General features: G+C 31.8%; 2 protein-coding genes across 2 annotated transcripts in view; both read left to right on the top strand.

Annotated features, from left to right (window-relative positions):
• The first annotated feature begins 17067 nt into the window (after nucleotides 1–17067).
• LOC134718633 (uncharacterized) lies at nucleotides 17068–35230 on the top strand. Its single transcript, XM_063581281.1, has 10 exons — nucleotides 17068–17107; nucleotides 22242–22499; nucleotides 23871–24200; nucleotides 25171–25533; nucleotides 25938–25988; nucleotides 26881–27162; nucleotides 28533–28604; nucleotides 31251–31335; nucleotides 31858–31904; nucleotides 32951–35230. Exons 1-10 carry the CDS (start codon nucleotides 17095–17097, stop codon nucleotides 33667–33669), a joined length of 2220 nt encoding a protein of 739 aa, XP_063437351.1. The 5' UTR covers nucleotides 17068–17094; the 3' UTR covers nucleotides 33670–35230.
• A 13063-nt stretch (nucleotides 35231–48293) lies between these two features.
• The window catches only part of LOC134719493 (collagen alpha-6(VI) chain-like), a 15286-nt gene continuing 4014 nt past the window's right edge, over nucleotides 48294–59565 (top strand). The window contains exons 1-3 of the mRNA XM_063582484.1: nucleotides 48294–48365; nucleotides 57432–57727; nucleotides 58747–59038. Coding sequence (XP_063438554.1) covers nucleotides 48308–48365; nucleotides 57432–57727; nucleotides 58747–59038 — 646 coding nt within the window. The 5' untranslated portion in view covers nucleotides 48294–48307. The remainder of the gene's footprint in view (nucleotides 48366–57431; nucleotides 57728–58746; nucleotides 59039–59565) is intronic.

The following is a 59565-nucleotide window of genomic DNA, read 5'->3' as shown; positions in this document are numbered from 1 at the left end:
AATAATTGGGGTTCTTTGATATGCCAAATCTAACTGTGTATGTAGATTCTTAATTTTTGGTCCAGTTTTAAAATTGGTCTAAATTAAAGTGCAAAGGGTCCAAAATTAAACTAAGTTTGTTTTTAACAAAAATTAAATTCTTGGGCCTCTTTGATATGCTGAATATAAACATGTACTTAGATTTTTGATTATGGGCCCAGTTTTCAAGTTGGTCCAAATCAGGATCTAAAATTATTATATTAAGTATTATGCAATAGCAAGTCTTTTCAATTGCACAGTATTGTGCAATGGCAAGAAATATCTAATTTCACAATATTGTGAAATAGCAATTTTTTTTTTAATTAAGAGTTATCTTTCTTTGTCCAGTATAGTAAGCAAGAAATATCTGCAAGAATTTTTTTTAATTGGAGTTATCTTTCTTTGTCCAGAATTAACTTAAATCTTTGTTATATACAATATACAATGTATATTCACTTTTTACTACCAACTGATAAATTTAAATAATCTTTACCATTCAGTGATAACAAGCAGTTTTTTTACATCTTAATATTTTATGATGTATTTAAATGAGTAGTAATTGTTGCAAACTCCATTAGAATATTTTAATTGAAATTAGTTTTGGAATAAGGGAAAGGGGGATGTGATTAAAAAATTGGGTTCAATTTTTCTCATTTCAAATTTCATAAATAAAAAGAAAATTTCTTCAAACATTTTTTTGAGAGGATTAATATTCAACAGCATAGTGAATTGCTCTAAGAGAAAACAAAAATTTTAAGTTCATTTGAATACATTCATTCTGTGTCAGAAACCTATGCTGTGTCAACTATTTAATCACAATCCAAATTTAGAGCGGAATCCAGCTTGAATGTTGTGTCCATACTTGCCCCAACCGTTCAGGGTTCAACCTCTGCAGTCGTATAAAGCTACGCCCTGCGGAGCATCTGGTTTTTTTATGGAAAAGTAACTTTAAGTATGATGTGCATTAAATTTCAGTTATTTATTGTGGGAAATGGGAGATAACCAAGTTTTGAACTAGATTTCATTCAAAATCACATTGACATTGTATATCTGTTTGCTAATGTTAAGTTTAAAGTATTTTTTAAGTCAATTGACTCCTACAGTCATTTTAGTGCTAGCATGATTCATATTTATTTATTTTGATGAAGTGAATGTATAGAGATTTTACTTCATCCTTATATGTATATTTTTTTCTACAAATTATGGCATTATAAGTTTTGATTGATAGTCAATGAAACAAAAGACTATACAATTTCAAAATATTAAAGATAAAAAAGAAGAAGAAATATTTGATAGAGGTTTTTTTCTTGTAAAGAAAATGTGTTGCCAAGTTTTCTACAAAATTTCTTTTGTACAAATATATATCTTCAATAATAAAATACAAATTTTTGTGTAAAAGATGTTGAACTCAAGCTTAGCTTTGTATGGTTCAGCTTACTGTGTATACAACATATCTATTTAAGAGTGTACCAAAGAAAAGTTAGGAAGTTGAGTTTGTCTGTTTAGTGTCAAAAGTACACCTAAAATGAACGTTGCCCATTTCATTAAAAAAAATTTATTAATCATATTATTTATTTAAAAGAGTAAGATGCAACCAATACCCAACACTCTCAAAACCTGGTTTTATTTTACATACTGTAATGAAAATACCTCCAGGGAATTGCATAATCTTCAAATACAAAGTTTTATTGAGAACCATGCAAATCCACACTTCGTAGAATTGTCACTATAGATAATAGGGTACACTCAAGTTTATAGTTTTAAAAAAACTTCTATTTAAATAGGCATATTTGTGAACTGTAAGTGGAATGAACCTTTAGTTTGTGGAGACATTTAAGCCAGATAGAGTTTATAAATGAACCTTGTTATGCATATGAAATTAAATGTGCCTTAAACCCAAGTTACTGTGTACAAGTTTTCAGTTCGTTAGGAAATCATTAGTTTCATATTTTAATTTGATGTGCAGGGTTTCTTAGTCATAGTATAAAATCATGTATGTTTTATGTATACAATTTTTCTTAACAGTCAGAATTGATGTTTTATCCCCCTTTGGGGAATAAACTCAGTTCTCAAACAAATTTCCAGTTGATCAAAATATTATGCTAGCAATTAGGGAGTTTTCATCTCAAGTTTTAAACAAAATCTGCTGAAGTCCTCAAATTTGAAACTCAACTATGTATTTAGAAAGTTAACATCTTTCAATCTGCATTTGTTTTTGAATATCAACCCATAGCATTATAAACACTTTACCTTTCTTATTTTTGATTCAAAAAGGATATTTACTGTTTTGACATGGTGTACCAAAGGAATTCCTGAGAAAAGTTTTACAGGGATCACACAGGCAGGTCACTTTGCAGGACTGCATTCAGTCAATGTCAGAAAGAACATATCAGAAGTTTCTGGAATTTTTTTAAATCAATGTTCTTGAAATTTATTTGACCACCGAAGATTTTGTGGAGATAATTTTATATTCTTATTGATATCTTTGCCTCTTTTTGCATGATATATATATATAATATATTCAAAGATTATTCCTTACATGGATTTAATATATATAAAATATAAAATGACTGAATATATATAGTTATAACTAAAGAAGGTTGAAATATTTTTATGCAGTCAATTTAATAGTAAAGACAAAAGCTTGATATCTTTGGATTGAAGGTAGTTCTATTTATACATTCCTATAGTGAAAAAAGTTGGGAAGAGTGATGTTGTACAACACATATCAATTATTCTATCAGACCTCTGTAATCTTTTTGTTTTATCATCTACACAAGAAATTTGAACTGGTTGTAAAATTCTGCTATATTGGGCTTTATTATATTGATTATTGCTTGGTAGAAATACATTCCTATAGAGAAAAAAGTTTGGAAGAGTGATGTTGTACAATACATATCATCTTTTCTATTAGACTGTAATCTTTTTGATTTATCATCTACACACAAAATTCTAACTGGTTGTAAAATTCTGCTATATTGCGTTTTATTATAACTAACTGATTATTTACATATTTTATATTATGTTGTACTTGTTAATTGCTATTGTTTACATTATTTATTATACATATCACTCAAAGGTATGTTATGTTTTGTATCAAAATTGAAGGATTAAAGTATATTTACAGATTGTCCAAGTTGCTTGTTTTCTTTGCTGTGTGAAAAAAAGTGGTTCTATTACCAAAGACTTACATGAAAAAGGACAAACTGCCTTCTTTCCAGCTGCAGTACACCAAAAAACATTTTCAGGGTGGTTGTCCTATAAAAATATACCTGTATTTCAGGTTTAACCGACTTTAATTCCCAGCGTCCCAATTTTCAAAGAATAAAAAAAAAACACCAAAAAGGAAAGAAATATAACCTTTCAGTTCTCAAGTTATTCCACCTATTTATGCAGAAATGCTTGGACACTACAAACAAAAGACAAAGGATTGTAAACTGTTGTATCTTGTTTTAAAAATTCAAAATGAAGAGTTCTATAATAGTTATCAAAAGTATATAAACTTCTATTGGAAAATGGTGCATTTTTCATCCACTTTACCTTCGTTGTCTACTTGAAAAGTGTGCTGAAGCGTGGAAAGTATGGAACAATATAGAAATTGACAATGTAAATGCAAAATGAGTCAAAGAGATAACAACCTGACCGAAGAACAGACAACAGCAGAAGGTCACCAACAGGTCTTCAATGCAACGAGAAATTCCCGTACCCGGAAGCGTCCTTCAGCTTGCCCCTAAACAAATAAAATAGTTCAGTAATAATGAACGCCATACTGAACTTCAAATAGTACACAAGAAAACTAAAATTAAAAATATGACAAGACTAACAAAGGCCAGAGGCTCCTGACTTGGGACAGGCGAAAAATGAGGCGGGCCAAAACATGTTTTTGAGATCTCAACCCTCTCCTTATAACTCTAGCCAATGCAGAAAAGTAAACACATAACAACACGCACGTTAAAATTCAGTTCAAGAGACATCCCAGCTATAGACTTCAATTAAGCTGATTGAAAGACTATGTCTCCATCGTATGAATATCAGGCACAATCCTTCCCGTTAGGGGTTTAGTATATTATTACCGTTTCATCATGACACAATTTTACAGCTTTTCGGTACTGACATGGTTTATTTATTCTTATTTATATTCACAAATATCCTTGACCTGTCTGTCATTAACTTAGAAATTATCGCTTACATGCATTTAGATTCTCTTTTCAACTACATAAGTGTCCTTACAAACAACGGTATATTGCTGGGTCTTCCAAGTGCTCCACGAAACCTCTTTCTAAATTATTAACATCCATCTTATCAGCAATCAAAGACGGGCTTCAAAGTTATTGTGAAACTGCCTATTCTAGAGGTGGCGTGAATCAGATGTGGATACTTAAAAATTCCAAAGATCTTTTAGAGTACATACAATCTAACTCTCTTTCATCTTGCAACAGTATTAAAACATTTGACTTTTCTACCCTTTACACAAGTATTCCACATTCCAAACTAAAAGACAAATTGAAAGAGTTGGTATTACTTTGCTTCATTAAACAGAATAGCAAACGTAGATACAAGTATCTTGTCTTAGGGAGGGATAAATCCTAATTTGTAAAGAATCACTCTGATTCAAACAAAAAATTCTCTGGAACAGATATTATCAAGATGCTTGATTTCTTGATTGACAACATATTTGTTACGTTCGGAGGACGTGTTTTTCAACAGACTGTCGGCATCCCATGGGAACAAACTGTGCCCCTCTACTTTCCGACTGGTTTCTTTATTATTATGAGGCTGACTTCATACAGGAACTTCTTAGGAAGAAAGATAAGAAGTTAGCAATATTCTTTAACTCTACTTTCCGCTATATAGATGACGTTCTTTCACTAAACAATTCAAAATTTGGTGACTATGTGGAACGCATCTATCCCATCGAATTGGAGATAAAGGATACTACAGATACAGTTAAGTCGGCTTCATATCTTGACTTACATCTAGAAATTGACAATGAGGGTCGGTTGAAAATAAAACTTTACGACAAAAGAGATGATTTCAGCTTTCCAATTGTGAACTTTCCATTTCTAAGTAGCAACATTCCAGCAGCACCTGCATACGGGGTATATATCTCCCAATTGATACGATATTCCCATGCTTGCATTTCCTATCATGATTTTCTTGATAGAGGGTTACTGCTCACAAGGAAACTATTAAACCAATAATTCCAAATGGTGAAGTTGAAATCATCCCTTCTTAAATTTTTACGGACGCCATCACGAGTTGGTTGACCGTCATGGAATAACCGTTTCACAAATGATATCGGATATGTTCCTTACTTCGTAACTACAATCCTCTTCCCTTTCATGAATGTGACCTACCGAATTATACTTTTTACCGGATTTGTAATCACATAAGCAACACGACGGGTGCCACATGTGGAGCAGGATCTGATTACTCTTCCGGAGCAACTGAGATCACCCCTAGTTTTTGGTGGGGTTCGTGTTGTTTATTCTTTAGTTTCTACGTTGTGTCATGTGTACTATTGTTTTTCTGTTTGTCTTTTTTATTTTTAGCCATGGCGTTGTCAGTTTGTTTTGGATTTATGAGTTTGACTGTCCCTTTGGCATCTTTCGTCCCTCTTTCATGTCCCTTTCGGTCTAATAGCTTTTCATAACTATCAAATGCTTTGAATGTCCTGAAAAAGTTGAATGTATTTAGTTTTATGTTACATTACGTTGATTACCACCTAATTACGATTAGTTTTGAATGAAAAAAAAATAAGAAAGGGAATCATATACGTTTTTGAAGAGGACCAAAAAAAAACACTTCATAAGTTACCTACATCCTTCACCAAGGATTTAATTTGAGGTAATCAGATCTGTTAGTTTCCTTTTAAGTGAAATCATCCTTCTTCATTTGAACTCTTAGTTATAAAATACATCTGGTAATCTGGTATCATGTATGATCATATACTAAGAGAATAGAACATTTATACACTTAACTTTCACCACGATATTTACATTATGATAAAAAAAAAAGGAACCTCTAAATATTGTGGAAAGGTGACTTTTATGTATGCCGTCAATCAACACAGTCTGTTGGTGTTAAACACAAACACATATTTCCAACTAGATTTTTAGTTAGCTGCAAATATGTTTTGATGTTTGTTCATGGTCTCTCCTCATTGATTGTGACCTACTGAATTAGATATCCTCCACCTCATTGTTGTCGGCAGATTAAACTATTTGTGTAATGCTTAATTTTTCAGAAAGGAGAAGACCTGAATGCTTCATACCTTGTATGTAATATCTTATCTTACAAAGTTTTCGTCTGTTGTATGTCCATTGTCCTTAATCTCATTTCATTGTTCATAGTTTGTCTTGTCATATACATTTCTCAATGACTTGTTATGAGTTGAAGGATAATCGTATTTGGTATATGGTTTCATTGCAACGCCTACTTATCCGTCACACATAACAGGGATTTTCTAACTTCACCACATTTCATTGATAAGAGATCAAGGCAAACATTACATGATTTGGTCTATTTCGCAGATAATATTAGCAGTAGGTCATCGTATGTGGTGTATGGCATTTTGAAGGGGTATTCTAGTATGTCCGTCTGACAGGTTTTATCTGACCTTGACCTCATGTTCATGGTTCATTGGTCAAAGCTGAGTTATTTTGTGTTTTGGTCCTATAGGTACTATAGGCAAAAGGTAAACTATATTTGGTTTATGGCATTTATGTAAAAAATTGAAAACAACACGTTTATTTATTTCTTGCGTTGGAATCGCTTTTCTGGATGTACCTTCATCAAAACGCTCAAACCCAAACAGTTGAAATCCGAAAATGTATAAGTACCGTAACTATTGAAGAGCTATATGTCAAAAACACCTGAAATAAATAGCCAAATTCATCTAAAGCCAACTTTACCTGAGGGATTCGAAACCTTAGTTTTTTTCATAATCTAAAAATTTATAAACTGACAATTTTAGAAAATTTTGTTGAATCATGTCAGTACCGAAGTACTGACTACTGAGCTAATGATACCCTCGGGGACTGATAGTCCACCCTCAGAGGTATCGACCCAGTGATTTCAAAAAATGAATACAACACGTTTCATTTTCATGGTTCATTGGTCAAAGCTGAGATTTTTTTGTGTTTTGGTCTGTTTTCTAGGTACTATAGGCAAAAGGTAAACTATATTTGGTTCATGGCTTTTATGTAAAAATTTGAAAACAACACGTTTATTAATTTCTTGCGTTCGAAGCGCTTTTCTGGATTTACCTTCATGAGGAACGCTCAAACCCTAACATTTGAACTCCGAAGATGTATAAGAACATATCATATGATAGTGCGATGGCGCATTTGTGTACTATAGACACATTATATGGAATATACATTTCCCAATTCATTCTGTATTCAAAGTTTGCATCTGTTACCGAGACTTTATGAAGCATCACAATTGTCTGAGCAGGAATATGATGAACCAGTGTTATTTCAAAGAACGTATCATCATTTTTTCTAAAGAATTTCATCGGAAGTTACATATACCTTGCCGATTAATATTCCGTTTAACCGGCTCACAACATAACCTTTTGATCTGGATTGCACTCATTGTTTGAGTGCGTACGGTGACCTATATATGTCAGTTTCATATATTGGTCTCTTGAGTACATAGGATTTTTATATCTCATTGGTCATCATTCCATATCTTCTTATATTTTTATAGAAGTATAGCTTCCAGATGTGTAATTTTAGAGTGTTCTTCTTATTTATGTTATGAGTCTTTTTACATTTTTAACCTTTGTTGTGAAGTCCATTTTTGGTGATATCTTTTTGGCGTGGTGAGGTATTGAAAGATCACGCCACTTGTGTTATTGAGGTATGCTAAGTCATTTTTTGAATTCTCGTTTTTCATTTTTGCGTTTGAGCTTTGGGAACATATAGTGTATATTTGGTATTTTGTGTTCTTTGTTTTCTTAGATATTGGCTGTACCCTAATTTGTGACATTATACATATGATGTATGTTGGTTGTGCTTAGAAAAAGTTGTCAATAAAATAGAAGTCTATGCGACAGGCATACAAATGAGAGGTTTATATATATATAAAAAAAAACAGGTGTTATCACCCATTCTCCTCCAACAAAAAAAAAATGCCTGCACAAAATTATAGAATACGACATTTATTTTTCATTCGTTTGATGTGTTTCAGCTATTCATATTGCCATTTGATAAGGGACTTTCTATTTTAAATTTTCATCTTGAAGTTTGATAGTTTTGTTATTTTACTTTTTACTTTCTCTATGCAACCACAAGGTTCCATACATCAAAAGGAAGGGTATGATTGATTTGTGAAAGGGGTATGCTCTAAACAGTTAGGAATAAGGGACCAAACAGTTGACAGAAAAACAAAGACCTCGAACAATAACTGTCAGAATCCCACAGTTCTCATTTTCCAAAAGGAATACAATGATGAAATAAAGAATGATATTATGTTGTGTTGCATATAGCCAAATCTTGCTATTAAACTCAAGTTTAATTCCATATTATTATGAAATAATGGAATAATGCATATGCGAAGCGGCAGAAATTATATGGATTTAAGGTCACTTATTGATCGCTTTTTGTAATATAAGTACGAATGATAATATCCTCTTTAAATTCATCAGATATATACAAAAGGCAAATTTGATAATGTACCACATTCAGTAAAATGATATCGATGCAATTCAATCGTTTCCTTGTTAAGTTACGTAAATTTTTAAAGAGAAACAAAATATCCTAATGTATTTAGCAGCTGTGAATATCATATTTTGAATATCAATTACAGTTCAGTATTGACTTGCATCTCGCAAAATTAAAAAAAAACCAACTACATGTGACATATTGTTTACCTTATCAAGTTCACAAAAGTATACCGCAAGGTATAAGACCCTACTGTTTGATACGTAGAGGACATTGCAAGGCATGTGAGTTTTGCTAAGGGGAAAAATACTGCAATTCTTGAAGATCAATTGATAATACTAGTTTAGCTTAAGAAAATTTGCTTTCAACAAATTTTTGTCATCGTTTGTTTGTGTATTCGTGTTTCAATGACTTTCAGTTTCACATTCTTACATTAACTCTTAGAATACTTATTTTGCTACGTCATCGTTCAATAATGTCGACTTTTACAACAAATTTATCTCGGATAATTGCATAAAAAATCATACGACTTGGTAGTATAATAGGAATAATATAACATAATGTGGCGGGGTTAAACATGTCATCGGGATCCCAACCCTCCCCTTACCTGGGACAGTTGTATAACAGTTAAACATAAGAGCAAACTATAAAAATCAGTTGAAAAAGGCTTAACTCATCAGATTGACAAACATACAAGTGGACGTGGCCGGGTACTTGTACATCCCATAAACATATATACATATGTTAGATGAACAACACCTTTTATTTGATAAAAAAAATATTGTCTGTATGAACACTATGTAAATAATGACCGGTACACTTTTCCATAATCTAGATATATAAGTAAATCTATTTTTGTCCCAACATTGATACATTACACTGAAGCTATCTTATGTGTGATCTTTTAATTTGCTTGTATTGATGTAAAGAAATGTACAACATGTCTGTGTCCTGGTCCAGATGTATGATAATTTCAGTAACAAAAACATTTAGAAATTCAAAATATTATAGAAACTACAAATACAGAAGATAACCATTAGTAATGTGTTTGTTGAAGACATATATTCTACTTGTAAGACGTTACCATTTTTATATTAAAATTATGGTTACCTTCAATAACATAATTCTCGTTGTGTTGAAGGCCTTGACTGTGTTCTGCTGTCGGTTGGGTTGTTTTCTCTTTGACACTTTCCCCATTCCATTCCAAACTATATGGAATGAAAATGAAAGGTGATACCTACACTGAAAAAAATCATTTCTTGATTGTAGTCTTTTAACGCAGGTATAAGAGATATATACCCTTAGAATGTATTATCCAAATTTGCCAATGGCCCTGCTTGTGTATTACTTGGGACTTAATATTAGTGTATGAAAAACATGAATTGTTAACAAAAAAGCCTTCACTACACAGCCCATCAAATTGATTGATACGCTAAGTTTATTCTAAAATATTCATTAAAATTTTCTCTACAGTAAATTTTAAATATGTCCTTTTGAAGGAGAAGCATATCATCAATCAGTGGCTTATATTGGATGAATTCGTAATTAATAATTCTAAAGAGCTGCACCATGGAATAGCCAGATTAACATGATTAATTGTGTTACCTATACAATAATTTTGGCAAAACCTAAGGAAACTTTTGTTATTAGTACAAGGAAACCAATGGGACGAATATTTATTTTAAAAGTATTTGTAGACCATGAATAGGAAAGATTTGCAATTAAAATATTTTATTGTTAAAATAAATGATAATTCTCATGCAATTATTTTGTAACAATTGTTCTGATTGGATGACAGCAAGCGTAAAATTCTCTATCTCCTCGTCTGTAACTAGGGAAGCCGACATTTTGAATTTCGGAATGTATTGACATGCTATTTCTACAATAATAAACAAAAAAACTCACTTGTTGCGCCTAAAAATCTTCTTTTTATCAAATTTTATTACATTTTAAAGCGGCACAGAAGCCATAAAACGCCCGGTGTTTATGTTTGACGCCAGAAGCATAACTATTACGTCACCTAGTGTAGGGACCAAAGAAGATAACATTTTTTCGCGGAATTTTCTTTAATGAAGATTTTACACTGAAATAATGATTGAAATTTAATAATGAACCACATCTTCGTATATCTATTGTTTTGCATTAGAATAGAGATAACTGTATTGTATTTGAAGCTTTGCGGACGTCCATCGGTAGTTTTACTGTCGCAAATACCCGTTTACCTGTCTCCGCTCCGCGTCGCCAGGTCAACTAAATTTGCGACAGTAAAACTACCGATGGACGTCCTTAAAGCTTCAAATACAATACAGTTATCTCTTAATTGAATAAATAGGACAAATGTTGCAAATGCCTACTTTAAAATCTATAAGCGGATATTGTAGACCGAACATCTGGTTTACGACTACCATTGTTTAGATACAAATTAATCAACATAATATGTATTTCGTTCTTCAATTTCTTGTGTGTGTCTATTTTAAACGTTGTGCACACAACTTTGTTAGTAGATGAAACCGCGATAGAAATATATAACAAAGGCTCTCTATATGTCACAAAAATCATTCATAAAGTCAATAAAGTAGGAAGTTATATTTTATTTGAATATTGGAATTTCTTTGTTCAATTGCTAAAGTTACAGCATTTAAAAAATATACCAGCATGATTGTGTCCTCCGTGTATGTCGGGTAAGTTAATTCATGTCCGGTAAATATGTAAATAATTTAATGTATTGCATGAGAAAAAAAATTCTTGTGGGCTCTGGTGATTATTTTTGCATTGAAACTCATACCGCGTCAAGTTATTCTAAAATATTTATATTTGAATGATACAGGATAAAGAGATATATTTGGGAGATTAAAATGAATTTTTATTAAAAAAGTAATATGAATATGAATGGCAGAAAATGTCTCTAGACAGTTATTTGAATATGAATGGCAAAAAATACCTCTAGACCGTTATTTGAATAAAACTATGAATACGGTCGTATATCTCATTTTGAAAAGAATTCTGAAGTTAATAAATTATATTGGGTCGATGATACATCCATTTCTAGAATTAAACATTCATTCCAAGTACTCGAAAAACTATTTGTGTTCGTACCTACAGACAAGCAGTCAACAATGTAGTGGAGGTGAGTCAAATTGTAAGCAAGCATATCACTGCCACTACCCGGCTTGAAGGCTCTTCCGAATATTTGAAAGTCCCTTCGTACTGGTACTGTACTGGTTACCTAAATTGCACATCTCCGCATCTAGTAATGTTCTACTACTAACCTATCAGTGCTTCTAACTGCCTCCTTTACTACTATCAAATATCTTGTTATATTAACATTTTTATAAAGCTTATGAAAATAAATATTTTTGAAGTGTTAAATATTCTTTAGAGGTCTAAGATAAAATACATGCTTTTGATGGTCCTTTTAATTCTGTTGATAGTAATGATTTATATTCTTGACACTACACAATCTTATTAAAACAATGGAATGCAATCATTAATGCCATTATTATCAAGTTATGAGATTAAAGTGAAACAAGAATGTGTCCACAGTACACGGATGCCCCACTTACTCTATCATTTTCTATGTTTAATGGACCGTGAAATTGGAATAAATTCTCTAATTTGGCATTAAAATTAGAATGATCTTATCAAAGGGAACATGTATACTTAGTTTCAAGTTGATTGGACTTCAACTTCACCAAAAACTATCTTGACCAAAAACTTTAACCTGAAGTATAACAGACGGACGGACGGACGGACGAACGAACAGACGAACGGACGCACAGACCAGAAAACATAATGTCCCTCTACTATCGTAGGTGGGGCATAAAAATGCAGGACGAATTGAAAACACCGGGGTATAAGTTTCTAATATTGAAAATCAAATCTATAATTTAATGTTTTATTTATCCAAATCTTAGTAAGGGGCGCTATCAATCGATTGATCGATTAGGTGGAAGTACTTAGTGTTATATTCAGTATTCAATTAGCTCTTTCATTACGACCTCAGATTATTTGCCCTTAGTCAGCCCACACACTTTGGAGACTGTCATCAAAGTGAGAGGTTAAGCGCTTTAAAACCAGGTTTAATCCACCATTTTCTACATTTGGAAATGTCTGTACCAAGTCAGGAATATGACATTTGTTGGCCATTCGTTTGATGTGGGGTTCATTTATTTAAGTTTGCCATGTGATTAGGGAGTTTCCTATCGAATTTTCTTCTAAGTTCGTTTTTTTAATGAAATTACTTTTTTCATAAATATATACATGAATACATCAGGTTTATCAAATCTTATCCGCCATGTTTTGATTTGCCTGTCCAGAAATCATTCAGTTCAATAGTTGTCTTTTGTCGATGTCTTCCTTAACTGTTATTTCTTGAACGTTTACCACTCAGGCCATTGTTGTTCTAGTTTGAATTGAAAACTATACCACGTAAAATAACTTTCATAACTTTAGTTCCTTTTGTTTATTGTGATTTTGGCTTCACTGATGCGCCTTTTGTAAACAAAACTAGGGTCTGGCGAACAAAGAGACGACAATCTGACCAAACTGTAGAACACAGTCCAAGGTAACCAATGGGTCACCAACAGCACGAGAAAATCTCGTTTTCGGAGCCGGGTTTCAGTTGACCCATAAAGAGTTATGTATAGTAGTTATGAGAAATGGACAACGATATTATTCAAATCATATAAATGAACCGAATAGACAACACAAACCACAAGACAAACACAGGCTAACGGATCTTGACTTGGGACCGTCCAATTTGAAAGAAGTATGAATCCAATTTTAAAACAATTAATAAACTTATCAAATTGACCGATGAACAATAACCAGCAAAAACCACTAGCAGTTACCAACACACCTGCTCCCGGTCAATATCTCAATTTTAAAAACTGATCAAAATATTATGTCTTTATCCTATTCAAATCAAACACAATCCCTCACGTTTTGTGTTCATAAATATGCAGTCCTAATCTATAAGAGAAGAATATAACCAATATCAAGCCAAGATCTGATTTTAGAATATACGTAGGGTTTTCCCGATGTAAAGACCATAAAAGTTGATCAAAAATAGTTTAAAAACTGCCGTTTTTAAATACATAATAATAGTAGCGTTACTACATTCCTCGTTAATTAGTCTGTTTAAAGGATGTATATAGACTTTTGTTACCAAAACAAAAGCCTATATCAATCCTTTAGACTGACTTACGCAGTGACCTTTTTAAAAACTAGATGTCAACTTGTTCATCTTAAAGGCTGTACGTGTAGTAAATTTATAACCAGAATCATAACATATGTAAACAAAGTCATATTATGACGTGCCTAGTGACTCTGTTTTTTAATCAGTACAGTGTTCCTTATAAGAAAAAGTATTTAAATATTGTTATCTATAACTATAAATGTAGTAAATTAAGAATAATAAAAAACTTATAATCTAAAGTTAAAACGAACTTGTGTGTAGTTCTCAATATAGTCTATATGCATGTACTGAGTAATTTCATTGTGCAATTCTTTTAAGTCGATCACATTTGCAAATATGCTTGATGATTCAGATTTATTTTTAATTCGTGGTTATCAAATGTACACATTTACGTCCTCATAAAAAGTTCAACAGTTTTTATTTATGTTGTAAATGACACTTGATAAGTTTTGAATAACAATGATTAGGCAGATTTTGTTTAATTTTGATTTAAATGTTGTCTTATTTATTCAAAAGGTAGTAACCCGACACTTTTTATACCTACCCGCATATAAATTATAAGACGAAAAATAATGTTTAAATTGAAGTCTTTTGTGTATATGACGGGTAAGTAAAATGTATCAAAATTGTTTTGAAATAAACGCTGTAAATTTGTTAAGTAAAATAGATGAGGAAAAGATTAAATAAATTAATTCCATCGAACAAATTTTTTAATATTGTTTTGACAATTTTAACTGTGGTTATATTTGTTCTAAACATATTTGTATTTTATCTGCTGTGTGCCATATCTATGTAGGGAAGTGGTCCTCCACCTTCAACATTATATATTCGTTATTGTTTTTTCTTCGTCTGTTAGTATCTGTTTGCTCTAACGGATCATCAATCAAAATTACACGATGTAAACTCATGACAAAATCTACCTCATAAGGTCAGCATATAATAAATACTCACTTACTAATTTGTTTTCCCCTTGTATACACCTTCGTTATTTAATCTTATATCTTTTAATGCCTTAATAATCAAATTCTAATATTTTGATAACAAGAATCACTAACGAATGCAATATATCACACGATCAACTTCGACATTCGATTGTTTGGAGAAAATAGACGTTCATCGATAAACAAACAATAATACATGGCACATGGTCAACCTTTGTTCTATAGTATATAATATTGTGGGAATATATAAATTTGACAGAGAAAACGTCTGCGCTATGCAGCTACTTTGAGGATAAGCAATGCATACATCTTTTTGTCTTGAACCTTTTAAAGGTTGCAGTTCAAGAAACAAAAAGACTATATCAAATCCACTGGATATATTCTTTGAAAGTATTTTAATCTAGAAAGAATTGGAAGTTTTTGAAGCCCTTAATGTGTTCTCGTATTTTTCACATTTTGAAAGAGTATGGGTTTGATTGGATCTGATACGTTTACATAAAGCAAAAAAAGCATGGTCGTGCGAAAACTTTCATTTCATAACTATAATAAACAATGAGTAAACGAAGCAAAGTAGTTTATCATTTTGATTCGTTCTTAATAGTTTTCAAAGGTACCAGGTTGATAATTTAGTACGCCAGACGCGCGTTTCGTCTACATAAGACTCATCAGTGACGCTCATATCAAAATATTTATAAAGCCAAACAAGTACGAAGTTGAAGAGCATTGAGGATCCAAAATTTCAAAAAGTTGTGCCAAATACGGCTTAGGTAATCTATTCCTGGGATAGGAAAATCCTTAGTGTTTCCAAAATTCAAAGTTTTATATTCAGGAAATTTATAAAAATGACCACATAATTGATATTCATGTCAACACCGAAGTGCTGACTACTGGGCTGGTGATACCCTCGGGGACGAAACGTCCACCAGCAGTGGCATCGACCCAGTGGTGTAAATAGTAATCAAAGGTACCAGGATTACAATTTAGTACACCAGACGCGCGTTTCGTCTACATAAGACTCATCAGTGACGCTCATATCAAAATATTTATAAAGCCTAACAAGTACGAAGTTGAAGAGCATTGAGGATCCAAAATTCCAAAAGTTGTGTTAAATACGGCTAAGGAAATTTATTCCTGGGATAAGAAAATCCTTATTTTATTTTTCGAAAATGCAAAGTTTTATATTCAGGAAATTTATAAAAATGACCATTGATTTGATATTCATGTCAACACCGAAGTGCTGACTTCTAAGCTGGTGATACCCTTGTGGACGAAACGTCCACCAGTTAAACATGTTAAAAAGTCAGAAAAATACACGGACATTATGAAATACATCCTTTGTTTCGATTATAAAAAAAAGCAATATACATGAACCTGTAACATCTGTTGTCATGATCATTTTTCAAAAATATTAAAATCAAATTTCCTGGTATTCTAACAAATACATTTGACATCTTTTTCATCGATCTCAAAGTTTTCTGGTAGCATACTTTTCTCTGGGCGATACCCTTTTGAGCCAAAGTCAACTCATTTGCGGCTCAACTTATTTGCAGCAACACTACTTCTGCGCCACTTCATTTTCAAAACTATCGGTCACATTTGCGCAAAAAAACCAAACCATATAAGTGCGACAAATTTATCAAATTATTTGTTTTTAATTATTATATATCAACTACCGTATAGCGGGTTATTTTCGCGGGGTGTAAATTTTCGCTTATTTTCGCGGATAGAACAACATCGCCAAAATAAATTCCGCCAATTTAAAAGTGTACATGCAAAGATAATGTTAAAAATGTTGAATCCGTCAAAATAATAACCGCCAAAATTTTTCGTATACCTTATTCAATGAAAATCGCGAAATTTTACACCCGCGAAAATAACCCGCTATACGGTAAATGATTGACACCTCTTTTTCCGGGTTTGGTACTGGTAGTTTACTGACTGGCGGTGTAGTGAAAATAAAAATGACCACATAATTGATATTCATGTCAACACCGAAGTGCTGACTACTAAACGTTAATCTAAATTGCTGTTATATAAACATCAACTCGCGTGAAACATGTGATACAGTAGAATACAAAATGAAAGAAACACAATCGTGAGAGGGGATAGGTTTTGTCAGTATGCAAAAACAAACACAAAGGTGTCGTTCTATTTTATGATGCATTATTGTTTTATTTCAAATCATATGTATAGAAACTTTACGGTTATTTTTTAATTTGAAATTATAATGTTTGATGAAATCATATTTCAGTAGCTGAAATGGTGGATAATGCAATCACAATGTAAGAGTTTTAATAAGTAAGAAAAATTGAAGCAGTCGTAGTAACAGCATTGCGATATTGAAATTACATAAAAGTACTCGCGGAATTATTTATACGCCTATTAGAGGTTTCTCAATATCTTACGAACGGACGAAACTCTACGAACGTATCGTTAAGGAGCAGTAATTTTGTTATAATAAAATCCATAATAAATGTCTTCCGATACTGCAGTGTTTTTAAAAGACAACAGTAAACAATTTAATATCCTTTTTTGCAACCTTGCATTTTATTGCTGTCATTAAACATCCGTGTTTCAATTTATTTTCTGTTGTTGACTGTTTCGTTTTCTTACGTTGAGTTCCGTTTGTTGAAATGTCGTATATATGCGTTCGATTTATCTCCCTTATCTATTATAAAAGATTTTTTTTTATATTGTCCTCTATTAAACAAATCAACACGTCTAGTTTGCAATTTGGTGATTGATTGTTTGGTTTTTAACGTTCATTGGCAAATATTCCATTCATTTCATTGCGAAATTAGAGTTTGGTAAAGGATTGATAAGTGATTGAGATAACACAACTTTAATATATTTCATATATCCACACGTCCCTTCTATGGGTCCAATTGGTTTGAGTTACTATGAGTTTCATTTTTTCGTGTTGGAGAGTATCTTGGACAGATACGTCGTTACATAGCTTTTTTATTTCTAATATTTATCGGGAATCAGTTTAAGAAATTGAAAGGTGCACTCTATCTATCGTTAGAAATAGAGTTTTGTGTGTTTTTGTTGAAAGTATGAGTGCTACAGCCCTAACAAAACTGGTAGTCACATAGTTATCAAAATATATATATTTTAATATATAACACCCTAACTAAAAAGAAAAATGAGACATACGAAAAACAGAGGAAATATGCACAGTATTCCATAGAAGCTTAACGGAAACATCAAACAAGAAAAAAAATATGTATATACTTATGATTATACTATAAAGGAAACATACACACATATAATAAGAAAGGCCATGATAACAAAACAAAACCAACCACAATTTATAAGTTTAAATATGTATTTCAATAGTCTACCAATTTATAACTATATCAATAAGAAAGGATCATTTGGATTTTAGTGGTTTGGGCAAAGAAGTTATCCCGGAACTTATTGGTTTTTTTTCTTTTCAAATTTAAATCGAAAGGCGTTCACTCCTAGATTTATTTTACCTCCAGTCCACGAAAGAATTGTTACCGTAAATCAACGTCTAGCGAAGATTCAAAAAGATTCCTATCCCTTTCCATCCATATATCTATATTTATCTTTTTCACATATACTAAATAGTGATGTTGTCATCATGTTTATTAAAATTTCTTGTACAATTACTGTCCTTTGATTGATTATTATATATTCTTCGCTTAAATTTATAGATCAGTAAGACTTTCAACTGTGCTGATTGAACAGTAAATTGTATATTATATATTATATAATATCAAATAAATATAATATGTATTTGATTCAAAATGTTTTTAAAAAATCAAGCATGCATATTTTACATATAAAAGACATTTCTAAGGAAAGAACAGCACAGCCGATAATCCAATAGTATAAGATAACTTACTGCTCCCTGTTTTCTCGTTACGGCAAGTTACGTCAAGTTATGGCGATTTTCGTTCGTTCGTAAGATGTTGAGAAACCTCTAATACCACTAAAAGTGACACCGGAATCGGTTAACAGATACTGAATCCATGGTTAGATTTATTGTGTTTTTTTGTATTACTAAAATGTTGTCATTCATAAAAGAGGGAAGAAAGACACCAAAGGGACAGTCAAACTCGTAAATCTAAAACAAACTGACAACGCCATGGCTAAAAATGAAAAAGACAAACAGAAAAACAATAGTACACATGACACAACATAGAAAACTAAAGAATAAACAACACGAACCCCACCAAAAACTAGGGGTGATCTCAGGTGCTCCGGAAGGGTGAGCAGATCCGGCTCCACATGCGGCACCCGTCGTGTTGCTTATGTGATTACAAATCCGGTAAATAGTCTAATTCGGTAGGTCAAATTCATGAAAGGGAAGGGGATTGTAGTTACGACGTAAGGAACATATCCGATATCATTTGTGAAACGGTTATTCCATAACGGTCAACCAACTCGTGATGGCGTCCGTAAAATTTACGGAGGGATGATTTCAACTTCACCATTTGGAACTCTTGGTTTAATAGCTTCCTTGTGAGCAGTAACCCTCTATCAAGAAAATCATGATAGGAAATGCAAGCACGGGAATATCGTATCAATTGGGAGATATATACCCCGTATGCAGGTGCTGCTGGAATGTTGCTACTTAGAAATGGAAAGTTCACAATTGGAAAGCTGAAATCATCTCTTTGTCATAAATGTCTCTGATCCGTATCGACTTTATAAATGACGAACATATCGTATTGAAATTTTGACTTTTAAATCATCACATCATTTGAAAATGAAGTTCCATGATAGATGTCATCTACTTTCGGAACAAAAGATTTATCCAATATCAGTTGTAAACACACGAGTTCTATTGTATGTATTTTAACTAAATCATATATTTCACCTCTCATATTATAGCAATATAATAGGCTTTTGTGAATTTTTATAGGATTTTTTTTATCTTTCAAATATGAAACTTTTTGTTTAGTTATTATCAGCAATATTTCATACTGCGATATTAAGGTTTCATATTGAGGGAGAATTGAAAATTGCTTTATATCAATTCAAATTATTTAACTTTCTATATCATGAGAAACGAATATGTGGCGAGTTTATTATTACTATTTAAATTAGATAACGAGAGTTAATATCGAGCAATATCCAATTCTAAAGAGTTTTGAAACTTATATCCTTATGGCCAATACTCTTATTGTGTTGAATAAAAGGTTCTGCAAATAGTTAATCTGCATTTGCACATAACAGCATTGCGTCATTTTCCGTCGTCAACAACAGACATTTAAAAACATTTTTGTACGCTTAAATTTTTTATTAATTTGATAAAAGAAGATTTCTAGGTGAAAAGTGTGAATGTTTGTATACTATTGCAGAAAACACATGATATCCGTTACCCTGGACGAAATGTACATTGTCTTAACCTTTAAAAACTATCAATGATCTAACGAAACTAATAGTCAACGATATCATCTCGTGATGATAGATACCCATCGTATCATCGCATATTTTCGTATCACTTTTTCGTATCACACTCCGTGCAGTGTGATACTATATATATCTCGTCATGCAAGCAGTAGATAAAAAAGGCCACTACCGTAAGAGACTTATCTCCAAAATGTTTGAATATATTCAAAAAGATATATGTTCATTGGCCCGATTTAGTGCCAACATTTTGTTTTTATCTTATCCAGCATCTTTCAAGAGTGATTTTCTTCTATGACTCGGCGGTTTTACGGAAATTCACGTTTATAATCGTGCCTCGCATACAATAAATACAAAATATTAAAATTTACAAGCTTTAATAAGTTTTTAAACATTTTGTTAATGAAAATGAGAAGTGTTTATAATAAACAATTTGATTTCATTTTTATATATAAGATACACTTAAAAGTATTTTTTAAGGTGGTATGGGAGTCTAAAATAAAAATGATATAATTTGTTCATACTTTGTCAAAATGTAGTATCTATTGATACATGTTCAAAAATATTATAAAAATGATAGGTCACCGCGCATTTTCTCAAGCTACAGGTTGTGACAAAATGACAAATTTTGTATGGATTATACAGGAAAAAACAACATTTTGTGAATAGAAACTAAACAAAATGATAGAATTGTAAAATAAATTAGGAAAAGATTGCTTTCAGACAATGCTTTGAGAATATCAAAAGAAAAGATAGGGTCACCGTAAGTTTTTTTCCGGCTAAAAGACAAAATAGGAAAATTTCATGAAGAGTCCTTCAGAAAATGCACTGTTTTAGAGTTACCTCCCCTTAAATTGCCAATTTGAAAATACTGAAAAACAACCAAAAATAATCTATACTTGTAAAAATATTAATATTTCTAAGTTATATTCTTATAAATTGGTTCAAGAAAAATTCACATTAAATATCTGCATTCCTGCATCAAATTTTGCTAACTTGACAGAAAATATGGACCTTAGATCCTCTGTTTTTTACAATCCAAGATGGCGAAAGACACCCATATCACCTTAAACAGCGGAAAACAATAATTAAAATACTTAGGAGCAGTGTTTGCGATGCTATATTGTCTTGCACTTTCATCAATTTCAGATCTTATCAACAGTTGTACATTGTCACGAAAAGCGTTGTTAATGGAAGACTATGTCTTTGTTGCGTCACATCATGTCTTTGTTATATATGTTCCGGACCATATGAGTATTTGGACCATACGTGTATGGTCATGACCATATGGGTATACTCATATGATCCAAACATAAGCGTATGGTCCGACTGTACGCGTATGGTTGATCCATATGAGTATAATACTCGTTTGGTAATTAAGGGGTCGGACCATACGAGTAATTTGACCATATATGTACTTTTTTTCAAATTACATTATAAACGTTTCAATGATATACAAACTTTTTCTAAAAAAAACAGTGATGGTTACATGACAATTTATCCATTTTACAATCCCAAAACTACGCAAAATTAAATATTGATGCCATAGTTAGTTTTCATCGCTAGTTACATTCTTGCACGTAGGCTTGGTGTGGCAATCACGTGTTTGCTTTTGCAATAAATTTATTCACGATCCTTTCATTTACACCTTTTGTTTTCTAGTGAAAAGCTAGCCTTTTTGCAGGTACGTGATACCGAGGTCTTTGGTCATTCTGATGTATACGATGTCTAAGAAGCTTTAAATCTCAAATATCGTTAAATGACGACAATACACCATATTCACAGGTCAACTTAAATAAACTATGTTACTTTCCAGTGACTTCTTGTGTAACTGTAACAAGGTGTTGATTACCCCGACCATATGCGTAATGATCTGTTGAATATGTTTATTTTTATTAATGAACGTGTTATTCTTTGGCCTCAGTTTCTTTGTTTAAATTCCATTATGACGTCAACTGTTCTTGCTTTCATCTGAATATCCTAAATGAGGCAATCATAGGATATCTCTCTTTTAATATTTATATCTTTTTACAGGTGCAATACAGCAGCATTTCAGCTTTTTTAAACATTGTGATATTTCAGTAGAGGAATTGAATCTGATTGCTTTGGAAACTACCGCTTTCAGTCTGACAGAGTTCGACACTATCAATTCTCTTAATAACAGTATGTTTAAGATGGAAGCGTTTTTAAAGAAGCTCATAAGAAAAGGAAATCATCACTGTTCAATGTTTCTGCAAGGTTTGAGCATGAAAGGACACTCATCACTGGTACAAGTGGTAACTTCGAACCAAGGTATGATATATGTATTGCTTATATATTAGGACTGATAATCGCAAATGCGTTTGATGCGTATAAGAATACGTTAAATAAAACAAATATATAGCAAAAACCATTCAAAATCACTAACCTGTGAAAACATAAACAACAACGACACATGTACAACACACGGTCTACATAGATATCTTAACTTACTAAAATTCATGCGATCCGGTCCTTTTTATGCTATGTTGGGTTTTCTCTTCTTTTTTTAATAACGTTAGAATATATAAACTGTTGTTTTATATGACAAAAGCACCCGATGTGAGTTAAACTAGTTTTACATGGATAAATAAGTCACTTTACAATGATAGTCTTTGAAAACAAGAAGTCAAAGTATGATTGTTAGCACAGATAAATGACTTATGCTATTAGGCTAGTTTGTATCAAGTAAACATTTATTTTGGCAACATAATCATGACATTCACATGATTTGGTATGATACAAAACTATTGAATCATGCAACAGTCGAGATTGTAAAACTGTTAACTTTTCGCAATGATTACGATTTCCCTATTCTAGGCATTGATTAGCTTTGTCGTATTTTGCCCAACTTTTTGGAATTTTGTATTGTCAATGTTTTTCAACTTTGTACTTGTTTTGACTTTTTATAACTACTTTGAGCTCAGCGTCACGGATGTATGTATACGAAACGCGCGTCTGGTGTTTCAAATTAAAAGCCTGGTATTTATTTGTGGCGTAGGTTCTTCTTTCGCATTTGGATTTTCCCTGTTGTTTCACATTTTTGTATCTTTTTGTATTTCATTCGAAAAAACCCTTCGAATAATATTTTGTATAAAACATAGACAGGCTGTAATATGATTGTATGTAAACTGTTGTTGCTTTATTTAATACAAAAACGTAATAATAATGTGAGGTAAACTAATTTTACATGGATAATTAAGTCTATTTACAATGAAGTTTGTTGGAAACAAAAAGTCAAACTATGATTGTTTTCCCAGGAATATAGGCTATTTCGTTAAAATTCTGAAACTATACTTTATGTGAATTTAAGTTATCAATATGTTTCTATTGAAAATACCAACTATAGTTTTAAAGACATTATTTTTTTCTGCAGAACGCTATTTCATCCATTTCCAAAATAAAAAAAAAAACATTAATAGAATATAATGTTCAGAGCATAAACCAAAAGGACATGATTTTACAGTGAAACCATAATAACTAATTATTGAAATGAATTCGAAATAAAACACATGTTCCAGCAGGTCACTATTATTCAATATATTTTAAGTATTCCGTTCTTCCATTCAGTTAATGTAGTTGCACTTTTAAAATACAGAGTTTGTGTATATATTGACATAAACTTGTTATTTTATCTGATTCTAGATACAAATCCTGATACAAGAATGACAAGGGGAGTTTATCAATTTTTGACAAGGGAATTCATCATAAATCATCTTGAATTTGTTTGTCAAAATTTACAAGTCACTTTGACATTAGACATGCTTTTCGAGCACTACATCATTACTATCGATGAACACGACCTTGTACAAGAAAAAGAATCAAAGCCAAGCAAACGGCAAGAACTGATGAGGATATTATTAGACCGACCAGAAACAACTTGGATTTCAGGCTTTTTATCGGTGCTTAGATTGACTGAACATGACAGGATGCTAGAGCAGTTACAGAATTTATCAACAATTGGTCGAGTTATAGGTATTTTATACTGAAATGTTAAGATAACGGGACAGTACCAATTGTTTTTTTTAAATTAAATCACCTACTTTTATTATGATCATCGTTTCCATTCTGGGTTCATTTTATGCATGTATTCTTATTAACTATGTATTTCCACCAATTTAATTTTCAATCCATATTTAATCAAAGAATATTTGTTTGAACTGGTCGTGACCTTCAATTACCCAACATTTTGTAACGATCAGTACCTTAATTGTTTCCATGCTCTTTATCGCATCCTTAAAAATCGAATAACATAAGTTTATTTTATTTATTTTAAATATTTAGTACGAATTGACATTTGTGCATGCTAAGTATTTTTTTACAATTTGAGGTTTGCAGAATATTTTATTTGCTTATCTTTAAACAATGACATTTGTGGACGTCGCCGGCGACATTTCCATAGATTTTATTTTTTCCAGTGAATTCTTCATCTGATAATATTTACTGAGAAAGTGTTGTCCACTACTAATAAATAACTATGTTGAAAGACATTCCTGAAGTCAAATAATTAAATACATATGGTTAAGTGTCTAAACTAAACATGTACGATTTCAGCTGCTCAATTTGCAATTTGGGTACTGTGACGTTACATATTTTACAATAACTGCAACATGAAAAACAAATTCCTCTTTGAAAGTTGAATTACAACATTTCAAAGCATTGTTAAATCAATAGATATATGTGTCTGGCTGTCCATGTGTCAATAAAGATCCAGTTGAACAATTTAAAATAAAACACAATAATAAAAAAAAACATACTAAAAGGAAAAAATTCAAATGGGAAAAATCCCTTATCAAATGACAAACTCAACTGGTTTTGTATGATCAAGATTCCTGAGCTTCTTTGTACCTTCTTTAAAATCGAGTCTTCTTTTAATACCTTTGTGTATAATGATGATTAATTTGTTCACTAGGAACAACAAGACATATTGCATATCTGTTTATAGGTAATCAAAGGTCAATAACCATATCACTAGGCAGCACTATTCCTGATGAACCAACCGATTTTGTCGCCTGTCTTGGCGGTTCGTTACACGACGTTTTAAACGGAACAGATGCAGCTGTAATAGAGGACGCACTGGACGCTGGTTTAATTGACATTTGGGAAGGATCCATTTACCTCCATTTGAGTTCTTTTTCCCAAGATCTCATAATGTCAATCTTAAATGGTGATAGTAACAAACTACGTGTGTTCCTTGCGCGATTGTTGCAGGGAAACAAGAAACTACTGAACTATTTTGTTGGGCAAGGAACTTTACATTTCCGTATACAAGAGCTTCAAAATAATGAATTCCTCGGTTCATCGCATGGTAAGTTGATTTAAAAATTTTCTTTAAAAAATCACCTGAAGTGTTTATTTAAGTCTTTAATACACCTTCAGTACTAGGTTTTAAAAGCTTTAATAAATTACGTGATGAACATAGATCTAAAACCCTTATTTAAACAGAGAAAACGCATAACCCTTTTATTTCTCTCATAATTCAACCTTCTTATGTGGGCGATGATGTTCTTCTTTTTAGTGTTCTAACTACTTGTGACATAATTTGTTAAATTCATATGTTTACTAGACATGTATGTGATTCTTGATGAAAGTAATCCAGAATAGCTCATCGTTCACATGCAACTAATAAAGTATGGTTTTTACATATAATATTGAAATAAGAATAGATAAAAAAGTTCTTTATACAGCATTAACATCTTAAACATTATTTAGGGAAGAAGCCAAGAAATCAAAGAGCAATTACCAATCGAGATATTTGCCTAGGTAAGCACTACCTTTTTAAGTTGAAATAATGCATGTTCGAGACATCGTTCAGATGGAAATATGAATTATCATATTGGCCGTCTATATTTCTTTTTGAACAAAGTCGATAGTATTTTAAATTCCTGAATATAATAAAATGCTGTCATTATGTCACAGTGAATTTATGTTAAATGTCTAAAAGGTAACATTATTGAACAAATACAATGATGTTAACACATTTTTTTCCGTTTTTCTGGATGTTAAACTTATGGTATGTTTTAAATATTCATCCTCTAAAATAAGAATTTTTATTTAGGTTGATGGCATTAAAATACTCATACGTTTTGAAAATATCTATGTCGTGGACATATAAGATAAAGGTTGATTAATAACCACACATCGTGTTTTTACAAGATGTCTGATATATTTTAGAACATCGTATTCCTTCATTTTAATATACTGTCGGATAAAAGTCATTTTCTACATTAGAAAATGCCTATACCAAGTCAGGAATATGACAGTTGTTATCCATTCGTTTGATGTGTTTGGACTTTTGATTTTGCCTTTTGAATTTGGATTTTCCTTTTTTAATTTTCCTCGGAGTTCAGTATTTTTGTGTTTTTACTTTTTGCTTCATACAAAATAAGGCCACATGGATATTTAAATTTAAGGAATTGTAGGACAGTTAAAATGCTACATTTATATGCATTGAATATACAAACGATATTTGTCATAAATCTGTTTTTTTAACATTTTATAAACGTACATAGAGCTAGGATAAGGTGAATAACCGATTTTTACAACGTATATTTTCTGAATGGTGAACAAAACTTTAACATTTACAACATCAGATTCTATTTTTTTTTTATTATATCAGAAAAAAGTATATATGAAAATGTTACTCTGATTACAGATTGTTATCGGTCAACATTGAGAAATGCATTCAACTACAGGGTTGTACTTGATGAAATTGAAGATGACATAATCAACGAAACTTTGCGCAAAGTAGAAAAGATCTCGAAAGGGCATGTGTTCAAGAAAATCATTTTTAGCAATAAAACACGAAGCGAAAACGCTGTCAACTTTATGCAACATGTCTTATATAACGAAGATGTCTTAGAGCAATTCCAGAAAGTATTTGCATACATGTCACAGATTGAGTTGAAGCCTTTCAAATGTCGAAAATGTTCAACTGGTAATTTAAAATCATTTTTACAGAAGCATTATGGTATCTCCAAATTTGAACATGAAATTGCATTATTAGTATAAAGAAGAAGATCTGAATGATTACATAAACCGACTTGTATATTTAACATTAGTAAAAGAAAGATAAAATTGAGAAATGAAATGATTAATTCGTCAAAGAGACAGTTACCCGACTACAAAACAGCAGAAGATCACCAACGGGTCTTTATCAAAGCGAGAAAATACAGCACCCGGAAGCGGGATTCGGATGGCCCTTTAACACGAATTCGTCTGTTTTCTGCTCTTTGCTTGGGCTGTTGTCTCTTTGACACATTCCTCATTTCCTTTCTCAATTATATGTTATGTAGTTCAGTAAAAATAGACCTCAAACTTAACTATCAAAAATATAAATGAACAAAATTCAAATACAAAACCAACAAAGGCCAGACGCCCCCGTATTTGTACAGGCGCAAAAATGTGGTGGGGTTAAACATGTTTAGAGAGATCTCAATCATAAACATCCAGCCAATATTGAAAAACAAACACACACCAATACGCACATTAAAGGAGGCCGAGTCCGATGTCAGAATAGGTAACAATAGAAACTAAGCAAACTGGTATTGGTACAAAAATTAACAATGGACATGCCATCTCCAGACCACCTTTTCAACTGATTTAACTTTTACATCTTCATAACATGGAAATTGAGCACAACCTGACCCGCTATGGGTTAAGTGTCATTCTATCATAAATTATGAATGAAGTTGGCGAGAAAAATCAAAATACCTGTCAAAAATAAACTAATTGCATATACATTAATATATTTTATTCATGTACAGCTCCTTTTACTCGACAGAAGTCATTTTATTGGTGTGTTTTGTTGTATAACTTCAAGACTTGATTCTCCATATCCTTACTTTTTTAATATTATATTCATTCATGTATACTGTGCTGATACGTTTTTCATATTGGATTTTGTTTAAGAAAACACAAAGGAGAAATCCATTAGGAAAGGTATCTTAAAACCGGCATAGATCAATTTGTGAAGTATTGACTTGTGGGTTCATTGAGTATTGACGTTAAAAATATAAACCAACGTTTACAACACTTCTTAACTTAAGCAATTACAATACACATTAACTGGTTAGAAATTGCCATTGAAATTTGAATTTAGTTTTGTTTTCCATACATAGGTCAAAAGGATCATTTAAAAATGCATATTTCATGATGTTCCGTGTAAAATTATGAAAATTTAATCTTTGTGTTTCTGATTAAAACTGTACTTTTTAAAAGTTCTAAGAATATAGGGACAAATTTGCACACACTAAAATAAAAAAGACGAACAGCCACTGAATAGTTAAAATACATTTTCAATTTTAGGTTATTCTTGGCCTGTTTTGAAGATGCCACGAGAAAGAACATTTCTTTTCAATGTTGAACTGGATGATCTGGGTGAGGAATTGAAAAAAATAGCAATTGATCTTGAAACTCAAGTGTAATTCTCCTTTCGCACTTATCTTCGTACAAGTTAAAACGAAATAAAAAATGAATTTGACAAAGATCAAACAGGTTTAGTAACGATACAGTTTTTAACGGTTTGTATGCTCCTTAATAATAACAATAATATACTCTGTAAAATCCACGACAATTTTCTAGAGACTCGTTATAATGTATAAAGGGAAGCAGAAAATTCATTACAATTGTCATTATCAAACATTTGTATTTTACATCAACTTCATTTTAGCGGTTACAACATATATATTTGGTATTCACAAATTATCAAACAGCAAAGAAAATCTAAAAAGAACTCGAAAATACACCTCTTCATATGTTTGTTGTTTTAATTTTAAACAGACTTTACTAATTATCACCTGCAACATCAACCCTAAGTTGCCAAGGGAAGCGACTGGCGCAATATGCACAATTGTTTCTCCATAGGCGGTAATTGTAACGTTTTCTTCTTTTGTTCTGCACATAACGTAAACGTGTAAATGTATGATTGCTCATTTCGAAGCTAAGACATTTTCACACATGGGGTTAAATTTTCTTAGAACGAAGTCTGATTCGTTTTTCCGTAAAAGTACCATACCCTGAACACCCTTTCGTGATGCGGCTGTTCATGGAAGAAAGTCCCATTTGTCACACAATGATTTCTTCGACGATTTTTAAAATACTTAGAATACATATAACAACTCCAAAGATTTTACACATTTATTCTATGGTCATATTCATTCAAGACCAACACAAATGATTAAGCTCAGTCATATGTTCAAAATTGTAACCTGTTCAATATCACTACACATGGATTTGTTGTTTACACGCAACTTTTGTTTGAAGTTGCATAAGGGATATTAACACAACTAAGGGGACCCGGAAGTTTAACAGTCTCATTGTTTTTGGGGAAAAGAAATGCGGTACAAATAAACTCCCATTATAAATGATTAACATATATCTTTAGCATTATCACCTATCTATGTACAGATGTTACGAAAAATGACGCGTATTTATCATCTTTCTATATATTCATACATCACATCATATATAATCATCTGAATAAAATATTTATTAAAACTGTATATTTTTTCTCTCAATAGATCTACCTGTTATTCCTACGCTCTTTCAAAATCATTGCACTTTACTCCGTTTTTTTGTTATGTAAATTTCTATTACATTGCATTTTTTTTTGCATTAATAGGTGTATACAGTTCTTGCCCATTCGTTTTTAATGCGTTTTGTTATTTGATTTTGCCATGTGATTATGGACTTTCCGAATTTATTTTCCTCTGAGTTCAGTATTTTTGTGATTTTACTTTTTGTTAAACTTTCAATCACCTGAGTCTTGCATAAAACTTTAAAAATATACTATCAAATTGATGCCCTCAATTTAAGTTCTGTAAAGGACAAAACACCTGATTTAAATTATGTCCCAATTTACCCCGTTTTTGTAACAATTGATCTCATTTCTTTGGATCTTGATTTGTGGAAAATTATATCAGTGTAAAACAGAAAACAACTTGAAGGTGCATTTGGAGCAGTTCCTACATGGCGTTTTACAACCTGCGCGTTGTGCTTTGAGTCATTAATAGATACAAATATATTTTGTGTGACTAAATTTTGATTTGTCCGTATCAAAAAATGATTGAAATTGAGAAAGTAGTTCGTTGAGGACTATTGCATGATTCACTATCTACAGCAATGAAGAGACTCGAGTAGTATAACTAGGTGATAAGAAAATAATTTAAAAAAAAACAGTTGTTCATGTTGTTGCATACTTAAACTTTTATATTGTCAATATTGATTATTCACCGTACTGAAATGGTATTAAGTTGAAGTTTATTGACTTGTTAAGAAGTAAAAAGATTCAAGACATTCAACAACATTGTACATTTTTTTATTATAAATAAAGGAAAAAGTATTATACCGCTGTTCAAAAGTCATAAATAGATTTGCAGAAAACAAATCAGGGTTACAAACTATACTGAGGTAAACACATAAGAACTATAATTGGAAATACAACAAAACAACAGAAACACTGAAGTGCATCAATAAAACTAAACGACAATGCAACACACACAGAAACGAACTATGAGATAACAACTGGCATTTTCCTGACTTGGTATAGGACATTTTAAGAACAACTGGTGGGTTTAACCTTGTTTTGCGGCTAGCAAAACCTCGCGCTTTCATGGCAATGTTAAATAATACACAAAAGTGACAACATTAAGTGGCAGGACTACAGTACAAGTAATTGCAAAAGCATTCAGGAATAAGTCACACGTCCACTATACATACGTTGTATAAGGATCTGAAATTCTGAAAATATATTCCAGGAGAACAAATTAATTTTTACGTTACAAAAACATTTAAACTTTTCTTTTTGTAGAATTAAAATGCTGATACACATTCACGCAAGCTTGGTATGCCTGTTCACTGTAATCGGACATTTGAACATCAAAATGTAATATGTAATAGTAAAAACAAAATGTCAAATTAGTTTTAATTTGTCAGATATATTGAATATTGGAAGGCCTAAGATTTTTTATGTTTTAATTTTGCAATATTATTATACTGTTATGTTATTTTACTCCAAAACATTAGGCGAAGTTAAAATATCAGACATAACAAGCGGGTTGAAATGCCCTACAGTAGTGCTGAGTCCGATGATTGGTTCTGCAGGAAACAGGTATGATGTTAACAAGAACAAGAAACAAGTATAGTTATATTTCATATATTAGAAATGGCCAAACAATTCTAACATGATTTATATCTCCTATAAATCGAAAATTCCTTTTTGTTAATAACTGATTTGAAACATTTACAAAGAATTTGTCGCCGGACTATTGGTCAAAACCTTTCATAGATGTGACTCCTCAATGCTCATGAACTTATTATTTCAATTTGGCCCTTTTAAAATTTTCTATTCGACCCTGTCTTGTAAACGGAACTTGCGTCTGGTTAACATAGTATTAATCTCGATACCTGAATAAGATTATAAACAAAGCTGCAATGCTATAATATTTAGCACGTTCTCAGCTTAATAAACGAGGCGCATCCGTGGTGGGTTTAAATGATGTCTTGATAATTTGACATCATAAGTGGGCATACGTGTGCACATTTAACATATGAAATAAACTGGTTTTGCACATTGTTTGGTCTATTTTTATTACTCCTATACCATACGACTAAATGTACATTTTTTCTGTAGGAGAATGATTCGAGCAATGTCATTGATTGACATATCTGCATTTGAAGGTGAGTGATGTATAACCCTTGACATAAAGCGTATCCAAACAATTAAAGAGAATAACAAAGTTATTTTGATACTCATCAGTGAAGAAACAAAATACAAAAGCCATGGAAAAATATACGAAAATATTGAAAAGACAAACAAAAGTTCAGAAAATACAATTCTGAAAAATGAAGAATTAGCTACACGATCCAATTATAAATCGTGTTTTCTCATGATATCCTTAAACGTTGGCAGATCTGATTCACATGCAACACCCTTTGTGTGCTTATGTTAGTACACATTTAGTGATAATGTTAATGTAGCAATATTCTTGTAAAGTATGACATTTCGGTAACGACATTTGGAACATGGTCGTCGTTATCATAGAAGCAAATGTTCCACAACTCGTGGTGATTTCACTCTACCATTTGGAACCTTTTTTTAGAAGAAAGTGCGTGTAAGAGAAATCACAATACAAAATGCAATTGAAAGTTTACATAAAAAGTTTGACATAATCTGTCTTGTAGTTAAGAACCTACTCATCATTGTGACCCAGATATAACTTTATTTATGATTTCCTTTCAAAAAGAAGAGTAGGTCCAGTAGGACCCATTTGTTTGGTTCCCTAAAATATAGCATTTTTACAAAGTTGTAAAACTATAAACTCTTAGTTATTTATTGGAAAGTAATATACTTTTGTTACATAAACATGGACATGCATCAGGTACTAGTATCATTATTCAATGCAAAAATACTGATATATAATGAAGTAGACACTTGGGTGTTTAGAAAATGTCACAAATCTTTCATCAGATGTGCCTCGAATTTAAGGCCGAAATTATCCCTTACGGAAACTTCTCCTTTGTTATGATGAGACAATAATTCTTCTATGAAGAAAGGGACAAATCCGCAAGAAGGGGAGCACAGTTTGTTTCTATTTGAATGCTGATAATTTGTTGAAAACAGATTATCTGAACACAATTAGATATTAATGTCATTTGTATTCAGCAGAGTGTTGAATTAATTTATCTGTATATTAAAAAATTAAAAATACTCTTTTTTTCGGTAGATGTAGAAGAATACCGCATTGTTGTAATGGGCGACACAAAATGTAGAACAGACTTTTACAGAACGGCGAAAAGTTTGTACAGGAAGATGTTTAAATTCTACCAACTACCAAGCTTCCGTAAAAAAATAATAGATGAAAAAGAAAAGAAGAAAATAGCTGACTGCATTGCACGCGCATCACCAGGACCACATGCGTTTGTCATGTTTACAGAGTCATATGACCATTTAGAAATACAGTCAACAATGGCTCCATACATCAAATATTTTGGCCCTGATATTGTTCAGTTTTTGATACTGGTGTTCACAACAGAGAGTCATTTCGTCAACTATCCCGTAGAAATGGTTGAAGATTTTATCTCCAGCACGGTGCCGTTACAGACTATACTTAAACAATGCGGCGGTCGATACCTAGTATTCCATACACATTCCGAGGACGAGAGCAAATGTGTTCAGGTAAAACGTTTAACAAAGCTTATTAAACAAGTGCACGTTGAGAAAGCAAGAGAATATTATAGTAGCGAAATATTTGAAAAATCGGAAGAGGCAGTTAAAAGTACAACGGATATGGTTAAAATTGAAACAAAATCCGAAATAAAACGCCTTGAAGATAAGGTGTCATTACTCAAAATTGAAAATCCTAGAGAAAAAGCAGCAAAAAAACTGCAATCTCAGAAATCTTTTATCGATTTAGTGTGTCATGATGATGATGTCGTCGGGTAGATTCAAGTTTTCACCCAGGTAGTTTGAAGGAAAATGTTGCTATAAAAAGACTATTTCAAAAAATCAACAACATTATAAGATGTATAATTCATTTTCTATATGATCTCACAGTTTTATAGAGTAGATAGCTCTGACATCTTTTCCGATTTGAATAAAATAAAAATGAATAATTTTCTCTGACGAGAGCGCAGATTGCATTTTTAAATTGATAGAACCTGTAGTATGTGAGTACAATGAAATGACTTCTGATGCCATCAACGGTATTAACAAACAGTGATAGAAATAGAGAAACTCTTGCGTAAACTGTCGACAAATAAAAATGTTTTTCTCAATTCTGTCTACATGACCTAATTGAAACAATTAATGTTTAATTCTGAACACAAAGAAACCAGCAAGTACACAACTTTTTTTTTAAATGAAAACAAATATTCCAGATACATATAAATATGAACAGCAAGTCATTTAGTTTTAAATATTGCATCAATTGCGTATATACCAAACATATTATATATGCCAGGATGGTAATTTGCCCTAAGATAAAATGATAACTTAAGGTAATATATGTATTCCAGTTGATTAGCTATGTTTTCATCCTGACCGTTTTTGTAAATACTGTTCCAATTGCAAATTTCTGTTGAGATGTAATTTGACCTGTCAAAAAGAAAAAAAATCGAATCATTTTAACATTGCAACTAGCAGTCATGTACTAATATAAGTGAATAATTTTAACATTGCAACTAGCAGTCATGTACTAATATATAGGAATCATTTATAATTAACTTAGAAAATACTCGGAGAGTTGTTTAACTAATTAAATATCATTGTCCTGTTTTTCACAAAGTGCCTCTAATGAACTATTTCCGGGCGTGTTTATTTTTTCATTAATAAACAAATTAGCCTCATAAAATTTGCTCGCATTAGAACATGAGTTGGTTTGTTTTATCACCTTTTATCACTGTATACATATATTATGTTGATTGTTGTTGATGCATGTATCAATATAGACTAATAAATTAATTTATTAGCAATGGAAATAAACTCATCATAGATAGCAAGACTAAATTTGTATATACGCTAGACGCGCGTTTCGTCTACAAAAGACTCATCAGTGACGCTCGAATCCCAAAAAAGGTTAAACATTTAAGTACGAAGTTGAAGAGCTTTGAGGACCAAAATTCCTAACAGTTTTGCCAAATATAGCTTAGGTTATCTGTGCCTGAAGTAGAACATGCTAAGTATTTCAAAAATTCTAAATTTTGTAAAAAACAGTTCATTTATAAATATATATCAATGATAATTCATGTCAGCACAACAGTGCAGTTTAACTAAAACAATGTTTTATGCGCTTTATATATGAATGTCATCTTCCAATGAGCTCAAACCAACTCCGTAAAGGACACCATTGCTTGTATCAAAATATATTCAGGAATATTTACAGTTCTGATAGCATTATAGCATAGCAAAAATATATAATAAGATACAAAACAAGTTATTTATATGTAATAAAGTGTTGAAAATGTTCGTTTTTTTTTGTTGCTGAAATTAAAGAAATATATTTAAAGTTTTATCTTTTTCTTTGTATATGGGGTATTCTATGTTTGTTCTCTTGAATTGTTTTTAAATCACTTCTAGATTGGTGGAATTCAAAGCTCAAAATGTTGTTTTTACTGTAAAACAGGTGAACATAATTTAAAAACATAAATATAACAAATGGCTAATTGAAGTCCTTTTGTACAAACAATTCAATGAATTAATCCAGCCGTTTTGTTATCATCGCCGTTTGCATACGTTTCATCTTGTTAAATCGTGTGTATAAAATCAACAGCAGTTGGCAATAATTTGAGGATAACATATTAGGCCCATACTCTTTCTAAATCTTCTTTATATTTGTACATGCTGCATACACTTTCTTTTTTATTAATATTTTAATTAGGTTCAGTCTTCAATATAACTCTTAAAAGTGTATTCATATCTGTCAACATTTTTACTCATACATTCCGTATATTTTATTTTATTTTCATTTCTGTGATCTTCTTTGTGTCCTCTGTTTCCGGTATCAGTTCTAAGCACATATCGAGCACACCGTTTAGCAAAACCTTACTTAAAACACTATTGCAAACTAATAAAAACCACGAAAAACGAAACTAATGCAAACAATTGTACATTAAAAAAACATAGAAAGATAAAAACAGAGCAAAACTAACCCCACTAAAAGCCGGGCTGATCTCATGTGCTCCTAAGGGTTTCCAATTGTGATACCCCTCTGTTGGAATAAGTGTGTGTTTTATAAGTTTATATTTACAATAGGTCATAAGAACTAGCCAATCTTATTATAAACGTGTGGTTTGTGTTTTTTTCTGTACAACATTAGGTGTCGGTTTTAACATTCAAAAATTGACTAGGACGGTGCTGCATATGTATACTGTAAATTCAGAAATTATTGCGAGGTTTTTATTATTGCGAATAATGCGACTGAGTTGAAAACGCAATAATTAAAACTCGCATTTTGACTAAATTAAGCATGACTTTTCTCAAAATCATAAAAATTAAATCGTATTCAAGTGTAAATTGACAAAATCGCAAAAATAAATGCACGCAATAATTTCTGAATTTACAGTATCCTACTCAAAATATCACAAACATTACAATAGCAATCTGACGAACCATAAGTGAACATTTGTCAAATGTCCAAGTCAACACTTTCAACATTTAGGGGTTGTTGCAATGAAATTAGATTTCATGTATTTTAATAGTCGATATAACTAAGAAAATAATAATTTGACAAAAATTAAATTTTGAATTGAAATATGTTTATATGCTTGAGAATTTTATCTTAAACTGCGAATATGATGATATGTTTTTTGCAATATATATATATATATATATATATATATTAACCATTACATTTTTGAAAAGAACAAATGTGTACATGTACACACATTATTATGACTACAATTCAGAATTGACATTTTATACTTTTGTACTGATTTAGAATATGAGAGATAAATGCTTATATGTAAAATTGAGAATGTAAATGGGGAATGTGTCAAAGAGACAACAATCCGACCATAGACAAAAAACAACAGCAGAAGATCAATAACAGGTCTTCAATGTAGCGAGAAATTCCCGCACCCGAGGTCATCTGGCCCCATAACAAATATATACTAGTTCAGCGGGTATGAGCGCCAAAACTCCAAATTTTACACAAGGCACTAAAATTTCAAATAATACAAGACTAACAAAGGCCAGAAGCTCCTGACTTGGGACAGGCACATAAACGTGGCGGGGGTAAACAGGTTTATGAGATCGTAACCTTCCCGTATACCTCTAGCCAATGTAGAAAAGTAAACGCATTACCATACGCACATTAAAGTTCATTGTGAATGTTTACCAAAAAATGGAGGAGAAAAACACAATTACCATTTATAAATTGTAATGACAGGTAGACATAACGTTGGGTTTTTAGAGTTAAATATTTAATGATATATCTGTATTACCATTTTTTTAAATGAAAAACATACTTTTTTTAGGATTCAATCTCAATTAAAATATCAATAATCGCCCGTTTCATGTCAATAACTATCTGTCTTGTTTTGACAACGGTTTATTCTAGTAACAATTACACAAAAAAGTCATATCTTTGAACAACTTCCCTTTTCATAAGGATGTTCCGTCTTGTTGTTTTAATTTTTTTTGCCAGGTATTCGAAATTTGAAAGAAATATGTGTCAATGTTATATGTTTGATGAAGAATTATTTCCCGCCAAATTTGCAATGGCTTATATCTCGAAAATTAGCGCCCGAACTCTTTATTTTTTTAATTTCATTTACTATTAATTTAAAACTAAGATACGGATTTGTTTTGACGGACGCGTCTATCATGTTCATCCTTAGAAACGTCGCACGCTACTGGTGTTACTTTGGTGAAATCATGGACAAGACACATTCATCTTATTATTTTTTAAAAATGTTTTTTTATCATTTTAAAGCTGTTAAACTATTCTTTTAGATTATGGCAATTTTGTATATGTAACAGACCATTTACATTAATTAAAACTTCACAAAACCTTTATTTTGCAATATGATTTCCTTGTCCCGCGTTACACTTTTTTTTTTGAAATTCTGAATACCGTAGAAAACATACATTTTTTTACCAAACGATATAAAAGTTTGTCTAGAACAAGCAATTCATAATTGAACAATGACGTAATGTCGATTTATTTCATTCGAAAAGACGGAAATATGAAAAAAAGGGTTCAAGATGATACAAATTATGTGTCCCATGCACGAAAGATAGCAGTATTTTTTTAAATTGTCCCCAAAAAAAGTAATTCCAGAGTAATCCCCATGTCGAAAGTAAATAATTCTTTACTAATATTTTGTAAAAAAAAAAACACTTTCGCCTCATGCAATAATCTGAAAATTTTAAAACAAATTATTTTAATTCGAGTTGAATAGCATTGTCCAATATTTTGTCCCCTTCAAACCAAATTAAACGTAGGGTTACGCTTTCTGTTTTGTTCATTTGTTCATTTGTTCATGATGTTCATCTAATAAAATGCCATTCTCTACATAAACAAATTATAATGGATAAAAGTGCAAAAAATTATCTCGATTCTGATATTAAATTCACATAAATCAATCCTAATATACGAGATATCAGATAAAACAAAAATGTCCGACACAATGTCCCCACATACGATTTTGACGTTATTTAATGAAATATAAAGTCTTATTGTCATTATTGTGGTTTTCACAGACAATTTGAAATACGGCTATGTTATTTTGTTGCTTAATAAGAACACTTTAAAATTAATGTTTTATGTTAAAGCTCTACCGATTCATAGAGAAGGGGTGGGGAAAGAGATTGTCCTCGCGGAACTGAAGTGTTTTCCGGACTATAATAGTCGGATCCGCTAAGGAACAAATAAATAGAGAGAAAAAAAACTAGCTATAATTATTGTTCCCGCTAATTCCCTTGCATATATCTGTGCAGAACTGCCACGCTATATATGCCGTAGTTCTCTCGCCTTAAAATTCTGGAGTGCAAAAGTGAGTGCATTTGCAGTGAATAGTTGATCCATAAAAAAGAAATAGATTGCCTTTATAATTTAAATGTATGTAAAAAATCAAGTCACTTTTTATTTTTAATTTGTTTTCAAATACTGAAGCTTAACATCTTTGAAAAAAAAACCTTTCTTAGGAAAAAAAATCAACCTTAAAAATTTATTGTAAAAAGCCATTTGAACAACATGCATTATTTTTATTTTGGCTTACGTCTTTGAGTTTGTAACAATTAGTGACACCAGAATCTTGCGACGTTCTTAAGATGTTTGCATGGGTCGTTTTGATCTGGCTTCTTGACGATCAGGAAAATATATATTAATGTAGTTTGGGATGGGAAATGTTTAATAAACAAGTATCACAAAAAGACAATTTTCGAATGTAAATTCAACAGGTGGTAAGCTTTAAAATTTGACAAAACCAAACATTACCAACCAATTGATGAGTGGAAAACCCTACAGGATTGTTTGCCCCATGTAGCCATTATTTCATAACTGTCAAACGTTTTTCATGTTTAAATAACATGTTTATGTGTTCTGCTGTTTAATGATGTTGCTGCCGTACGTTGTGACTCTTCAAAATTTAATAATTCTACGACCTGTGTTCATGCCAGGGCAAAGCATTCATTCATCTATCAAATCTTAAAAGAGAAAACATCGGCTCATCACTGAATCGAGTTTGGCTCCACTGTCTGGTCTTTCATGTTGTACACTAACGAAAATTTGCACTTCTTTGTTCCTTATATAAAAATGGCCAAATTCAAAATGTCAAAGGCCAACTTTCGCGTATGCAAAGCCTGCTTCGGACTATTTTGCATTTGCGACAATTTACCGAAAACATGGAAAACAATAGGTGTAATTCATGACTATAAAATAACGAAGATGAAAAAACTGTGTACAACTATCTTGTTCCGGAGAGTTGATGCATTTATCTCCATTGTAGGTTATGAATTCAAAACAGGAGACATTTAGGTTGACGACACATCATACATGGCTCTTTTTTAGGTTTATAGGATACCTTCAAGTATTGCTCTTTATCTTAATTTGTGTATTTCAAAATGATTTTCTAATTGGTTAACTACTTTCGCCTTAACTTGTACATTTAAACCGATCTTTAGCCAACCCAGCTTGATTTTATCTGTGACAAATGATCGGAATTATCCTCTGGTGTACGCTAAATGTTTAACAGTAATGGATTTTAACTGCAAGAAGAGGTTAATAAGCACGTAGTAGTAAGATGACGATGAACTCCTTGATTAATGGTCATATTTTATTCAGTGCTGGATTGAGAAAATAAAGCTTAATACTGCAATCAGCAATTTTACTTTACAGATAAAGCTATACGTATAAACGTGAGCTTTAAGCTTCAATGACCTCGACTGACCTATTATCCACGCCTACTAACCGAAACTACTTTGTTTCAACAATGTCACGTCACTTCCTTGGTAATTGTGTCAACAATCGTTAAACTGTCGATAAACCGTCAGTGTTAAATTATAAAAATAATAATAAAATAATAATAGATTCGCTAGCTTTGTTTACTTAAACCAATTATAAAATATTATTTGTTTTTCGAAATTTTGACAATTTCAACTGATTCTTGAAAAACCAACATATACCAATGCCTTATAACCTCCCCCTAAAATTTCTCGAAACTTGTCGTACGAAGTCGCAAATTTCAATCTCTTGTGGTCTCCATAAAATATTTTAGAAGATGAACAATATGTTACTTCAAATATTGAGGAAGATATAGAATATATCCTCATCCAGATAGATATGCTGGATGATCAAGGAATGTACTGAAATATTGCCTGCTACCCCCTTGGTACACACACCACTGACACTACAAATACATAATAAATGTTTATTGAATAAATGCACAGTTATACCCCAATGGGGTTGAAGGCATATATAAATGAACACAATACATCATACAAAAATAACACAAAAGAACAAACATTATATACATTAAGTATCTATCATGCAGTTGTTGAGTACACTCTCCTCAGTGACCAGGACTTTTTAACAAATGGAGCCGTATACATGTATTGCAACTGTTCATCCTGTTTAAGACACAATACATGGAACTTGAAGATAAACAGTTTGACGAAAAAGTTATATATCTTGATAAATGGTGTACAAAACTTTCTTGAAAAACAACAAAACAAAAACACTGAAATTAAATCATTTTATTACCTAGCAATAGACAATTCCAGTTGCTGAGCTTGACTCTTTTCTTTCTTACTTTGTTCTGACTGTACGAAAAAAAAGATGTCCGAGAGTATGAACCGTCCAATATCCGTGGCTTCATAAGTAGTGTCAAGAGAAAACTCAGGCGTCACATGGTCACTCTATCATAAGAGATGACAATGATGAAAGTTTCCCCCTTATCAGAGAAATATTGACGGAAAAGCAAAGACTATTAAAACAAATAGGCAAGGGCAACAAACCTCAAAAGGGCCCAACCATTAACAGATGAGGAGATCAGCGTGCTATTTGGTAAGAATATTCTTGGTGACAATTCTCCAATAGCCCTCAACACAATTTGGCAGAACAATTGTGTTCAATTTGGACTAACAGGCGTCTCAGGACATTAATTACTTCAGTATTTTATTATATGAAATAATATTTAAGGTTCTAAGACAGGTATTGTTGAATGCAATAAAAAATTGATATCAGTGAATTAAAAAAATCTAACATGGAACCTTGGCTCACATTGAGCAACAAGTAATAATTGGCCCAACATGACTTGGGTGTAACAAAAAAAACCATGAAATCCAACGACCAAATCTATACGAGAATCACTGATGAACCAAATCAACAAACTATAACAACGTGACAATAGGATCCTGGTTTACAATCCCATACATTGTGTTTGTGATAGTTTCATTTGGTGAAACAAAAGTTGAAATTCATGTTGCTTTTTGCAAATTATAGACGTGAGTTATAAACTTAAGGTATATATGTAGGACTCGGAGGAGCGATGAGGACGCTGAAGTGCGATGGTCACGCTGAAGTGCGATGGTCTTCGCCGAAGTGCGATGGTCTGTACGCTGAAGTGCGATGGTCTATTTGACGCATGATCGCTAGTTAATCCTTCTTTCTTCAGACGTTCACTTATCATTATAAGTAGATTTCTTTATATAATTTTTTTAATCTACAATCATAATTGTCTATGACTGTCCTCAATTCAGTTGTTTACTAAATGAGAGCTCGTACTCTTCGATTTCCTACATGGAGACATAATTCTAGATTATCATTTTATCTAGGACTACTAGTAAACGTTAATTTGTCTGCAGACCCTAATGTATTGAGAGAATGTCACTCACCATCGTACGTTAAACATACACTTTTGTAGATTTCCACTATCAACACAAAAAATAATTCCCACTTTCGCGTAGTATTAAAATTTGATAAGACCCGTATCAAGTAACTGCTAGTAGTCTTTTTTATTTAGTTTATCATTGTCATTTTGCGTATACAATTAGTTAATTTTTTTTACCTATTCTGACATCGGACACTTACTTCTTTTAAACTGAGTTTTACTGTGTGTATTAATGTTTTTTGTTTGTATAAAAAAAGAAGATGTGGTATGATTGCCAGTGAGACAACTATCCACAAAAGACCAAAATGACACAAACATTAACAAATATGTGTCACCGTACGGCCTTTAACAATGAACAAAGCCCATGCCGCATAGTCAGCTATAAAAGGCCCCGATAAGACAATGTAAATTCAAAAGAGAAAACTAACGGCCTTATTTATGTCATTTTTTTTAAACTAAAACAGATATGTAACACATACACAAACGACAACCACTGAATTAAAGACCCTGACTTGGGACAGGCACATAATTTAATTATGTGGCGGGGTTAAACATGTTGGCGGGATCCCAACCCTCCCCTAACATGGGACAGTGGTATAACAGTACAACATAATAATTTGTTTATTCTACATTGGCAATAGGGTATAGGTATAGGGAAACGGAGTTGATTTTTCACTAATCATGTTTAAATCCGTCGCATTTTTGCGCCCGTGCAAAGTCAGGGTTCTCTGGCCTTTGTTGGTCTTTTATGTTTTTAAAGAGCCAATTATTAGGCAATTATCTAGGTACAATTTCATGATGTTCAACTTATTTTATTAAAAAAACCGAGGTCCGGCCTTTCATCGTTGTTAAAAGATAAATCATTAATCATTAAGATACGACACCTGTTTATACATTCGTTTTTTTTTCTTTTCTTCATTCTATTTTTTTTATATTGTTTCCCCTTTTTTATCAATAATCTCTTCAGTTTGTTTATTGTTCTTAATATTTTTTTCTTTATAGATTTCGTGTTTATATGAAGTTGTTTTTTTAGGTATTAAGGACACAACAAACCAATTTCTATTTTGAGTGAAAAAGTTGTATCAATACAAACAAAAAAACAAACCCCATCACTTATTTTGGTTTGAAATGTCGTTATCGAGGATTTCCCTGAACTAGTACACTTTTTAGTTTATTGAACAGCTAAATTACGTCTCAAGGTGAGGGCTTTTTGTCGCTGTGTTGAAGACCCATCCTTTGGTGGCCTTTGGTTTTTTTTTACTCTTTGGACGAGTTGTTGTCTCTTTGACAGATTCCCCATTTCAGTCTCTTGTTTTACATTTACTGATACATCGACAAGAAAAGCTTCGTAAATGAGGTTTGTGTAGACCATCGCACTTCAGCGTTATCACCATCGCACTTCGGCGTAGCTATCAACAAGATAGCGTCACAATGACTTCGGCGTGATAAAAAACGCACTTCAGCGTCAAACCATCGCATCTCAGCGTGACCATCGCGGTTCGGACTACCATCCCGGTTCAGAGTCCTATATATATTTCAAGAAAGTCCAATTGTATAAATACATAAATCAATTAGGCATACCGATGTTGCCATAATGAATAATTCAAACAATGCATTGAGTCTGTACAAACGTATGTATACATATATGATTCACAATCAATTTAGTTAAAACATATTTTATTTGAAAAGTGGCAAAAGGGATTTGACACAAGTTATACAACTTTAGTGACGTCCCCTCTCAATATATGAGTATATCACAAAGTACATTATATACTGACGAAATACATAGACAATTCATGTAATACAAATTAAAAATACTACATACAACAATCAATTGATAAGTGGCTTGACATTAAAAGTACATGCGTGGTCAGTTCTACTGAAATATAAATCAAGTCATTAACCCTACACGTACTTCCTTGTTCAAACATATGTTAAACAACTGAAAATAACATTTAATCAATTATGGTGTATGAAGAACGTTTCCAGATGTACCTTTATAGAAACCCTAAAAGAAATATTTGAAAGACATGTACATTGTATAAATAATTCATAATAAAATAAAAAGCTATATGAACAGAAGGGCATATACATTCAATATGTAACAAATTTTGTAAGTACCGGAGTAAAGACCACTCCGGTCATTACACCATGGAGTACGATTTAGTGCTAATTATTGCATCATGAATACTATATGCACTAGAAACCATCTATGGCTTTATTATCATAATTGGTAAAATCATAAAATTCGTCTTTGACTTAGAAAGTTGCAACAAACAAAACAATTAACTTAATTTATATATTTTTAAAAACAAATTACGGATACTATTGGTTTTGTATGTTTATTTATTTTACAAATGCCCATGGTTCAGATTTGTCGTATAAAATATTTCACGTTTTGGCTTGCCGAAATATTTAAGCGTACTATATGGTCTGCTTTTTTCTTGATACTGGAGGCCGTACCGTATTCTATATTTATTAACGTCCTGAACTGTTGATTGTATTGGCAGCAATTAAAATAGAGGCGAAAGAACTTTAAAACTCAAAGATAGAAAACTAATTGATAACTACATGGCTAAATAAATAAAAAGACAAACAACATTCCGGCCTTGATATTAGGTTTAGTAAAACTGTGTGGCGAACAATTAATGGAACTTCGATGTTAAAGTTGACCTTAGTTGATTTTGGACTATTCTGTGATAAGATCTTATTTATCTTACCCTTTAGGTTGCCGAGTATTAACGTTTTGATGGAATCGGAATTCAAAATGGTAGCTTTCTTAGTTACGGACTGGTAGAACGTGAAATGTAGCCCTTCAACATATTTGTCAACGTTTAATGAAAATTATCGTTACAAACGAATTGCATTAGTTTGATGTTCGAATCCACCTGGCAAAAGACAGTGTTCATTTAATTTTTAGAATTTGGTCTATACCGCTGTCGATAAGCTGAGAGTTCCTAGTGGAGAGGTATTCTCATCTGAGTTCTTCGTCGATTGAAGCTGATATAATGTCATACATGTATGTACTAACTTTAAATATACGATTCCAAGATTAAAAAGTATTATGCAAAAAAGGTTTCAACTCTCAAAGTTGAAGTTGACCGCTAATGAATTTGTCTATTATGTAAATATTTATTAATGTTTTTCTCTAATGTACTTTCCAAAATGCACCTCCATAACAAGCACTTAAACTCCTTGTTAGAACACGTGTAAAACAAATATAGATTAACATAAAATCAATTTTAGTCTGTAAAATACTTTTCCAGATACTTTTACATACATAACGAAAACTCAAACAAGAATATTTGAAAGACATGTATAAATAAGTTGAAAAACATGTGAAGCAATATGAACAGAAGGGCACAAAGACAAAAAAAAAACCAAACACATCCAAGGTGAATAAGTGTTCCTTACAATTTCTTAATTTCTTAATGATAACCATACAATATGTTATAAATTATGTCAGTACCGGAGTAAAGACCACTCAGGTCCATGCAGTTCGAGTTAGTGCTAATTAATGCATCATACATATTATATGAATCAGGAACACTCTATGGCACTATTATCATAATTGGTAAAATCAAAACATCTAAAAGTGATCTATCTATAAGTACAAAATTTAGAAGTAATTTTAAAAAGATAGACCAAGAGTTAATAGTCATATTCATCTAAGGTCATCTTTGGCTTAGAAAGTTTTAACAATCGAAACAATTAACTTAATTTATATATTTGTTTTTTTTTTAAATTTACGGATACTATTAGTTTTGTTTGTTCATTTTTCAAATGCCCAGGCTTTAGGTTTGTCGTATAAATTATGTCACGTTTTGGCTTGGTAAAATATTTAAGCGTACTCATTGGTCTGTTTTTCCCTTGATACTGGAGGCCGTACCGTATTCTATATTAATTAACGTCTTGATCTGTTGATTGTAGTGGCAGCAATTAAAATAGAGGCGAAAGAACATAAAAAACTCAAAGATAGAAAACTAACTGACAACGACATGACTAAAAAGTATAAAAAGACAAACAATATTCCGGCCCTGTTATTAGGTTTATTAACACTGTATTGCGAGAAATTGATGGGACTTCGATTTTAATGTTGACCTTAGTTGATTTTTGACTATTCTGTGATAAGATCTTATTTATCTTACCCTTTAGGTTGCCGAGTATGAACGTTTCGATGGAATCGGAATTAAAAAAAGTGGCTTTCTTCGTTACGGACTGGTAGAACGTGTAATTGACACCTTCAAAATATTTGTCAACGTTTAATGAAAATTATCGTTACAAACGAATTGCATTATTTTGATGTTTAAATCCACTTGGCGAAAGGCATTGTTCATTTAATTTATTAGAATTGGGTGTTTACCGCTGTCGATAAACTAAAAGTCCCCCGGGGAGAAGTATTATCATCTCAGTTCTCAGTCGATTGAAGCTGATATAATGTCATATGTACCAACTTTTAATATACGATTCCAAGATTTAAAAGTATTATGTAAAAAAGTTTCAACTCTCAAAGTTGAAGTTGACCGCTAATGAATTTGGCTATTATGTAAACATTTAATCAATGTTAGTTTCTGAAGTACTTTCCAAAATGCACCTTCATAACAAGCACTTAAACTCCTTGTTAGAACACGTGTAAAACAATTATAGATTAACATTAAATCAATTTTAGTCTGTATAGTACTTTTCCAGATACTTTTACCTTCATAACGATAACTCAAACAAGAATATTTGAAATACATGCATAAATAAGTTATAAAACATAAGAAGCAATATGAACAGAAGGGCACAAAGACAAAAAACTGAACACATCCAAGGTGAATAATTGTTCCTGACAATTTCTTAATTTCTTAATGACAAACATACAATATGTTATAAATTATGTCAGTACCAGAGCAATTACAACTCAGGTCATTACACCATAGAGTTCGACACAGTGCTTTTTAATGCATCATAAATATCAACTGCGCCAGGAACACTCTATGTTTTTTTTTTTATCATAGTCGGTCTGAACAAAACATCTAAAAGCGATGTATTCATACATAGAGACTTTAGATGCAAAATTACAAAAATAGACCAAGAATGAACAGTCATATTCATCTAGGGTCATCTTTGACCAAAAAAGTTTCAACAATCCAAACAATTCACTTATTTGTTGATTTTTTTCCTGATACGATTTTATTTGTTTCTTTTTTACAACTTTTTTGAATATCAAGCTTACTATATTGTTTGCTCTTTCCTAGACATTGGAGGCCGTACCGTATGCTTTACTAAAAATTCCGTAAAGTTTTGCTAAATACAGCTAAGGTAATTTGTTCCTCAGGTAGAACAGTTTAAGTTTTTCAAAAATTCTAAGTTTTGTAAACAGTTAATTGATCCAGCAGGTTAACATATTGGTTGATATATTGTATTGGCAACGTGGTTAGTTAACAGTGTATGGCGGGAAATTGAAGGGACTACGATGTCAATAATGGCCTTAGTTGATATTTGACTTTTTACGTAAGATTCTATTCATCTTACAACTCTTTAAGTTGGGTCCTATTCACGCTTCAATGGCAGCCTAATTTTTATGTTCAAATAATCTTTGACACATTCCCTATTTCCATTCTCAATTTTTTTAAAGATAAAAAGTAAGATTCCCGCTCCTTTGAAGTAATGTGTGAGCATTTTGCCTGTATTATACAGTAGGTTATAATAAAAGTATATAACTGTCGTACATTTTAGTTGATGTTTTAGTATCAGGCTTGACCAAACCATAAATAAAGGCAACAGTAGTATACCGCTGTTCAAAACTCATAAATCCATGGACAAAAAACAAAATCGGAGAAACAAACTAAAACCGAGGGGAACGCATTAAATATAAGAGGAGAACAACGACACAACACCGAAACGCAACACACACAGAAACGGACCAAGCATCAGACAAAACACCACGAGAATAACAAATATAACATCAAAATCAAATACACGAATTTGGGATAGACAAGTACCGTGCCACGTCGTATCTCAATATAACAATGTGTTATATTACGTTTAGACGAAAATTTGTTTGATGTGGCCTTTTTGTCGTGTTAGTTAACATATACATGTATTGAAACAAAGTAATTTTTGTAATTATAATTGATTTTGTACTATATAACATGTCAAAATTAGCCATGTGCATCTTTTATAATTGATTTTCAAATCTGTTACATACTTAAAAGCAAACTATTCCTTTTATTCAAAATTAGTTTGCAACAAGCTAAGCAGCAAAGATGATGTGGAAAGAAATTATGGTGGTAATGATGGTCATCTTTCTGGGAAAGACTGAAGGTAATTTTGAACTCTTAAGATTTTGACTGTGTTTGTATCATATTTATGTCCTTAAAATAAAATAAAATCTGAAATGATATTGTAAAATTCGTCGGATAAAAAAAATGACGAACTTTCCCATTTAGGAATATCTTTACAATTTAATTACATTTTTGTTAGCGGCTTTAATTTGGCTGCTACAAATGTGTGACATGAATCAGTTCAAACTATGTAACAATTTACACCACTGGGTCGATGCCACTGCTGGTGGACGTTTCGTCCCCGAGGGTATCACCAGCCCAGTAGTCAGCACTTCGGTGTTGACATGAATATCAGTTATATGGTCATTTTTTGTAAATTTTCTGTTTACTAAACTTTGAATTTTTCGAAAACTAAGGATTTTCTTACCCCAGGAGTAGATTACCTTAGCCGTATTTGGCACAACTTTTTGGAATTTTGGATCCTCAATGCTCTTCAACTTTGTATTTATTTGGCTTTTTAACTATTTTGATCTGAGCGTCACTGATGAGTCTTATATAGACGAAACGCGCGTCTGGCGTATAAAATTATAATCCTGGTAATTTTGATAACTATTTACACCACTGGGTCGATGCCACTGCTGGTGGACGTTTCGTTTCCGAGGGTATCACCAGCCCAGTAGTCAGCACTTCGGTGTTGACATGAATATCAGTTATATGGTCATTTTTTGTAAATTTTCTGTTTACTAAACTTTGAATTTTTCGAAAACTAAGGATTTTCTTACCCCAGGAGTAGATTACCTTAGCCGTATTAGGCACAACTTTTTGGAATTTTGGATCCTCAATGCTCTTCAACTTTGTATTTATTTGGCTTTTTAACTATTTTGATCTGAGCGTCACTGATGAGTCTTATGTAGACGAAACGCGCGTCTGGCGTATAAAATTATAATCCTGGTAATTTTGATAACTATTGAACATGTTTCATCCGTTTATAACACATCGACTTAAATAATTAATTTTGGTTGTTTCAGCTACGAGTTACTCAAATGCCCTTTTTATACCTCAAACCACAAACGCGTTAATCAAAGTTGTGACGAGAAATAAATATAATGTTTTCGTTTGTTTGGAAAATTGTAAAAGGTCTTTTGATCTGGCTCGGTCAAAAACATAACCTGCAAACTGTAAAGATAATCAATATTATTTTTTGATTCATGTCTTCTTATCAATAATTAATTCCTCATCGAATCGTACCTCATAACGTATTTTAATAGTCAATGATGATTTTTAATCATTGATAAAATAACTTCAAATTTTTTATCAAATTTTAAACACATTTTCAAAATTTGTGTTTTATGGCTTTTTAAAATATCATTCGTCATAGGCGATTTGAGTCCTTTTTATGTTTTTAAGATTGAAGTTTGTCTCCTTTTAGTTTCTTTTCAATCTATTGATCAGATTTGTACACCGGGAAACACCTGTTGCCGACATAAAGAAAACAATATCCATGCAAACATATCGAATCATGTATCGTTATACCATAGAAATAGGAAGATGTGGTGTGAGTGCCAATGAGACAACTCTCCATCCAAGTAACAATTTAAAAAGTAAACCATTTATAGGTTAAAGTACGGTCTTCAACACGGAGCTTTGGCTCACACCGAACAACAAGCTATAAAGGGCCCCAAAATTACTAGTATAAAACCATTCAAACGGGAAAACCAACGGTCTAATGCCTATTTGAATGTCAACTAAGTCGTATGAGATAGCACTTAACAATGGACTCCTTCATTCAGTATTGTTTTTTTTGTCAATCTGTTTACATTTAAGGCGTTACTCAACACTTTCACTAAAATTAATTTGGCTCATTTCATTTTCATAAAATTTTGTCAAAGTATTTACTATCATGACAGTTTAAAAAAAATATAAAAATTTTAAAAATTTTGATCCAACCGTTTTGTCAGAAAAAAGTACACTGGTTATGTAGCAATTTGACAACCACCTATTTTGATCATTGAGAAGCTTAATATTCCGTTTACAACACAACGTAAATAAAACGTTTCGCTGACCTTACAGAGTTATCTCCCTGTAGTGTTCAGTACATCCTTAAGGAGGTTTAAACTGAAGATACGTCAAATTCTTGCGGTTAATGGAAGTTTCCTTAAATTTAATAATAGACAGCGTTTGGTAGTATTCAGACTAAGGGAACTAAGTTCCCCTTGAATCTGATGTATAAAAGTTTCAAACACAACATAAGTACATAAACGTCGTTGGTGTGGTAACACTTTTTTGAGGAAGAACGATGGTAATTTCAATTTGAAAAGCATCATTGATATACTTGCTTTTTATAAAATTATATTGATAATGAGTATGCTTGTTTTGTGCCAATTTGATGCGTAAAGTCTTTTGAAAATGGGTTTAAAATTTGTTCTTCAGTTATGTTGTTTCTTAACTCTTTATGATCAAGGGAGTGTCTTTTTTTTGCAAAATTGTTTAAATCTGCCAAACGTTGTATGTGCTTTTCCAAAGTCTGAAGCCTGAAATTAGAAGGTCTTCGTTTTTTTTTTTTTTTCAATTTTTTATGTATATTGTATTTCATTGTTCCGTTGTCGGTACCTTTCTCGTTTAAATAATTTCTCGACACTATCATGGCTGCACTTTTTAAAGCTTATTTTGAAAAGCCGGTTTGGTCTACTCTTTGAAGCCATATGGTACTTGGTTTCTCGTTGATTTGTTTTTCAATGGTTATCAGACTGCAACGTGTTTTTTTTTAACTGACATTTATACAAGCCTTTGTGGTCTTTCATACTTTATTCGATTAAATATACCATACATGTCACAGCTGTGAAACATGCACTCCTTTTTTTAGGTCCAGTTTGCCTTTTTCAATTATTCAACTAATATATTTATTGATCTTAAATACAAAAATATTTTACTTTATCTTTTGTGATCTTTTAATAGATTTAAAAGCTAAAAAAATCATCTGTACTTTATTGAACTATTCACACTCTATAAAACAAATATAAACTAAACGATATTGACCTAAAAAAAAATTTGCGAAGGAAAAAATTGCTAAAACTTTTTTTTGTAAATATTAGCATAAACTTAATCACATGTTCCGTCGTCATCAAACGAACACAAGAGTGTAAAAAAAAAGGGTAACATGACCCGATATCAACACGTGAAGAGTTGTCTTATTTCCAATGATACTAAATTGTTTGTCTGTTTGTCTGTTTTTTTGCAATGGCGTTGTCAGTTTATTTTTTATATATATGAGTTTAAATGTCCTGGTATATTTTGCCCCTCTTTTACACCGCGTATGATGGATTATCAGCTTCATTATGACTGATAATGTTATGGCAATTGTTGTCCATTCGTTTGATGTGTTTAAGATTTTGATTTTGTCATTTGATTAGGGACTTTTCGTTTTGAATTTCGAATATGGCTGATCATGAAATGACAATTGTTTTCCATTAGTTTGATGTGCTAAAGCTTTTGATTGAGCCATTTGATAAGGGACTTTTCATGTTATGACTTTGTTTACCGTCCGTTTGATGTGTTTGAGGTTTTGATTTTGACATTTGATAAGGGTCTTTCCGTCATGAATTTTCCTCGGTGTTCAGTATTTTTTTTATCTTACTTTTTTTTCTTGAGACAGAGTTGGTAATGTTTCAGATCATTTTATTTTAAAAAAAGAAGAAAACGTCTATTGATTAAAAAACGCTATAATATACATGTCGTTTTTTTAATATTTGATAAAAAAATGATTAAACAATATTGATATTACTTATAACATATAACATGATGTCGTATTTTAACAACAGCTTTAGCATTAATTCAATGATAATTACAATAATTTAACATATTACAATGTACTTCACACATTTTTACTACATTTTTCCATGTAATCTAATTACGTCTTAATAAATCGAAAAAAATATAATTATTATCCAAAAGTATTAAACATATGTTTAATTTAAAGAACTAAGATTTGTACTGTGAACATGCATATATTACGAATCGTTGTGCTAACTATATTTGTATGCGTTACCAATGTTAAAGGTAAGCGTGTACTGTTGAATATTAATGAACTGAGGTACATAGTTCGAACACTGCCGATTTCCTTTTTTGAAAATGAAATCCTTTGGGCAATGTTCAAACCTTTAGATCACGAGAAAATTAAAAGGAAACTTCGCCAAAAAAAAATAAAATTGATATTATGTCCATTCTTTTAAACATGCTCAAATTCATAAATATTAAAGTTTTATTCTGCTGCATAAGAGATGTTCATGATTTAAAATTGAATTAATGGTATTAACTTACTTTCATCCAATATTAATGCTACATGGATAGGACATAACAGCTGCACGGATATAGTTTTTTTTCGCGTATTTCACAGAAAAATGCAAATTTTGCAGGACTAATTTTTCCAAAACAATAGTTCAGCAATAAATACAGATTTTTTTATGCATTAAACTCCTTCAGAACTGTTTGAATTGTCTAGTTTAACACACATTTATATGTGTCAGGTGTTTAGTTTACTGTAAACATTACAAAAATTTCGGTATAAAAAACAAAACAAAGCTTGGATAAGTTTTTCAGTACAGCTTCAATGATGCGTCAATTGTAAGTTCATAACACAAATTTAGTTTTAAACCATAAACGGATTAAAAGTTTTTGATAAAATTAAGATTATAAAAAAAAAATCATATTCTACGATTATGACATTTTTTATTGTTTTCAACGGAAATGTTGCAATACTTTTTTGCTGGTGTATGTTAGACGTCATGTTATTTGTTGAATAGCTAGTATGAAATTCTCAGCATAGAATGCTTCTCTTTTTAATGTGGTGCAGGATGTGGCCAACCTACTAGAGAACCTGCGATCAACCCAAGTTTTGGGTGGGGTTGCTTTTTGTTTTTTATGTTGAGATTTTGTTATATTGCTTGTATAATTGTCTGGATTTAGCCATGGCGTTGATAGTTTATTTTTGATATATGAGTTTAATTGAGTTCAGCCTGCCAACGTGTTTTTGTATGTTGTGATGTTATGCTATTGTTTCAGAAAAAAGGAGAAGGATGGATCCATTAAAACATTCAATCCCGCTGCAAATGTTTGCACCTGTCCTAAGTCAGGAATCTGATGTACAGTAGCTGTCGTTTGTTTATGTAATTTATACGTGTTTCTCGTTTCTCGTTTTTTTTTATATAGAAAAGACCATTAGTTTTCCCGTTTGAATGGTTTAACACTAGTAATTTTTGGCCCCTTTACAGCTTGTTGTTCGATGTGAGCCAACGCTCAGTGTTGAAGGCCGTACATTGACCTATAATGATTAACTTTTTTTAATTGTTATTTGGATGGAGAGTTGTCTCATTGGCACTCACACCACATCTTCCTATATATATTAAATGTCCTTCTTGTATCTTTGAAGGATGTGTTGGAGGCTGTCCACCAAATGCCAATCCACATCCATTTTGCCCGAATGGTTTCCAGGCCCTATGCTTTTCAGACAGTGACTGTACTCCTCCTAAGAAATGTTGTCGAACAGGATGCAGTAATCAATGCGTCGCTCCATGTTTGTATATTCAAAATGTAGTATTCAATGACAGATGGAAATTATTTCATCAGATAGTTTTAAACAAATTAAAAATAATGGTTGACAAGGGTTTGCAATATTAATACTTAAGAATTTTCTACCTCAGGAAAAGATTGCCTTGGCAAAAACTTCAGGATTTATGGTCCTCCAAAGTCTTCAACTTCGTTCTTTGTTTGGCCTTTTTAACATTTTTTTATTCGAGTGTCACTATTGATCCTTTTGTAGACAAAACTCGTAACTGGCGCGAATATGAAATAGAAATCCTGGTATTTATTAAGTGTTTATCTGTGGTCAGTTGGACATGCCCTGTCTATCTCAAGTTGTCTTTATAAATAGATATGTTCACATATGTAGAGTAGGTTAATCTCTCTTTTACACCGCGTATGAATGATTATAAGCTTCAATTATAACTGATCATGTTATGACAATTGTTGGACTTTCGTTTGATGTGTTTGAGGTTTTGATTTTGCCATTTGATAAGGGTCTTTCCGTCTTGAATTTTCCTCGGTGGTCAGTATTTGTTTTTATTCTACTTTTTCTCTTGAGACAGAATTGGTAATGTTTAAAACATTATATTAAAACATGAAGAAAACGTCTATTGATTCAAAAAGCGCTATAAAATACATGTCATTTTTTTTTTAAATATTTGATAAAAAAATAATAAAAGATATTGATATTACATATAACATATAACATGATGTCGTATTTTAACAACAGCTTTAGCATTAATTCAATTATAATTACAATAATTTAACATATTACAATGTACTTCACAAATTTTTACTACATTTTGCCATGTAATCTAATTATGTCTTAATAAATCGAAAAAATATAAGAATAATAATTACGTCTTAATAAATCGAAAAGAATTAAACAAACAACTAGGATTTGTACTGTGAACATGCATACATTACGAATCGTATTGTAACTATATTTGTATGCGTTACCAAAATTAAAAGTATGCTTTAGCTTTTGAGTGTTGAATATTAATGAATTGAGGTACATAGGTCGAACACTACCGATTTCTTTTTGAAAATGAAATTATTCAGGCAAATGTTTTTATCAATTTATTTTTATATAGATTAGACAGATATGGTTTTCCCGTTTGAATGGTCTTAAACTTGTACCTTGACCTATAATTGTTTACTTTTATAAATTGTTATTTAGATGTAGAGTTGTCCCATTTGCACTCATACCACATCTGCCTTTACCAATTTACAAACCTTTAGATAATATGAAAATTCAGATCATGATATTTTTATATGATGTTTAACCTGTGACTGTTCTTGCGTCTCTCCGAATTACCATAACATTTTCCCCAAAATTACTAAATGGGTTCAACAAAGGCCAATACAGTTCCCTAAAACAAATTATTTTAAGTCCATCTTTGTTTATTTATTTATTTGATTTGATAGTGATTAAGATGAAAAAATACGTTGTTGACTGCTATTTCTGTATTAGTGACATTGTAACCTAATAAGTCGGTTTGTTTAATTCATTCATCAATATAATTGAATTGTATGCAATTGTCATACACGTCAGAGGTTTATCTGGTTATCAAAGCAGGTTAAATATACTTTTTGTACATAAGGGAATACCTGTTCACAGCCAAAAATATAAAAGTTGTTTTTCCTTCGTTTACAGCTAATATTCTAAGGCATGTAGAGAAAAACTTTAATTAGCTTGCTTTGTTTGTATATTGTACAATAGTAATTGGTATGATGTCCAATAAAATATAATTATGAAAGAGGGACAAAAGATACCAAAGGGACAGTAAAACTCACAAATCGAAAATAAACTGACAACGCCATGGCAAAAAAGGAAAAAGACAAACAGACAAACAATAGTACACATGACACAACATATAAAAGTAAAGAATAAACAACACGAACCCGACCAAAAAATAGATCGCAGGTACTCCAGAAGGGTAAGCTGATCCTGCTTTACATGTGGCACCCGTTGTGTTGCTTTTGTGAACAAATCCGGTAAACAGTCTTATTTGGTAGGTCACATTCATGAAAGGGAAGGCGATTGTAGCTACGACGTAAGGCACATATCCGATATCATTTGTGAAACGGTTATTCCATAACGGTCAACCAACTCGTGATGGCGTCCGTAAATTTTACAAAGGGATGATTTTAACTTCATCATTTGGAACTCTTGGTTAAATAGCTTCCTTGTAAGCAGCAACCTTCTTTCAAGAAAATCATGATAGGAAATTCAAGCACGGGAATATGGTATCAATGGTGAGATATGTAGGAGCTGCTGGAATGTTGCTACTTAGAAATTGAAAGTTCAAAATTGGAAAGCTGAAATCATCTCTTTTGTCGAAAATGTTTGTTTTCAACCGCTCCTCATTGTTCGATTTGATAGATGCGTTTCACATTGTCACCAAATTTTGAATTATTTAGTGAAAGAACATCATCTATATAGCGGAAAGTAGAGTTAAAGGATATCACTAACTTCTTATCTTTCTTCCCTAGAAGTTCCTGCATGAAGTAAGCCTCATAATTATAAAGAAACAAGTCGGCAAGTAGAGGAGCACAATTTGCTCCCATTGGAATGCCGACAGTCTGTTGCAAAACACGTCCTCCGAACGTAACAAATATTTTGTCAATCAAGAAATCAAGCATCTTGATATTATCACTTTCAAATAATTTTTTGTTTGAATCAGAGTGATCCTTTTCAAAGTAGGATTTATTCCTCCCCAAGACAAGATACTTGTATTTGCGTTGGCCATTCTTTTTTATGAAAAGCATTACCAACTCTTTCAATTTGTCTTTTAGTTTGGAATGCGAAAAGTTGTGTAAAGAGTAGAAAAGTCAAATGTTTTAATACTATTACAAGATGAAAGAGAGTTAGATTGTATATACTCTAAATGTTCTTTGGAATTTTTAAGTATCCATATCTGATTCACGCCATCTCTAGATAAGCAGTTTCACAATAACTTTGAAGCCCATCTTTAATTACTGAAGAAAGATGTGAATAACTTAGAAAGAGGTTTCCTGGAGCACTTGGAAGACCCAGCAATATACCGTTGTTTGTAAGGACACTATGTAGTTTAGGTTTTCAATACAGTGATGGAGGATCCAGTTGTTCATCTTTGGTTGAAATTCCAAAGGAACATAGAGCAGACCTATGCTTATCTAGGATTTCCTCTTTGTCGTAAGGGTATATGTTGAGTTTCCAAGTGAATTGTCAATACCTAATTCGTTTATCAAGCAGTTAATGAAATGAGTTTTACACACAAAAACGATGTTGTTTGGGGCTTTATCTGCGGGGACAACAACATATTTGTCATGGAGGTAGGATAAGTGTTTTGCTACAGTTGAGTCTTTAAAGATTGACGTCTATGTTTATTGTTTGAAGATATCAATCTTATTTATAAAGCTTGAGAAATCGTTTATACAAACAAAGCAAGCAAACAAATCAAAGTTTTTTTTCCTACAAGCATTAGAAAATTAGCTGTAATGTGTTTGATCTCTTGATTTTGACATTTGATATCTATTTTTCTAGGTTCAAGTGTGGACAACTGTATTGCTTGCTCTGATATTGCCTTCTTAATTGATGAATCCGGTAGCATAAGTAACGATGAATTTACCGAGACGAAAAATTTTATGAAAGATGTGGTCCAAAGATTTCCAAATATTGGACCAACTGGTGCACAGTTTGCAGCAGTTAAGTTTTCTAGTTTACACGATCAAACTACGGAATTCGATCTAAACGACCACGTTGATACTACTGGGGTTCTGAATGGAATAGATGCAATAGTAAATAATGGATCAACTACTCATATTGGAGCAGGACTTATGGTAAAATGTTATGAAAGAAGGGGTCGACTTATATGAATAAAAACATCATTTAATTTTGTGTACATAATAAGGGTTAACCAACATACCCCTTTAAGTGATGACATCTTTATTATCCTAACGCTCAATCATACGAAATACGAAATATTGTGTTAACGAAAGCCCAATTATGAACAAAATCTTAAATATAATGGATACAACAAAGAAAAAAATATAAACAATCTAACTCAACTTAGTACTACATATTAAGTATTTATCTATTTTATGTATACTAAAGAATTTCGTCTATAAATAACCAAAGAAAGCACTCGAGGACCAAACACTCCTTGAGTTTTGTCAAATACAGCTAAGGTAATCTATTCCTGAGGTGGATAATCCTTTGTTTTTCAATTTTTTTAAAACAGTTAATTTATAATCATGAACATACCAATTATAACTCAAGTCAACACAAAAGTGCTGACTACTGGGCTTGTGATACCCTCGGGGAAATAAATCTCAGGTGATGTAAAAGAAACTCATCATAGATACAAGGATTTAAATTTTATATTTACGCCAGACGAGCGTTTCGTCTTCAAAAGACTCATCAATGTTGGAGAGCAATGGGGACAAAACAGTCCTTAAAATTTGCCAAAAACAGCAAATGTATTCTATTCCTGATTCCTGAGGTAGATAATCCTTTGTAATTCAAATATTCGAAATCTTTTTTATAGTTAATTTATTATCATTAACATATCAATGATAACTCAGAAGTGCTGACTACTGGGCTTGTGATTCTCTCGGGGAATTAAACTCCACCAGCAATGGCATCGGCCCAGTTGTTGTAAACTCCGATGTATAATGTTGATTATATGAAAAACGTCTATTTGGCTATTGAGTGTTTTACAGGAGAACTAAGAATCATAACATAACTTTAAAGTTACATTGTTTTAGACATCACTGCCGTTTTTTCTTAAATTATTAGTAAACATGTTATAAATTTAGATTACATTTTTATTTCCTTCTTTCATATTCTATTCGGTTAGTACCTAGCGTCTAACATATTTAACGTGGTTAATGGTGCAGGACGCCCATGTGCAGTCGACAATAGATTTGCAGTTGTTATAACAGACGGTCAAACTTCTGGTAATTTTGGGGAGGAAGCTGCCTTTTTAAAGAGTAAAAATGTGAAGATCTTAGCTGTGGGTGTCGGAGATGGTGTTGCTACTGCCGTGTTACAAGAAATTGCAACTACGAACGACTTTGTCTTCCAAGTAGGCAATTTTAGTGCCTTCTCATTAATTATAGATGATCTCATCAGTAAAATATGTACACCAGGTATGTGAATGTTTTACCTTTTATTTTATCTAAACATTATTTTAATTGCATACTATTATTTGTAAAAAACAAAAAAAAATCGTTTCAATGTTCAATTTCTAAGTGTTAATGGTTTCCTATCTGTTTTTTATCTGTCTCAACGACGGAAACAAGAAAAATCGTATCTAAACGAAACATTACTGTGGATTCATTTATTTTCGTGGGTACCAATTTTCGTGGATTATGGAAAACTTGCAATTTCGTAGATATTTCATTTCGTGGTTTTGCCGAAGTCTGCATACAAGCCTATAGAAAATTAGTTATTCGTTGAAAATTCAATTTCGTGGTTCGCCAATACCCACGAAAGCCACGAAAGCCACGAAAATTGGTATCACACGAATAAAAATGAATCCACAGTATTTAAGGATATGAAGTTTGAACTTTATTTTAATTAAACTGTAGAGTTATGTAACGCTATTAATGGCTATGGTCATACAGAATGAGGCAAGAGCCATATAACAAAGAAATACAAATTGAAATTTGAAACA

The sequence above is a fragment of the Mytilus trossulus genome, chromosome 5 (genome assembly GCF_036588685.1).
Source record: "Mytilus trossulus isolate FHL-02 chromosome 5, PNRI_Mtr1.1.1.hap1, whole genome shotgun sequence".
Taxonomy (NCBI): domain Eukaryota; kingdom Metazoa; phylum Mollusca; class Bivalvia; order Mytilida; family Mytilidae; genus Mytilus; species Mytilus trossulus.
This window is presented reverse-complemented; position numbering and strand designations above follow the sequence as displayed.

What these genes read in the sequence shown, in the direction of transcription:
- LOC134718633 (XM_063581281.1), top strand. An exon ending in ATGTCGAAAATGTTCAACTG is followed by an intron (nt 27,163 to 28,532) that starts GTAATTTAAAAT and finishes TTTCAATTTTAG; the next exon opens with GTTATTCTTGGCCTGTTTTG. An exon ending in ATTGGTTCTGCAGGAAACAG is followed by an intron (nt 31,336 to 31,857) that starts GTATGATGTTAA and finishes TTTTTTCTGTAG; the next exon opens with GAGAATGATTCGAGCAATGT.